This window comes from Phyllobates terribilis, unplaced genomic scaffold (assembly GCF_046119375.1).
Source record: "Phyllobates terribilis strain yellow unplaced genomic scaffold, ASM4611937v1 Scaffold_5__5_contigs__length_657084704, whole genome shotgun sequence".
In the NCBI taxonomy this organism is placed as follows: Eukaryota; Metazoa; Chordata; class Amphibia; order Anura; family Dendrobatidae; genus Phyllobates; species Phyllobates terribilis.
In genome coordinates this window covers 533,495,746-533,567,834 of record NW_027362765.1, presented here as the reverse complement: position 1 = coordinate 533,567,834, position 72,089 = coordinate 533,495,746, and the positions used below count along the sequence as shown (strand labels likewise).

Here is a 72,089-nt window from a genome sequence, read left to right as displayed (position 1 = left end):
TGGCGCTGTGACCCACAGACGCCCTACTACCACTTACCACCAGGAGACGGTGCCCTTGTCGGCAGGGCCTGTGGGAGCTGATGCGCAGGCTTTAAACAATGACCCGGCTACAGACCTGCACCATCAGGTCCAAGAGCTAACTAAAAGCGTGGCTGCGCTAACCCGAACTGTGCAGTCTTTACAGGTTTCTACTCCAGGGAAGATCCAGCTGGCATCCGGACCGGAGGACATCCCGTGGCGCCGACCAAGGAGGACCCCACCGGCCAGAGGAAAACCCAGCGACTGATACAACGAGGACGGACAACCCATCTGCCGCCGCTGCAATCAACCCGGACATATGGCAAGGTACTGTCCTTTAAACTGGCACAACCTGGGGTAGAGGGCCAACCCCTAGGAATAAGATCACCAGGCCCATCGAACTGGCGTGACAAATACGTGGGAGGACGTCCAGTCTTGCCTGTGGTACTGGATGGCATTCCTATGAGTGCCCTACTGGACACCGGGTCACAGGTCACCGCCATCCCGTACGTGCTCTTCAAGCAGTACTGGAATGACTCGGATATAACCCGCTACCCTGACGATGACTTGAGTATCATCGCCAGCAATGGTCAGCCCGTGCCACAGATCGGATTTAAAGAGATGACCATTAAAATCGGTAAAGTCGAACTGGCAGCACAGGGACTGATCATTGTGGACATTGACAAGCGCGAGAGTCACCCAAAGATAACTCTAGGAACTAATGTGATTGAAAATTGTCTTGCAGAGGTGATTCTCATTTTACAGCAGGTTGCCAAGAACGCCAGTTCCGGCCAGCAGCGAGTGCTCCAAAAAGAGATCCGGGCACTGATGCGACGGCAACAGGTGGAACTCTCCGGTGGTGAGATTGGTAGCGTGAGAATGTGTGACCCTTTCCCTATTGCCATGCCCCCGAAAAGTGAAATGATGATTTGGTGCCGGGCAGCTATTGGTCTGAGAGGTAGAGATTACCAGGCAATGGTGGAACCAGTCTACTCAGACAGTAGGCCCACCATTTTGACAGCACGGGGGGTGGTCGATGTACGCCATGGGAGGGTGCCCGTTCGCATCATAAATATCGGGGAGAGAGAAGTACACCTGCCCTGGTATGCCACGCTAGCCAAATTGTTCACCATAAACCAGAATTCTGTACAGGCCGTGGAACCCTTGCCTCCATCTCAACCAGAGGAAGGTAACGGCTCTAAGCAACAAATGGAGGACTGGTGTCAGCAACTACATTTGGGTACTGACTCCACTCCCTCACACCAGAAACAGGGAGTCTATCGGGTGGTTCAAGAGTACGAGAGAGTGTTTAGTAAACACCCGTTAGACTTCGGGCGAGTAAAGGGGGTAGAACACCACATCCCCACGGGAGACCATCCTCCCATAAAGGAGAGATACCGACCCGTACCCCCTGCACACTACCAACACGCCAAGGGGATGCTTAGAGACATGAAGGAGGCTGGGGTAATCAGGGATAGCTGTAGTCCCTGGGCAGCTCCACTAGTCTTGGTTAAAAAAAAAGACAACACCATGAGAATGTGTGTAGACTACCGGAAAATCAACCGTATCACACACAAAGATGCGTACCCCTTACCAAGGATAGAGGAGTCTTTGGCTGCTTTAAAATCTGCTAACTTCTTCTCCACTTTGGATCTCACTAGCGGGTACTGGCAGGTTCCTGTAGCAGAGGCGGACCGGGAGAAGACCGCATTCATCACCCCGATGGGACTTAGTGAGTTTACCTGCATGCCGTTCGGACTCTGCAACGCACCAGGAACCTTCCAACGATTGATGGAATGCTGTCTGGGACACCGGAACTTTGAGACGGTCCTGCTGTACCTGGACGATGTTATAGTTTATTCCAAAACCTACGAGGACCACCTGAAACACCTGGCGGAAGTGTTTGAAGCCCTGGCAAACTACGGTCTGAAGGTGAAACCGTTGAAGTGTCACCTGCTAAAACCAAAAGTGCAGTACCTGGGACACGTGGTGAGTGCTGACGGAGTGGCTCCCGACCCTGATAAGATCACAGAGATTAAGGAATGGCCAAGACCCTCTAGCGTAAGGGAAGTACGGCAGTTCCTCGGGTTGGTAGGCTACTACCGAAGATTCATTCCCGGTTTCACCAAAAAGGCAGCTCCTATGCAGGACCTCCTGATAGGCCAGTCCAGGAAGGCCAAGAACCAGAAGCCGCCCTTCAGATGGGAGAAGCTGGAAGAAGAGTCCTTCCGCCAGCTGAAGATGGCCCTCACGGGGGATGAAATCCTGGCATACCCTGATTACAGCCAGCCCTTTATCCTCTACACCGACGCAAGTAACATCGGCTAGGAGCCGTACTGTCCCAGATCCAGCAGGGGAGAGAACGGGTAATTGCTTACGCCAGCCGAAAACTGCGACCCACCGAAAGAAACCCTGAGAATTACAGCTCATTCAAGCTAGAGTTCCTGGCAGTGGTGTGGGCAGTCACCGAACGCTTTAGGCACTACCTCGCCTCTTCCCGGTTCACCGTGTACACGGATAACAACCCGTTGACACACCTGGACACTGCAAGACTCGGTGCCCTGGAGCAGAGATGGATGGCCCGCCTGTCCAACTATGAATTCACGATCAAATACCGGGCAGGACGCTCCAATACCAACGCGGATGCCTTGTCCAGAATGCCAAACCTACCGGACGTAGGGGAAGATCCAGAGGAACTGGAAGAAGTTGAACTCCCCGCGTTCCACCGTCATGAGACTACCCAGTATTCCCACCGTGTAAGGGGTAAGCAATCCGCTACGTTCAACCCCTTACCTCATTACAACTGGGCGGAAACGCAAGACAGTGACCCCGCCGTCCGACTGGTGAAGGAGATGCTGACTCAGCCAGATGCTCGCCTTGACCCAGACGCTCCGGAGGAAACCAAGCAACTGTGGGCTGAGAAGAGTCGACTGTTCCTTTACAAGGGGAAGTTGTGCCGTAGAATGGTTAACTCCCGGACGCATGAACTGATCTGGCAAGTAGTGGTGCCAAGAAGAGACGCGGCTATGGTACTGGAGGCATACCACGACGGAGCTGGGCACTTTGGATGGAAGAAGCTGGAGTTCCTGCTGCGCGGGCGGTTCCACTGGGTAGGCATGAGAGGAACCATCGAGAGGTGGTGCAGAGACTATGGCCCATGCAACCTAAGAAGGAAGGACCGTGCCAGTCAGAAGACTCCCCTGCAGTCCATCGTCACCAGGCAGCCGTTGGAACTGGTAGCCTTGGATCATGTAAAACTGACCCCCAGCAGAAGTGGCTACGTCTATGCGTTAACCATCGTGGATCACTACTCCCGGTTCTTGGTTGTAGTCCCCGTCAAGGACTTAACGGCTCAAACAGCAGCTAGAGCCTTTCAGCAGCACTTCTGCCGTCCACACGGATACCCAGAGCAGGTGCTGACGGACCAGGGACCTGCCTTTGAAGCGGAAGTCTTCCAGGAGTTCTGCACTCTGTATGGCTGCCGGAAGATAAGAACAACACCCTATCATCCGCAAACCAATGGACTCTGCGAGAAGATGAACCAGGTGGTGATAGACCTTCTGAAAACGTTGCCCCTGGAAGAACGCAGTCTGTGGCCTGAGAAACTGCCTGATCTGGTGGACCTATACAACCACATCCCTGTAGGTTCTACCAACTGTACCCCGGCTTACCTAATGAGAGCAAGACCTGGTAAGCTGCCTGTTGATCTGGATATGGGAGTCCTGACACCCGAGGACACTTCACCAGAAGCAGACTGGGACACAGAGAGGCAGCAGCAGTACCGGAAAGTACAGGAGAGCGTTGAGCGAAGTCTCTGTCAAGCAAGAGAAAGACAGGAGAAGACTTACAACCAGTATGCTCCCGCTGTTCCCCTGGTACCTGGAGAGCAGGTCTTGAAAAGGAAGAGACGGCTCCACAAGTTGGACAACCAGTGGGAGAAGGACCCGTACACCGTACTGCCATCAAGCCATGAAAACCCAAAAATCTGCACAATCAGTAAGGATGGAGGAGAAACCACAGCCATTGTCTCCCGAGATCACCTGAAGAAGTGTCCCGAGCAGCTACGAAACCCTGAAGAAGATCAAGAAAACCCTCGACCCGCAGAGGAAAGGGAAGAAATGGTCAGTACTGTACTTGGAGACTTCCCTCGGTCTTGGACACAAGTAAATGGCGCTGTTGTGGTACCCGTCCTCACCTTCCTCCAACCAGCATCCCAAGTGCCTACGGAAAAACAGGTAGAGCTGGAAGAGCAGCCGGTCCAGGAGGCAGAAGACCCCACACAAGCAGACCAGGAGAATCGACCCTCTGCTTATAGTGAGCCTGCCGTGCCCCTAGTGAGCCAAAGAACCCGTAGACAGCTGCCCAGCTTACCTTTGACAGCTCCTACACCCTGTAGCTTAGGACCGGTCAGTAACCTCCGTAGGTCTACTAGGGCCACTAGAGGCCAGTTGCCAGTACGTTGGAGGATCTAAAGTGTTCAGACTGTTTTATTGGTATTTACCTGTTTACTGTTGCTTGTAAATAATTATGTTTTTCCAGTTATTTTATAGGTGTCTTTTGTGGATTAACCGGAATTCTTTGTATATATGTTTGGAGCGTAACCCAGGAATGGACTAAGACTGCTAAAGACTCGGGGTAGGACAGACCCCCACCTGGTTACGGCTCCCTGTTCTTTGGTGAAATGGACACCCTTATTGCTTCAAAAACTGCACCCGGTTGCGGACACGCTGTGACCGCCCTAACGTGTTTTCTCTTATTGTATTGTTCCTGTTTATACCCTGTTATGTTTTCAAAAATATGTTTAGTCCCGGAGTACTAAATTTTACTAGGGGGGAATGTGGCACCCCAGGGGTCTGGTTACCACAGTAATAGCAATATTACGTCTGAGAGCAGGTGGGAGGTCTCCTGGTCAGGAACCCTAAGCATGCAACACTTCCTGCCCAGTCCTGGGAGGGGAAGAACTTCCCCTATATAAACTGGGGCTGAGGCGGGGTTAGAGGAGAAGAAGAGGAGTCCCAGACAGAGACACAGTCTGGTCTGGAGTGGAGCAGATACAGGGAGAGCAAGATCAGGAGCTATGTGGGAGCAGTGATAAAAGGGGTCAGAGACTGGAAGCTATAGAGCTCGTCCTGACTGAAGAGATCTCACCGGACACGGAGTCCGAGGCAGTGGGGACTGATCCATACCCAGCAGCAGAAACCGACCGGCAGGGGATTTCAGGTCCTCTGGCCAAGAAACCCGAAGGCACGGTCACACGCAAGGGACCAGCACCGCCGTTGTGGAGCGGAGGCTACCAGAAGGCCCCGAGTCACCGGCCATACGGGTGAGCACCACACGGTACACTCAGGGACGTGGGCTACTTTTACCCGCTTCTAGCAAGGTAGCCAGGGAGAGTACAATAAGTTGGGGAGGCCTACAACTCCGCCTGGCCGGGGGAGATCCTATCTGCTCACGGACTGACCAGGCCCCGATCGCTAGCCAGTACTCCCGGGAGGGTCTACCTTTGCCACCAGTAAAGACCCTGAACTACACCGCACCGTCTCTGAGTGGTTCCTGGTGCCTGCGTGCAATTCCGCTATCCCCATCATCCACGTCCGCTGCCCTGAGGCCATACCCCTCCCGTTGGGGGTTATACTATCAACGCTGCACAACTGTACCACCGGCCTCAGCGGTCTGCCCTGCAGCGGCGGCTTCATAACCGCATTCAACGGGTGGCGTAGTCGAACACTATAACATCTTCTACTAAATTCTGCCACTTGGTTTGACACCCTGGGCATGGACCGGATCGTCGCCACGAGGACTACTACCCCTATCAGATCCGGCTCCGGGTAGTCCCCGCGTGCGCAACGCTACACAACAGAGGCCCAGGGGGCGCGTCATGTACCGTAATTAATTTGGATACCATAGAGGGGAGACAAGTATATAGTCGATCCGGGACCATGAATCATTTGCCTGTGAAAAGTGAGTATATTCTGTTACTAGGGTTGAGAAGTATCCAGGAATCCGTCAGTTGACAGGCAGACATAAGGGGCAAAAGCGCTTTGTCATGAATAGTTATTGTTTGAGGGGCACCTGTGATATTTTTCCTATCCTCAGGAACTGAGGCCACCGAGTTGAAGTCATCTCCCACTATTTTATTAGGATTGGAGTCCAGTAGGAGTCTAGTCTCCAGTTGTTTAAAAAAAGATTTGGTCCCTGCATTGGGGGCATATATGTTGTAGATAGAGAAAACCCCCTCCGGCGTAGATATTATTAGGTGGGCCAGTCTACCCTCACTGTCCGTTTGTTGGCTAATGATTTGGTGTGTGTAATGTTTACTAAGGAGGATTAGGACCCCAGCCCTTCTGTCCACTGAAGGGGAACCATAGACACTACCCACCCACAGCTTCTTCATCCAGGGGAAATCAACTTCTTGAAGGTGTGTCTCCTGTAGGAGGGCTATGTCAGGTTTTAGGCGATTTAAAAGCCAAAGGATTTTCATGCATTTTTGGGGGGATCTCAGTCCTTTAACATTCCATGTCACAATAGTCATATTCAGAGTTGAAGTAGATAAGTATAACTGGAGAGACAATCATATGGCGATGATGGCATGTAGTTAGATCACATAAAAGAAAGCAAAAACAAACAAGAAAACAGACATAGAATTCAGCCTTATATACTAAATTTGAACAGTAAGTAACATATATAACACAACATATTAGTCCGAGCAAGAGCGGGAACATTTTGCTCCAACTCGCCTGGAAGGACCTTTTTCCTGGGCTTCACTTCTGTCCAACCATGTGAATATAACTACTAGTAATTCCATCCTTAAGGCTATGTGCCCACGTTGCGAAAATGAAGCAGAAAATTTCTGCTTCATTTCCGCATGTCCTCTCCCGGAAAAACGCATGCGGAATTCCGCACGCGTTTATCGAGCGTTTATCGCGCGTTTTCAACATGCGGAATTGCCTTGCGTTTTTTATTGCATTGCAAAGACAATTCCGCTTGCGGAAACGCAAAATTAATTGACAAGCTGCGTATTTTTGTGACGTGCCCCCTGGGCCGTGTGTGGGGGAGTACCCGGAGCCGGGTCTCTGTGTAATGCTAGGGGTTGTAGTCTCTGTGGCGGCGACCCGGTCCCGTGGCTCAGGGTGGTCAAACCAGTGTCGGATCTGTTTATTTGGTTTTTAATGTTTAACCCCTTTACAGCCCATGACGTATTAATACGCGTCTGTGCCCTGGGACTTAAGAGCCTGACCCGTATTAGTACGTCATGGCGATCGCGCGCGCACACAGGCTGTGCGGGCGCGATTGCCGCCGGGTGTCAGCTGATAGTACCGGGTGTCAGCTGTGACAATGTGCAGGGAGCGGTGGCTAAGGGGAGGTGACCGCAATACTCACCTCCTCTTCCGGCCTCCAGCACTGTCTGCCGCGGCTTCCCGGGTGTTGCCATGATGACATCCGGGTCACAAGACAGCAGGAAGATTGTTTGCTCATGCGCAGTGCATGAGCAAACAATCGTCTCGCTGTGCAGCACTGACTGCCTGCATAGCACAGGGATGGTGCTCCATCCCTATGCTATGCAGGCGATCAGAATAAAAAAAGTGAAAGTCCCAGAGTGGGACAAAGTAAAAAAGTGTAAAAACTCTCAGAAAGTGAAAAAATAAATAAAAAAAAATTGTAAAAATATTAAAAAAAAAATAAAAAAAATAATCCACCAAAAATAAAAATATAATGTACCCATCAATAAATATTATGAAAAAAAACAAAACAAAAACAATAAAAGTACACATATTTGGTATCGCCGCGTCCGGAACGACCCATCCTATAAAACTGTCCCACTAGGTAACCCCTTCAGTGAACAAGGTAAAAAAATAAAATAAAAAACGAAGCAAAAAACAATGCTTTATCATCATTCTGCCAAACAAAAAATGGAATAACACGCGATCAAAAAGACAAATATAAATAAAAATGGTACCACTGAAAACGTCATCTTGTCCTGCAAAAAACAAGCTGCCATACAGCTCAATCACCCGAAAAAGTTATAGCTCTCAGAATAAAGCGATGCAAAAAAAAAAATTTTTTCTATAAAATGGCTTTTATTGTGTAAAAGCGCCAAAACATAGAAAAACAATATAAATATGGTACCCCTGTAAATGTACTGACCCAAAGAATAAAGCTACCTTATCAATTTTACCACATGCGGAGTAGAATAAAAATAAAAAAAAAAAAACAATTCCTGAATTGTTGGTTTTTGTTTATTCTGCCTCCCAAAAGCTGGAATAGAAAGTGATCAAAAAATGTCACGTGCCTGAAAATGGCACCAATAAAAACGTCAACTTGTCCCGCAAAAAACAAGCCATCACATGTCTCTGTCGGCCAAAATATGGAAAAATTATAGCTCTCAAAATATGGCGATACAAAAACTAGATTTTACAAAATATGTGTCTTTTAGTGTGTGACAGCTGTCAATCATAAAAACCCGATATGATTGTGGTATCTCTGTAGTCGCACCGACCCGAAGAATAAGGTCGTCTAATCACTTATACCGCACGAGGAACGGTGTAAAAAATAAACACTAGGGCTGGGGTTGGGGTTAGAGTTGTGCTAATGTTAGGGTTGAGGTCAGGGTTGGGCTAGGGTAGGGTCAGGGTTGGGCTAGGGTAGGGTTAGGGTTGGGGTTAGGGTTGTTTTTTTTAGTTATAGAAAAAAAAAAATGACGATATGGCAACTAGTGTTGAACGCAAGTGCTCGCTACTTGAGTTTGCATCGGGTGCTCGGGTATGCATTGAGTATCGCGGGTGCTCGAGTCTCCGCCCCATATGCTTCGCGGCCAAAAAAACCTCGCGGGGATTGCCTGCCATGCTCGAGCGATCCCCGCATGTTTTTTTTGGGGTGTCTAATAACCGTGAAACATGCGGGCGGGGACTCGAGCATTTCACTTGAGCACCCGTCATACATAGTGCATGTCAGGAAAATGACACCCACTTTTGGGTCAGACCTTGCAGCTCTCTGGCGCCCCCTTATCCTGCTGGTCAAACACGGTATTGACTGAGGATAAGCACGGGTTCAGCTGCTCTAGTTTATGTCGACTATTGCGGCACGTGATGTGACAGGACGTATATATACCACCAGTTCCTTCGAGGAACGTATATATACCTCCGACCAGCCACCCTCAAACCACAATATCACATAAATACTGGTATACTGCCACCACCGATCGCTTAACAGGTGGATTGGGTACCTGGTAGGTAACGTGAATTAGCGGGTGAGGAACATGTTTGCTCGACATAGGACAAGAAGAACGAAACTGGTACATAATTATGATTTACTCCCAAAGGGGGGCAGTGTTTACAAAATATATACAAGATATTATAAAGGAGACAATTTACATGTATGCATAAACAGTTATTAAAATAAAAGGGATAAGTAATAGCAAAACTTGCTTCACAAGGTGATGGTCTCAGATTCTGTGGGGGGGACGGCTCCCCGGAGAGTAGACGTGATTCTTCCGCGCAGCGTGGTGTGCGTGCGTCTGACGTCCCTGAGAAGAATGACCTGAAAATGGCCGATTTGCTTTTTAGTAACAGGGCCAAATTATTAGGAACCACCCATTTTGTTTACCTCACACGGGGGCTCGGTTTTGTGAAACCACCCAGCTGCATAGAACATAGAAACCTTCAGATTTCATATCTTGGTGTGGGGGGGGTCCCACATCCCAGATGGAGACATCATGTTGGCCGTCACTAATTTTCATGCAGATGGATATTAAACAGGACCTCTCTATGATGCTCAGAAGCTAAGAAACCAATTCCTCGATTTCTGGGGGTATCCCAGTTATGAAAAATATATCATTGTAACCAGGAAAATGTGAGCATTCCAAAAATCTGGTCCCTGGGTTAGTGACCGTCATGTGCGTTTTTAAATTCTACATTAACTGTTCAAGCTTTTAAACAATGGGAATTTTGGAGGGAATAATCTAGTTTGAGCTAGAAGCTGCGCTACACTGAGGGTTTACGATGCTAATAAAAATTCTTAGGGTGGGGGCCAGCACTGCAGTTCTATGTCTTCTTACAAACGGATAGGGGGTGGGGGGTTTTCTTTTTTAAAACATCTCTCATTTTTAAAATTCGGGGAAAAATACCTTTTGCCTGACACCTCCCCCTTTTAGACTGCGCTATGGAGGTAGGACCTTCTGGTACTCCTCCAAGCGTATGTCTGGAGGCTCCCCTCGCTGGGACAACCCATCGGCATTGCCATGCTCGCTGCCTTTGTGGTGTTGAACGGTAAAGTCGTACTGCTGGAGGGTGAGGCTCCAGCGTAACAACCTTCCGTTGGCACCGGACATGGTGTGCAGCCAACTCAGGGGGTTGTGGTCAGTCACGACAGTGAAGGGGCGCCCGTACAAGTAAGGCTGTAAGCGGTTGAGGGCCCATACAATGGCCAGGCACTCCTTCTCTATGGTGGAATAGGCCACTTCCCTCGGCAGCAGTTTCCGGCTTAGGTACAACACGGGGTGTTCTTGGTTTCCCGAGTTGACCTGGCTGAGTACAGCACCGAGGTCAAACTCACAGGCGTCGGTCTGTACTAAGAGTGGCCGTGTGCAGTCGACCGCCTTTAGCACAGGGGATCTGCTCAAGGAAGTCTTCAAAGCCCTAAAGGCCACCTCACATTCATTCATCCATTTGACGGAATGGAGTAGGCTCTTCCTGGTGAGGTCTGTCAAGGGCTTCGCAAGGCTAGTATAGTCTTGTACAAAGCGTCTATATTACCCTGCGGTGCCCAAGAAGGACTGCACCTGCTTCTTGGTCCTGGGGGTGGGCCAGGACACGATAGCGTCCACCTTCCCAGGCTCTGGCTTCAGAGTACCCCCACCTACCCGGTGCCCCAGGTAGTGGACCTCGTGCATGCCCATCTGGCACTTTCCTGGCTTAATGGTCAAGCCCGCCTGGTGAATGCGCCCGAGCACCTGCTGCAGATGCTCAAGGTGATCCTCCCAGGTGGGACTGAAGATGGCAATGTCATCCAGGTACGCCACTGCGTACCTCTCCAGTCCCTGGAGCAGGTGGCTGACCATTCGCTGGAACGTGGCAGGGGCATTTTTCATGCCGAAAGGCATGACCGTGGATTGATACAATCCGAAGGGGGTGATAAAGGCAGACTTCTCCTGGGCCCCGGGGCTCAAGGGAATCTGCCAATATCCCCGACTCAAATCCATAATGGAGAGATAGCTCGCACTGGCTAACCGCTCCAGCAGCTCCTCAATGCGTGGCATTGGTTGTGCATCAGTGGCTGTGATAGCGTTGAGCCCCCTGTAGTCCACACAGAACCGGGTGGTCCGGTCCTTCTTTGGCACCAGGACTACAGGTGAGGCCCACGTGCTCTTGGACCGCTTAATCACCCCCAACTGCAGCATCTCCTCGACCTCCTGGCGCATGACATGCTGCACCTCGTTGGAGATTCGATAGGCTGTCCGCCGGAGTGGGGCATGATTCCCGGTGTCCACTTCATGGACCGCCGCCTCAGTCCTGCCAGGAATGTTGGTGAACACTGCTTGGAAGGGTTTTAGCACTGCTCGCAGCTGAGACCTCTGGTCTGCGGATAGCAAGTCGCTTATCTCTACATCCTCTAGGGACCCGCTGACCTTCGTTTGGGCGAGCATGTCCAAGAGGGGGTCATCCTCCCCATCCTCGGGCAGATTGCAGACCGGTAGGACGCAGGTTCCACGTTCTTGATGAGCCTTCATCATATTAACGTGAAACGCCTTCCGCCTACCCCGCTCGTGGTCAAGTGTGATCACGTAGGTGACCGGGTTGAGCTGTTGGTGAATGAAGTAGGGGCCTTCCCAGGCCGCCTGAAGCTTGTCCTTTGGTACGGGAACCAGCACCCACACCTTCTGACCCACCTGGTAGGTCCTTTCTCGGGCGTTCTGGTCGTACCAATGCTTCTGGTCAGCCTGGGCTTGCGCCATGTTGTCATGCACCAACTGCGTCAAGGTCTGCATCTTGTCACGGAAGCGCATGACATACTCCACGATGGACACTCCTGGGGAGCTCGGCTCTTCTTCCCAGAATTCCCTTATCAACCCAAGGGGTCCTCGGACACGCCTGCCATACAGGAGCTCAAAGGGGGAGAACCCCGTCGAGGCCTGTGGAACCTCTCTGTAAGCAAATAGCAGGTGTGGGAGGTAACGCTCCCAGTCGTGACCCTGGGTTTCAACCAGGATTTTTAACATCTGTTTGAGGGTACCGTTGAATCGCTCACACAAGCCATTGGTCTGTGGGTGATACGCGCTCGATACCAAATGCTGCACCTGGATTTTCTTACATAGAGCCTCCATTAAGCGTGACATGAACTGAGTCCCCTGGTCGGTAAGCATCTCCCTGGGAAATCCTACTCGCGAAAAGATGGCCAAGAGGGCGTCCGCCTCCTTATCCGCCCTAATTGAGGACAGGGCTACTGCCTCCGGATACCGGGTAGCATAGTCTACCACGGTAAGGATGAAACGTTTTCCAGAGCTTCTGGGTATGGCCAGTGGTCCACCAATGTCGACAGCAATCCTCTGGAAAGGCTCCTCTATCACTGGCAAAGAGATCAGGGGGGCTTTGGGGGCCGGCCCTGACTTTCCCACTCTTTGACACGTGGTACAGGAGCGACAGTAGTTCACCACATCTGTCCTCATTTTGGGCAAATAAAAGTGATGAGACAGCCGGGCCTTGGTTTTGCTGACCCCCAAGTGTCCAGCGAGTGGAATTTCATGGGCGATCCGCAACAACTCGTCCCTGAATTGGTAGGGGATGACCAGCTGTCTTTCCCTCAGCCACTCCTGTTGGGGTGTACAGGGAACTGTCTCCCAATACAACCTTCCTTGGTCCCAGAATACCCTCTCCTTATCCGACTCGGAGGTGGGTTTCTCCGCGAGGCTCCTTAATGTCTCCAGGCTAGCATCTGAGTGCAGAGCTGCCTGAAACTCCTGGCTGGAGGAAGCCAGAAGTGAGGTTAAGGCCACGTCCTCACGGGGACCCTCTGGGACCGGCTCTGGGTCCATACATGATCCGGTTATTCCTCTGTCCGAGGAGGGTCCAGAAGGCAGGGCGTTACTTGCGTTCTGGGCACTCTGACTGCGGGTAACAGCGGCTATATAGGCCGTCTCCCCGGGGAATAACACCGTCTCATTAGCCTGCGAGGCCATGAGAACTACTTCTCCATCATCCTCCATTACCTCAGGCACAGTGCTACGTATGGGGCAGCGACTATCAGCCCGGTCACCTTCTGTTGTGACACTGGTCACTGGCACAGCACCACCTGCTTCATGGTCCTCATGCCTCTCCCCATTACCCTTGGCACTGACCTTTGCTCCTGCTAGGGGATCCTCAGCAACATCACCCCGCAGAGTGACATGGCTGAGTTCTCCTGCACCTTCCAATACAACAACATCATCATCATCATCATCATCATTATCATCATCATCAGGTAAAGCATTGACATTCACAGTATCAGTATTAACCTTACCAACCGTATCAGATCTGGGAGGGGTGTCAGGGACATAATAAGCAAACATCCTCCCCAAATCAGTTCCCAACAAAACATTTGCAGGTAGGTTTGCAGATATTCCCACTTCCTTCACCCCACTCCCCGCACCCCAATCAATAAAAACCCGGGCCATGGGCAAGGGGCATCGGACGCCCCCAATCCCGGTGACAGTCAGGGTCTTTCCCGGAATAAGAGCTTCAGTGGACACCAGTTCGGGTCGGATGAGGGTTCGTTCGGCCCCAGTGTCCTTGAGGCCTACAGTGAGAGTGTTCCCCACCCTGACAGACTGCAAGTTTTCACAGGCCCTCCCAACCGGCCCACACACCAAAAGAACTGATGCCTTAGGCCCTGGGGCCTTGGATGGGGGGTTCTTCCTCTGCTTCTCTGGGCAAGTGCCGCTGAGATGACCAGTCTGGTTGCAGGAATAACACCTGCGGGCATCAGATGCAGGCAGGGCCTTGGTAACGGGAAAAAGGCCTCTGGAAGGTCGGCTGGCAGGGGCAGGGATGGTGGTTGATGGCTTACCCCCTTTCCAGCTGGCGATGACCGGCTTCCGCACCTCTGGTCTCCGGTTGGCCTCGTAGGTGTCTGCGATCTGCGCTGCTTTATTGGCATCTGGTGGCTCCCGATCAATCACGAACTGCCATACCTCAGTCGGACACAGATGCAGGAACTGGTCTTTCACCATCAGATCCATTAGCTGCTCAAAGGTGGTCGCTGACAGTCCTTGGATCCACTGCTCAAAGTTGGTTCTGAGCCCGTCTACCACATCGCTGTAGGTGTCATGTGGTCCACGTTGGAGGGCTCTGAACTTTTTCCGGTAAACCTCCGGAGTCAGCTGGTACTTTTTTATCAGGGCCTGCTTGACGGCCTCATAGTCTCCATCTTGTTCTCGAGGGAGGGAAGCGAACACCTCCAAGGCTTTTCCTCGGAGCCCTGGAGTTAAATATCTTGCCCATTGGTCGGTGGGCAGCTGATACTGCCTGCAGGCCTTTTCAAAGCTTCGCAGAAATGTGTCCAAGTCCCCATCCTTTTCCATCACAGGGAAGTGCTCAGGACGAGGTTTAAAGCAGCTGGCACTGTTGGACTCACGGGTCTGCGTAGAGGGCGACTCATTCTGAATCCGGGCTAGCTCCAGCTGGTGTTGTCGGTCAGCTTGTCGCTCAGCAGCCTCTCGGTCAGCTTGGGCCTGTTGCTCTGCTCGCTCCTGGAATTTCAGGATCAGCTGCAGTCGTCCATCACGATCGTCTACAGCGAGCTCCTCCAAGGCCATCTGCAGGTGGGGGTCCACACTACCCTGGTTGCGGGTATGGCTGGCAATCACAGGTTGGACCCCTGCAGCAGCGCCATCCGGGCCTTGGCTGGACGCCCCCTCATCAGGGCTCTGCTGTCGGACGGGCTCTGCAGCATCTTGTAAGAGTTCAGCAGTCATTTGTTCTCTGCTTTTGCCGTGGGGGTCAATGCCTTTGGTTATACATATTCCAATAAGAGTGTCCTTTTTCTGCTGGCTGTACCAGGACTCCCCAACTACGACCATGATCACCAAAATAAAAATAGAAAAGAAAAAAACGAAGAAGGGTAGGGGTAACTGCTACACATACAGTATTGTCTCAGATCTAATAAACACTGAGTTCGATCTTCCAAAACTTTTGTGCAAGTTTTTAGTGCGAGGAATGATTGCTCAAACCCGATCACTAATGTCCTATGATCCCACCGCTTGCCACCAATTTGTCAGGAAAACGACACCCACTTTTGGGTCAGACCTTGCAGCTCTCTGGCTCCCCCTTATCCTGCTGGTCAAACACGGTATTGACCGAGGATAAGCACGGGTGCAGCTGCTCTAGTTTATGTCGATCATGTTGGCCGTCACTAATTTTCATGCAGATGGATATTAAACTGGACCTCTCTATGATGCTCAGAAGCTAAGAAACCAATTCCTCGATTTCTGGGGGTATCCCAGTTATGAAAAATATATCATTGTAACCAGGAAAGTGTGAGCATTCCAAAAATCTGGTCCCTGGGTTAGTGACCGTCATGTGCGTTTTTAAATTCTACATTAACTGTACAAGCTCTTAAACAATGGAAATTTTGGAGGGAATAATCTAGTTTGAGCTAGAAGCTGCGCTACACTGAGGGTTTACGATGCTAATAAAAATTCTTAGGGTGGGGGCCAGCACTGCAGTTCTATGTCTTCTTACAAATGGATAGGGGGTGGGGGATTTTCTTTTTTAAAACATCTATCATTTTTAAAATTCGGGGAAAAATACCTTTTGCCTGACAGTGCATACCTGAGTACCCGATGCAAACTCAAGTAGCGAGCACTTGCGCTCAAGACTAATGACAACTTATTCAATATGATGAACTAATGTCATCAAATTCTGTGTCGTACCTCTGGGTTCAAAATGTTCACTATACCCCTTGATAAAATCCTTGAAGGGTGTAGTTTCCAAAATGGGGTCACTTGTGGGGGGTTTCAACTATTTAGGCACATCAGGGGCTCTTCAAACGTGACATGGCGTCCGCTCTCGATTCCAGCCAATTTTGCGTTCAAAAAGTCACACAGTGCTCCTTCCCTTCTGAACTCTGCCGTGCGCCCAAACACTGTATTTTCCCCACATATGGGGTATTGGCGTACTCAGGAGAAATTGCACAAAAGTTTTTGGAGTCCATTTTCTACTCTTACCCTTGTGAAAATAAAAAAATTGGGGCTAAAACATCATTGTTGTGGAAAAAGTTTGATTTTTTTAGTTTCACGGCTCCATGTTATAAACTTCTGTAAAGGACTTGGGGGTTCAGGGTGCTCGCCACACATCTAGATAAGTTCCCTGAGGGGTCTAGTTTTCAAAATGGTGTCACTTGTGGGGGGTTTCCACTGTTTAGGCACATCAGGGGCACATCCGCTAATTATTCAAGCAAATTTTACATTCAAAAAGTCAAATGGCACTCCTTCCCTTCCGAACCCTGCCGCGTGCCCAAACAGTGGTTTTCCCCCACATATGGGGTATCTGCTTACTCAGGAGAAATTGAACAAAAAAACTGCATGGTGCAATTTCTCCTGTTACCCTTATGAAAATGCAAAAGTGGGGGCTGAAAAACATTTTTGTGGGAAAAATGTGAAAATTTTATTTTTATGGCTCAATGTTATAAACTTCTGTGAAGCACCTGGGGGTTCAAGGTGCTCACCACACATCTAGATAAGTTCCCTGAGGGGTCTAGTTTCCAAAATGGTGTCACTTGTGGGGGGTTTCCACTGTTTAGGCACATCAGGGCTCCCCAAATGCAACATGGCATCCGCTAATTATTCAAGCAAATTTTACATTCAAAAAGTCAAATGGCGCTCCTTCCCTTCCGAACCCTGCCGTGCGCCCAAACAGTGGTTTTCCCTGACATATGGGGTATCTACTTACTCAGGAGAAATTGCACAACAAATTTTGGGGTCTATGTTTTCCTGTTAGCCCTGCGAAAATAAAAAAAATTGGGTCTAAAGTAACATTTTTGTGAAAAAAGTTAGATGTTAATTTTTTTCTTCCACATTCCAAAAATTCCTGTGAAGCACCTGAAGGGTTAATAAAGTTCTTGAATGTGGTTTTGAGCACCTTGAGGGGTGCAGTTTTTAGAATGGTGTCAGTTTTGGGTATTTTCTGTCACAAAGACCCCTCAAAGTGACTTTAAATATGATGTGGTCCCTAAAAAATGGTTTTGTAAATTTTTTTGGAAAAATTAGAAATCGCTGGTCAACTTTTAACCCTTATAGCTCCCCAATAAAAAAAATTTTGGTTCCAAAATTGTGCTGATGTAAAGTAGACATGTGGGAAATGTTATTTATTAACTATTTTGTGTGACATATCTCTCTGATTTAAGGGCATAAAAATTCAAATTTTGAAAATTGCAAAATTTTCACAATTTTTGCCAAATTTCCATTTTTTTCACAAATAAACGCAAGTGATATCGAAGAAATTTTACAACAATCATGAAGTACAATATGTCACGAAAAAACAGTCTCAGAATCAGGGGGATCCGTTGAAGCATTCCAGAGTAATTACCTCATAAAGTGACAGTGGTCAGAATTGTAAAAATTGGCCTGGTCATTAACGTGCAAACCACCTTGGGTTGTAAAGGGGTTAAATGTCCGACTACGCCACCCGTGGATTGTGGTCACTGAGAACCACTGCTGTGGGGCAAACCGCTGAGGCTGATGTTGTGTGCGCAGCAGAGGGTAGTATAACTCCCCACGGGAGGAGTACAGCCTCAGGGCAGTGAGTGCAGATGATGGGGGTGATGGTGCGCGGGAGCAACAGTAATGACTCAGAGTCCAGTGATGCAGTCCAGGGTCTTAACTCACAGTTTTACACTCCAAGCCACTTCTGCAGGTAATGGCTGCCCACGTCGTACTGTGCTCACCAGGGGCTCGGCCAACTCCCAGGTACCTTTGGAATGCTTTTCAGGACCCCCTTTGTGTGTCCTTTCTCTGGCCCGTCGCACCCCACAATTGACCACGTTTCTGTCCAGCTGCCTCGGGCCTTGGCAGGAAAACGTTTGTTCCGTTTCCCTGGGCCCTATATGGTGCCTTCCTAACGGGTGTAGTGAGGGGCCGTAACACATGCAATGCCACGGCCTCTGGATACTAGCTGAGGGTAGTTGCTCTCCTCCACTAGATGAGGGATCTGGTTCCCTTTCTTGGCCTGACCCCCCTACTCTGGTAGCGGCGGGCGTACCGTGGTGACTGGCCGGTCCGCACCCCTGAGGTCCCTTCACTCCACTCCTGGAGCCTCCTCCGTTCCTCTCCTCTCCTTTCATCTCCTCCAGGCCCAGGCCTTGTGACTTGGCCTGCCCGTGGAGCAGAGCTCGTACAGAGCCCCTGCTCCCAGTCTTCTCTCTTTTTGTCTCTTCTCCAAGATGGTGCCCACCTTATATACTCCTCCTTTCCAGTGCACCCTGGATCTACTCTCCCCACCCACACACTACCGGGTTCCCCCTTTCTAGGTGTTCCCTTCCCCCACTCCAGCCAGGGACAGGGGTAGTTGTGCTCACTCTTGGGAGCATTGTCGCCCTGTCCCCCGGAAATGTGGTGTAGTGCATGTGGGTGTTAGGGTCCTGAGCCACACTCCATCCTTACCTGGAAGTGAGATATCACACCTCTGTGTGAGATGCAATACCTCTGTAGCGACCGAACCCTCGGGGCACTACATTTGCGCACATCAAAAACGCTGCGGAAAAATCCGCAGCATGGGCATAGAACTTGCGGATTCCCCATGGGGACCATGAGGGGCAGATTACCTAGCGTTTTACAAGCGTTTACGCTGCAGGGAAATTCTGCAGCATATTCGCTTGTAAAACGCTACGTGGGCACATACCCTAACATTATGTTATATTTCTTTTCTTTCCTTTGTCCATGCTTTCGCCTCACCCTCACCTCTCCCCCTTCCACCAAATGCAATATGTCAACAAAGCCCCAAAAATTTGTAGATGAAAGGGAGAAAGTTCCGATAATAATATGACAAGTAAGATGACAGTCTACCTCAGTATGTCTGCAAGGAAGGAAAATCATTTCTTATTTAACTTTACTTGTCACCTTTTTATTAGTTTTCTCTTCTCCTTTGCCCACCTGGTTCGTAGATCTTTCTGGGGTCTGTGAGTAGTGGGACCCATTGTCCATTTGTGGGGGTTGTTTTAGGTTGTCTCTTGGGCACAACAGCTTGTTGACAAAGACTTCCGCCTTGTCAGGTGAAATAAATTCCCGGAAAGATCCATCTGAATCTTTCAATCGTAATGTGGCTGAGTATCGGAGTTGGAAGCAGATTTTTTCTTTATGGAGTCTGGTGCAAATGAGGCTGAAAGCCCTGTGTTTTCTGGTTACCTCCAAGCAATAGTCTTCAAAAAACAACAATTTATGACTAGTGTTGAGCCACCCCCGTAGTGTTCGAGTTCGGTTCGGTTCGTCGAACACCCGTGTGTTCGTCGAACTGTTCGTCGAACACCTTCGAACGCCGTTAGAAACAATGGCAGGCAAACAAAAACACATAGAAACACATAGAAAACACCTTCAAAGGTGTCCAAAAGCTGACAAACTGCTCAGAAGACATAACTAACACATGGAAAAGTGACAAGTACATATAGTCATGCGAAAATAAAAGAGGTGGAGGAGTAAAAGGAGGGGGAGACACAGATATAGGCATGTCATGCCCTTCTAAAATCCAAAAAGTGAGAAGCCGACACGGCCAGTCCGCTCCTGCCCGTGCCACCTCCGTGTCGCCGGGTTTGTGCCAGAGCCGCGGTGAACCCTGACGGCCAGCCCCCCTCTCCCAATACTGGTGCCTGTCCGCTGGTGGGTCGAGCGAGCCCCCCTGTGGTGGAGGCAGCTCTAAGCTTTTTAATTTAAATTGTCTCTCTAATTTGAATTAATACACTTTAAATCCATTTACAAGGATCTATTGGAGGGCAAGTCTCATGCCAGCAGCCGCGTAATTCCAGCTCCAGTAGCGTCCACTAAAGCTGCTGCAGTTAAAAAGCTTTTATAAGGATCGAGCTCGGCTGTCCACCGCAAGGCATCCTAATGCCAGTCCCAGCCCCTATGCCTTGGGGTGCCTCCTGATGCTCTTCACTAAGTATCCCATGGTCCCGAATCATTTCCTTTGAAAAAATTAAGTGTCTAAACTACAGGTGGTGTAGCTTGCTTAACAGCCGGGATAATCCGCTGACTAGCAGACACTGCTACTAGGCGCAAAGTATTTCCTGGGCTAGATGCAGTTAAAAATTTGTAATTAGATACTCTCGTTGGATGCTGAGAAAGCATTCCATAGAGTCTCCTGGCACGCCATATATGATTCTCTTAAAAAGCTTGGGGTAGGGGTCTAGGGGACCCTTTTATAGCCAAAATCACGGCCCTGTATCGCAATACGTCACCTAGGCTGAAGATAAATGGAACTGTAGCATCCTGAGGGCTCGGTTGCTACAGACGTATTGCACCTCACCCAGAGGTGTGATATCTCACTCTCAGGTAAGGATGGAGTGTGGATCAGGACCCGACACCTGCATGCATTACACCACATTGCCGTGGGGCAGGGCGACCAATATGCCCCTGAGATGGGCACGACAGTCCCTGTCCCTGGCTGGAGTGGGGGGAGGGAACACTGAGGAAGGGGAACCCTGTAGTGCAGGAGCAGGGAGGAAGCAGTTCCTGGGTGCATTGAGAAGGGAGTATAAAAGGTGGGCACCATCTTAGTTCAGTGCAGAGAAGTCTGAGCAGAAGTGGCAGGGAGCAGGGGCTCTGCATGAGCTCTGCTCCGGAGGCGGGCCTAGTAACAGAGGCCCAGGCCTGGAAGAGGGAGAAGGAAGGAAGAGGAGCGGAGAAGGCTCCAGGAACGAGGAATGAAGGGATCCCAGGGGTGCGGACGGGCGAGTCGCCACCGCACGCCCGAATCCACCTGCGTGGAGGGGTCAGGCCAAAGGGGGAGACCGGTCCCCGAACTAGTGGAGGCAGGAAACGACCCTCAGCTAGAAACCGGAGGCTCTCACATTTTATGTGGCGCAGCCCCTCGCTACACCCGCTAGGAAGGCACCACATAGGGTCAGGGAAACTGGCGCCAAGTTTACCAAGAAGAGGCCCGAGGCAGCAGGACAGAAGTGTTGGTAAGAAAGGCCAGACAAAGGACACACAAAGGGGGTCCTGTGAAGTGCTCCAAAGTTATCTGGGAGTTGTCTGAGCCCCTCACCTGGTGAGCACAGTACGACGTGGGCAGCCGTTACCTGCAGACGTGGTCTGGATAATAAGAACTGTGAGTAAAGGCCCTGGACTGCATCACTGACTCCGTGTCGTTACTGCTGCTGCCCTGCACCATCACCCCCATCCTCCGCATACACTGCCCTGAGGCTATACTCCTCCCGTGGGGAGTTATGCTACGCTCTGCTGCACCCACAACACCAGCCTCAGCGGTCTGCCCTGTAGCAGCGGTTCACTCTGACCGCAATCCACGGGTGGCGTAGTCGGACATTTAAACATCAAAACCACATAAATAGTTCCGCCACTGGTTTGACCGCCCTGAGCCACGGAACCGGGTCGCCGCCACGAAGACTACAACCACCAGCATCCACCAAAAAGGGTCCGGCTCCGGGTGTCCCAAGGCCCAGGGGGTGCGTCAGAACATTTTCATCACCTTTCACAATCACCAATGGGACAAGGCAGGGATGTTCTCTGTCCCCTCTCTTATACATCCTAGTGACGGAGCACCTGCTCTCATCAATTCGCCATAACCCCAATATTAGGTGGATTGAGGTGGGAGGCACCGAGTACAAGTGCTCTCTATTTGCTGATGATGTCCTAGTATATATCACTCAATCACATATATCCATCCCTGCTGTTATGGCTGAAATAGATCACTTTGTTACATGGTCAAATTTTAAAATCAATGCAGCGAAGTCTGAGGCCCTCGATGTCTCCCTCCCCAAATCCATATAGGATTCCATCCAGTCCAACTTTCCCTTTGCCTGTCCCTCACAGGGTATCAAATGCTTAGGAATTCCTATTCATAGAGACCTCTCCCATCTATGTTATCTTAATTTTGGGCCCTTTATTGAACAACTCCATACAGACCACGGTTGGCAAGTTAGAACTGTAAGATTCACTACGTGAACCGCTGGTGTTTTGTGGAAAAGCACATGTACACTGCGTTCCAAATTATTATGCAAAAAGTGTTTAGGAGTGATAAGGGAAGAATTTGTTTGTTTGTCAGTTAAACTCATTGATGGTGATGTGTGTCAGGGCTCTTTATATCACTGTAAGCAATTGCAGACACCTGTGCTAATTAGTTTGGCAGGTGTGTCCAATGAAAGGCAAGACTACTTAAGAAGGCTCTCTCACATTATTAAGCAGCCTACATTTTCTGCCAAAATGGGAAAGAAAAAGGATGTGTCGGCTGCTGAGAAGCAACAAATTGTGGAGTGTTTAGGTCAAGGCATGACTACAATCAACATTGTGCGATGATCAGGATGAAGTGTCTTGGCAATCAAGAAGTATGTAGCTGATTCACAGTACACACGTGTGCGTGCTGATAAGGGCAAATTGAGGACTCTTTCCTACAGGCAATTACGTCAGGTTGAAAGAGCAGCGGCCAAAAAGCCTTGTCATAGCAGCAGACAAGTTTTTGAAGCTGCTTGTGCCTCCAACGTCCCCCGAACAACAAGATGCAGGGTCCTTCAGAGGTTTGCAGCTGTGCATACGCCATCCTGTCGACCTCCTCTATCCACTTCACACAAGCAGAAATGGCTCCAGTGGGCCAAACATTACATGAAGACTGATTTCAAAACAGTTTTGTTCACGGATGAGTGCCGTGCAGCGCTCGATGGTCCAGATGGATGGAGTGGAGGATGGCTGGTTGATGGACACCCCACGCAAACACGGCTACAGCGCCAACAAGGAGGAGGTGGAGTAATGTTTTGGGCTGGAATCATGGGGAGAGAGATTGTCGGCCCCTTTAGGATCCCTGAAGGCGCTAAAGATGAACTCCATAATGTATGTGGATTTTCTCAAACAGCACTTCCTGCCATGGTTCAAGAAGAAGAACCGTGTATTTCACAGCAAGATCATTTTTCTGCATGATAATGCACCATCTCATGCTGCACATAAAACATCTGCATCTCTGGCTGATATGGGCATAAAAGGGGACAAACTTATGGTGTGACCCCCATGCTCCCCTGACCTCTACCCCATTCAGAACCTTTGGAGCATCATTAAAAGGAGTGTCTATGATGGCGGGAGGCAGTTCACATCTAAGCAACAGCTCTGGGAGGGTATTCTGTCCTCATGCAAAACAATTGAAGCAGAAACCATCCAAAACCTGACAAATTCAATGGACGAGAGAGTTCAGAAGCTCCTTTCGAACAAGGGGTCCTATGTGAAAATGTAACATCACCTAGAATAAAGTTTTGAGTTGAAAACTGTTTGATTTCAGTTTCTAACAACCTGCTAATGCTTATAATTTCAAAAATGACCATTTTTTTGGTCTTTATTAAAATGAAAAGGTTGATCGAAAAGTTTGGGGGATCTAAGAGTGTGGCAACCCAGTAGTCATGATTACTTCGAATTCTGACAATATGAGGGTCATGCTGCAGGTAGTGCAGCAAGAAGGCACTTATGTGTCTTGCGCATCTCGGAGCCCCAAAATTATTTTCCGGGCTAGATGCAGCTAAAAATTATTTTTAATTTTAAATCTGGTGAAGCTTTAGTATAGATGGCCTAATAGGATCAGTGCTACACACTGCTACAAAGCCCAAATTATTTTCCAGCCAAGATACAGATAAACATGATTAGTAATTTTAAATCTTGTGGAGTTTAGTATAGATGGCCTAATAGAAACAGTACTGCACACTGCTACAAGGCCCAAATTATTTTCCAGCCAAGATACAGATAAACATGATTAGTAATTTTAAATCTGGTGGAGTTTAGTATAGATGGCCTAATAGAATCAGTACTGCACACTGCTACAAGGCCCAAATTATTTTCCAGCCAAGATACAGATAAACATGATTACTAATTTGAAAGCTTAAAACGGTTGGTAGGGTGATTTTAACCAATCATCAAGCTTTTACTCTCCCCAGGATGACACAGGGGTAGAAAAGTCGTTTCGGATCCATGATTTGTTCATCTTTATGAACGTGAGTCTGTCTACATTATCAGTGGAGAGCCGCGTGCGCTTATCTGTCAGCACACCACCAGCAGCGCTGAACACACGTTCAGACAGAACGCTGGCTGCGGGGCATGACAAGATCTCCAAGGCGTAAGTGGCTAGCTCCGGCCATTTATCCAGATTGGAAGCCCAAAAAGAGCAAGGGTCCAGTGACACAGTCGTGGCTTCAATGTTTACTTGGAGATACTCCTGTACCATCGTCTCTAGGCGTTGACTATGTGTCAGACTTCTTGTCTCCTGTGGCCTTGCAAAGGATGGGCTAAAAAAGTGGTGAAATGATTCCGCAAAATTGATGTTACCAGCAGATACTGTGGTTCTGTTACGGTTTGAGTGCTGAACACTTGACGGTCCCACGGTTGGCAAGTTGGAACTGTGAGATTCACTACGTGCACCACTGGTATTTTGTGGAAAAGCACATGTAAGATTCTGCAACAGTCTCTGCTGATACTCCTGCATGCGTGCATCCCTTTCTATGGCAGGAATAATTTCTGCAAATTTACTTTTGTACCGGGGATCTAACAGTGTGGCAACCCAGTAGTCAGGATTATTTCTAATTCTCACAATTCGAGGGTCATGTTGCAGGTAGTGCAGCAAGAAGGCACTCATGTGTGTTGCGCATCCAGGAGCACCAAGTCCCTGTTGTGTTGGTGGCGAGGTAACAATCATGCTTCCTTCCTCTGTCCTCTCCCCCCAACCTCGCACAACAGAAATGTGATCAAGGTCTCCCTCATCTGATGAGTCTTCCATCAGTTCGTCCTCCACTTCTTCCTGGGCTCCTGCACCTTCCTCACTAGTTTGGCTGCTACCATGCGCCCTGGTAAAACCATCTCCCCCACCCTCACATGCCTGCCGCCTTGGTGCTGCCGACCGTCTGGACCTTGCAGATGTTAGCCCTTCCGCATACAACTCCTCCTCCTCTACTTCCTCCACCTCCTCTTGTGCCACCACCTGACTCCGAATTCTGTTTAACATGTGCTTCAGCATGTAAATCACCGGAATAGTCATGCTGATAATGGCATCGTCAGCACTAAACATCTTCGTCGCCATTTCAAAACTGTGCAGAAGGGTGCATAGGTCCCTGATCTGAGACCACTCCTCCAGCGTGATTTGCCCCACCTCTGAATCTCGTTGGCCCAGGCTATACGTCAGAACGTATTGCACCAGGGCTTGTCGGTGCTGCCACAGTCGCTGCAACATGTGCAGAGTTGAATTCCACCGGGTAGGCACATCGCATTTTAGCCGGTGAAGTGGCAGGCCCAACGACTTCTGTAGAGATGTAAGTCGCTGAGCTGCGGGATGCGAACGGCGGAAGTGAGCACACAGCGACCGTGCCCTCTGCAGAAGGCCATCTAGTCTGGGATAGTGGGCTAAAAATTGCTGGACAACCACGTTCAACACGTGAGCCATACAAGGCACGTGTGTGACATTGCCCCGGCGAAGGGCCGCACCCAGGTTTGCAGCATTGTCGCACACGGCCTTCCCTGGTTTCAGGTCCAGTGGAGACAACCATTCATGAAATTGGTTCTCCAGAGCTGACCACAACTCCTCAGCTGTGTGACTCACATTTCCCAGACATTTCAATGTAAAAACCGCCTGATGACGTTGAGCCCTACTGCCAGCATAGTAAGGAGGTGTGCAGGATCCCTTCTGCGCAGTTAGAAAGCTTGTGGCATGACCAGACAGGCTTTGGGTGCAGGTGGAAGACCGAGAGGAGGTTGAGGAGGCAGAAGCAGTGGAGGAACTTTGACATAAAGAGGATTGACGCACAACTCGTGGGGACGGCAAGACTTGGACAGCAGTCCCTTGTCCTGCTGTCACCATAGTTACCCAGTGCCCAGTCAGCGACATGTAACGCCCCTGTCCATGCCTACTCGTCCAAGTGTCTGTGGTGAAATGCACCCTGTCACACACAGAGTTTCTCAAAGAAGCGGTGATGTTGTGTGCGACATGCTGGTGGAGCGCAGGCACACCTTTCTTTGAGAAGTAGTGCCGACTGGGCATCTGGTACTGGGGCACTGCGACGGACATAAGGTCTCGAAAATCCTCTGTGTCCACCAGGCGGAAAGGCAGCATTTCTGTAGCCAAGAGCTTGCATATGGTGAAATTCAACCTCTTAGCTTTCTCATGGCTAGGAGGAAATGGTCTTTTACTTGTCCACATCTGAGGGACCGAGGGCTGGCTATTGTGCTTAGACGGGGTTGATAAGGGTGTCCCCGGCAAACTGCCGGTCTGTGAGGAAGATGCAGGCGGACATGTTAGGTTGCCTTCATCCAAAGGTGGTGCTATCGATGTCGGACAGCGCTCAACACCAGCTGGTGTTCCCACCTCCAAAGAAAATGATGACCTGCCAATCACGCTGGCTGTTGCGGGTAAAGAGGTGGCAGGTCTGCGCCCCAAAACAGGTGTGACTGCTGTCCCCCCAGTCACAGAGGATGAAGAGGCCGCGGATGCACAAGATATGGCAGACGGTGGTTGGCCCGGCCGGCTAGGCCGCATTGTAGCACACTGAGCTTCCCACTGCAACTTATGCTTCATGTCCATGTGCCGGTTCATGCATGAAGTACTCAAACTCTGTATTTTTTGGCCTCTACTTATCTTTTGCTGACAAATGTTACAGATAACACGAGTTGGGTCATCTTTATCGATCTGAAAAAATGCCCAGGCTATGCAAGGCTTAGCACCCATGCGACCTGAAGAGCCACCACGACTTGTGGTGAGAGGCAGAGTTGTGTTTGAGGATGCAGTTGTTGACGTGCTTCCAGTACTACGTCTCTGTCCAGGAAGGCGCAACCTGACCTCGTCGTCACTAGCATCTTCCTCCACCTCCTCTGCTGACCTCATCTCTTGGCTGACTGTGGGTTGACAGTAAGTGGGATCTCCAACCTCATCATCATCACCCTGTGTGTTATCACACCCGTCGTCCTCAGAGCCAACCTGTTCCTGCCCTGACAAAAAACTAAAGTTGTCGCTCCAATCAGGTATTTGAGTCTTATCATCGTCTTCCTCATTGTCTCCACCAACAGGAGTTACAGTTTGGGAATGAGGGTCTACATTATGGTCAGAACCTTCTGCGTCTGGTCCTGGATCCGACTCATAAAGATTCTGGGCATCAGTGCAGATCATTTCCTCGTCTGGATTCACAGAAGCGCTGGAGTGGACCTCTGATTCCCAGGCTATAGTATGAGTAAACAGCTCTGCAGACTCAACCATCTGTTCTACCTCATACCCAGACGGGCAGCTGGAGATTTGGGAGCTGTGAGGAAGCAAGTGCGATTTGGGTGACACCTTTGAGGACTGGAGTATTTGTGATGTTGAAGTTGATGTGGAGGAGAGCCCACTTAAAGGAGCACTTGATATCCGTTGAAGCACCTGCTGTTTTTGTGCCTCATCTGGAATTTGTAGCGATTGGCGTGGCCGTAAGAAAGGGATCTTATCACATTGTCCGCTAAAAGAAGTAGACATTTTAGTTTGGCTGGAAGATGGTCTTTCTTCTGCAGATGTTACTGTTGCTTTAACACCTACCCCACGGACACAACCTTTTTTCCCCTTCCCAACACGCCTATTCCCCTTTCCACCAGCAGCAGGCCTTTTTCCACTCATTTTGGTGGTTAACTAATTCACAACTCTGGAGTTGTTTACACAAAAAAACAATGGATGGTAACCGAGCAGAGCTGAGTGGCCAAACTGTGGTATTAGGCCAAAACTATTGGCTGGGTTAGATGCAGAAAAAAATTATATTCAGTTTGCAACCTGATGGAGGTCAGTATAGATGGATTAATAGAACAAGACCCACACACAGCTAGAAGCCCAATATTGTTTCAGAGCTAGATGCAGAAAAAAATTATATTCAGTTTGCAACCTGATGGAGGTCAGTATAGATGGATTAATAGAACAAGACCCACACACAGCTAGAAGCCCAATATTTTTTCAGAGCTAGATGCAGAAAAAAATTATATTCAGTTTGCAACCTGATGGAGGTCAGTATAGATGGATTAATAGAACAAGACCCACACACAGCTAGAAGCCCAATATTTTTTCAGAGCTAGATGCAGAAAAAAATTATATTCAGTTTGCAACCTGATGGAGGTCAGTATAGATGGATTAATAGAACAAGACCCACACACAGCTAGAAGCCCAATATTTTTTCAGAGCTAGATGCAGAAAAAAATTAGATTCAGTTTGCAACCTGATGGAGGTCAGTATAGATGGACTAATACAACAAGTCCCACACACAGCTAGAAGCCCAATATTTTTTCAGAGGTAGATGCAGAAAAAAATATATTCAGTTTGCAACCTGATGGAGGTCAGTATAGGTGGACTAATAGAACAAGTCCCACACACTGCTAGAAGGCCAAATATTTTTTCAGAGCTAGATGCAGAAAAAAATTATATTCAGTTTGAAACCTGATGGAGGTCAGTATAGATGGATTAATAGAACAAGACCCACACACAGCTAGAAGCCCAATATTGTTTCAGAGCTAGATGCAGAAAAAAATTATATTCAGTTTGCAACCTGATGGAGGTCAGTATAGATGGATTAATAGAACAAGACCCACACACAGCTAGAAGCCCAATATTTTTTCAGAGCTAGATGCAGAAAAAAGTTATATTCAGTTTGCAACCTGATGGAGGTCAGTATAGATGGATTAATAGAACAAGACCCACACACAGCTAGAAGCCCAATATTTTTTCAGAGCTAGATGCAGAAAAAAATTATATTCAGTTTGCAACCTGATGGAGGTCAGTATAGATGGATTAATAGAACAAGACCCACACACAGCTAGAAGCCCAATATTTTTTCAGAGCTAGATGCAGAAAAAAATTAGATTCAGTTTGCAACCTGATGGAGGTCAGTATAGATGGACTAATACAACAAGTCCCACACACAGCTAGAAGCCCAATATTTTTTCAGAGGTAGATGCAGAAAAAAATATATTCAGTTTGCAACCTGATGGAGGTCAGTATAGGTGGACTAATAGAACAAGTCCCACACACTGCTAGAAGGCCAAATATTTTTTCAGAGCTTGATGCAGAAAAAAATTATATTCAGTTTGCAACCTGATGGAGGTCAGTATAGATGGATTAATAGAACAAGACCCACACACAGCTAGAAGCCCAATATTTTTTCAGAGCTAGATGCAGAAAAAAATTAGATTCAGTTTGCAACCTGATGGAGGTCAGTATAGATGGATTAATAGAACAAGACCCACACACAGCTAGAAGCCCAATATTTTTTCAGAGCTAGATGCAGAAAAAAATTATATTCAGTTTGCAACCTGATGGAGGTCAGTATAGATGGACTAATACAACAAATCCCACACACAGCTAGAAGCCCAATATTTTTTCAGAGGTAGATGCAGAAAAAAATATATTCAGTTTGCAACCTGATGGAGGTCAGTATAGGTGGACTAATAGAACAAGTCCCACACACTGCTAGAAGGCCAAATATTTTTTCAGAGCTAGATGCAGAAAAAAATTATATTCAGTTTGCAACCTGATGGAGGTCAGTATAGATGGATTAATAGAACAAGACCCACACACAGCTAGAAGCCCAATATTTTTTCAGAGCTAGATGCAGAAAAAAATTAGATTCAGTTTGCAACCTGATGGAGGTCAGTATAGATGGATTAATAGAACAAGACCCACACACAGCTAGAAGCCCAATATTTTTTCAGAGCTAGATGCAGAAAAAAATTAGATTCAGTTTGCAACCTGATGGAGGTCAGTATAGATGGACTAATAGAATGATGCTATGCCCAAAAGATTTTACTTCACTAGGTGCAGTAAAAAAATTGGTATTCTATACACAGGTGGTATATCTTGCAACACAGATAGGCTACTCCACTGACTAACACACTCTGCAATAGGCCAAAAAGGATTAGCTTTGCTAGATTCAGCCAAATGCTGTGAAAAAAACTTGCACAGCACTGGCACAGACCTGCCTGGCAAAAACTGATAGGAACTGATGTAACCTAGTCCTGAAAAGGACTCCAATTACAATTAGTCTTTACTCCCACAACCTATCTATTTAAGAGCACAGACCTGCCTGATAAAAGTCGTAGGAAATGCTGTAACCTAGTCCTTAAAAGGACTGCAATCACAACTATTCCCTACTCCCAAGCTATCTGTATATTTGTGCGAAAATTGGCTTGAAATTAACAAGGTATAGCGCACACAGCAACAGCGGTGCCGTCTAACACGCAGCTGCAGCAGTGAGAAAATGGTGGCGACGGGGAAAATGGCTTGGTCTTATAGGGCAAGGACATGTGACATACACTGCCAATGACACATGCCCTTGCTTGTGTGAAAAAAAGCACTTCGCTCCGTGTGTGCGCTGCTGATAGGCTGACAGATTGCACCTCCCCACTGTAAATGCGGGAAAGAGAAAAAAAAATGGAGATCTTCATTGTTCCTGCAGCGATCCATCCCCTGCCCCTCCCCCCACCCCGCTGTACACTCAAACTGCGTATTAACATTAATTTTCATCATTACTGAGAAAAAATCCAGTTATGATTTTGGTGCACGAACAGTTATCGAACATAACCTCGAACAGCCGAATTTTTCTCAAATTGTTCGTGTTCGCCGAACGGCTCGAACACCGCCCAAAACAGCTCGAATTTGAGATTGGCGAACAGTTCGAGTAGAACAACGCTCATCTCTATTTATGACCCTGGATGATCAGTGGGTGGTCTAGCTGTTGATATGCCCGTATGATGTCTGCTTTATCATTGTAATCCAGGAATTTCATGATGACCTAATGTGGTCTGGATGCATCCCGGTTTGTGGAGGTAGAAGGTGAAGGGCCAATCCTGTTCACCCTCTCTACCTTTTTACCCTCTGGTAGCTTTAGAGCTCTCGGAATGTCGTTTTTGCATAGTGACTTCAGGATGGTCTGAGTGTATGACTCCGGTAGCCCCACTAGACGTAGATTGCTTCTACGGGTACGGTTTTCTAAGTCATCTATACGGTCCCTCAAAATCCGGTTAATGCGGGCGATGTCTGTCATACTGCTGTGGTCATCTTTTAAGTAGTCCTCTATAGTTGAAATGCATGCTTCCAACTCAGTCAATTGTTCGGCTTGTTCATCCTGCCCATCCTGTAGATCTTTTAAAGGCAGAGTTAAGAGTAGATTGGATTATAGCTTTAATTTCCGGTAGTAATTTAACCGTGACCTCAGCTGCTAGATCGGAAGGATTCACTTGTGTCTCCCCCTTTTTTGACATAGAGGAACAGGGTAATTTAAGGTTAAGGTTAAGGTCTGACTAATTCCTCCCTTCTGTTTGGGAGAGTTGCTAATCTTGATCAAGAATAGGAGTCATCTTTAGTGTTGAGCCACCCCCGTAGTGTTCGAGTTCGGTTCGTCGAACACCCGTGTGTTCGCCGAACTGTTCGTCGAACTATTCGTCGAACACCTTCGAACACCATTAAAACCAATGGCAGGCAAACAAAAACACATAGAAACACATAGAAAACACCTTCAAAGGTGTCCAAAAGCTGACAAACTGCTCAGAAGACACAACTAACACATGGAAAAGTGACAAGTACATATAGTCATGCGAAAAGAAAAGAGGTGGAGGAGTAAAAGGAGAAGCTGACACGGCCAGTCTGTTCCTGCCTGTGCCACCTCTGTGTCGCCGGGTTTGTGCCAGAGCCGCGGTGGACCCTGACGGCCAGCCCCCCTATCCCAATACTGGTGCCTGTCCGCCGGTGGGTCGAGGCCCCCCACGGTGGGGGGGGGAGTAACATCTGCAGAAGAAAGACCATCTTCCAGCCAAACTAAGATGTCGACTTCTTTTCGTGGACAATGTGATACGATCCCATTCTTACGGACACGCCCATCGCTACAAATTCTAGATGAGGCACAAAAACAGCAGGTGCTTCAACGGATATCAAGTGCTCCTTCAAGTGGGCTCTCCATCACCTCAATTTCAACATCGCAAATACTCCAGTCCTCAGAGGTGTCACCCCAATCGCACTTGCTTCCTCACAGCTCCCAAGTCTCCAGCTGCCCGTCTGAGTATGGGGTAACACAGATGGCTGAGTCTGCCCAGCTGTTTACTCATACTATAGCCTGGGAAACGGAGGTCTGCTCCAGAGCTTCTGTTAATCCAGATGAGGAAATGATCTGATCCGATGCCCAGAATCTTTATAAGTTGGATCCAGGACCAGATGAAGAAGGTTCTGAGCATAATGTAGACCCTTGTTCCCAAACTGTAACTCCTGTTGGTGGAGACAATGATGAAGACGATGATGAGACTCAAATACCTGATTGGAGCGACAACTTGACTTTTCGGTCAGGGCAGGAAGAGGTTGGCTCTGAGGGCGACGGGTGTGATAACACACAGGGTGATGATGACGAGGTTGGAGATCCCACTTACTGTCAACCCACAGTCAGACAGTCGATGAGGTCAGCAGAGGAGGTGGAGGAGGATGTGACTAGCCCTGGGGATGGGGATGACTCGGTACCCGGGCATTTGCCTGGCCTTGGGGATGTCGCGGTGGTCGGCTCCCTGGCCCGTACCCTGGGGTCTCTCTTTAAAAGGGTGGATAATTGTTAATTTTATAAGAGTTCATGACGCCACCTGTGGTATCTGGTGACAAGCACCAGCGCTGCAGCAGTCCACTGAGGCCGGTGATAAGGCAGCTCGATGGTATAGCTCCCCACAGGTGGAGCTAGGTCTCAGGGCAGCGTATGCAGGGGGAATGCAGGACAGGCGAGACCCAGCTGGGTCAGAGCAAGAACGGGAATGGACACGGTAGTCACTTCAGTACCTTTTACTGGTGGAAATTCAGGCACATCCCGGAGCACTGTAGGGTGAAGGGTGCATATCAGGATCCTCCCCAATGAGCGGGTGTAGGGCCTCCTGTTTCTTGCCTCTGCGTAGTTAGTTTCTGACCTGCCTGGAGCTAGGCCTAACTTTGTCTCTGTCCTGCGCTGGCTGACCTTGTGGTAGGGCCTTCTCTTGGAGTTCACGCTCCCAGTATGCGGGGCCTAAGCGTCTCCTGGCTCTGTTACATATCAGCACCTTAGCGATCCTGGGACTTGTAGTTCTCCAGGGATTCCGGTTATGCCTTACTGGGTCATAGAGATACCGGTAAGCTCGGATCCTGTGTCCGGTAAATGCTTCGGGGTGAGCTGGTTAAGCTCCTCTGCCCCTTATGTACTAACTCGCCACTCGCCTTCGGCCTACTCGGGCCCTCACTAGGCTATACACACTAACGGCAGCTTGCCGCGCTTCACTGATCTTACGGCACCGGCACACCTTAAGCTCTATCTGGGCTCCCTGAATCTAGCAAGCAGGAGCCTCGTGCTCCACTGCTGAACTATTAACTGCGTTCTCTAGACTAGACTGAGCTCCACTGCAGACTGACCTCTCTTAGACTTCTCTACTGCAGGAACTCTTCAGAGGAACTGAACTGCCTAGCTCCACCTTCCCTTTTTATATCCCTAACGGGCTCCCTCTGCTGGTCTGAGGTGGAAGGTGGAGATGTGTGAATGTTTATGGGGGCCTCTTGTGGAGGATTCCATCAATGCACTCTTCTAGGATATGTGATACCAAGCGCAGCGGGGCATCACAGATGCTATTGACGACGAGGTTAGGTTGCGCCTTCCTGAACAGAGACGGAGTACTGGAAGCACGTCAACAACTGCATCCTCAACCACAACTCTGCCTCTGACCACAAGTCGTAGTGGCTCTTCAGGTCACATGGGCTCTAAGCCTTGCATAGCCTGGGCATTTATTCAGATCGATAAGGATGACCCAACTCGTGTTATCTGTAATATTTGTCAGCAAAAGCTAAGTAGAGGCCAAAAAATACATAGTTTGAGTACTTCATGCATGTACCGTCACATGGATATGAAGCATAAGTTGCAGTGGGAAGCTCACTGTGCTACAATGCGGCCTATCCGGCTGGGCCAACCACCGTCTGCCCCATCTTGTGCATCCGCAGCCTCTTCATCCTCTGTGACTGGGGGGACAGCAGTCACACATGTTTTTGGACGCAGACCTGCCACCTCTTTACCCGCAACAGCCAGTGTGATTGGCAGGTCGTCAGTTCATTGGGAAGTGGAAACACCTGCTAGTGTTGAGCGCTCTCCGACATCGAGAGCACCACCTTTGGATCAAGGCAACCTAACATGTCCGCCTGCATCTTCCTCACAGACCGGCAGTTGCCGGGGACACCCTACTCAACACCGTCTAAGCACAACAGCCAGCCCTCGGTCCCTCAGATGTGGAAAAGTAAAAGACCATTTCCTCCTAGCCATGAGAAAGCTAAGAGGTTGAATTTCACCGTCTGCAAGCTGTTGGCTACAGAAATGCTGCCTTTCCACCTGGAGGACACAGAGGATTTTCAAGACCTTATGTCCGTCACAGTGCCCCAGTACCAGATGCCCAGTCGGCACTACTTCTCAAAGAAAGGTGTGCCTGCGCTCCACTAGCATGTCGCACACAACATCACCGCTTCTTTGAGAAACTCTGTGTGTGACAGGGTGCACTTCACCACAGACACTTGGACGAGAAGGCATGGACAGGGGCGTTACATGTCGCTGACTGGGAACTGGGTAACTATGGTGACAGCAGGACAAGGGGCTGCTGTCCAAGTCTTACCGTCCCCACGAGTTGTGTGTTAATCCTCTTTATCTCGAACTTCCTCCACTGCTTCTGCCTCCTCAACCTCCTCTCGGTCCTCCACCTGCACCCAAAACCTGTCTGATAATGCCACCTGCTTTCTAACTGCGCAGAAGGAATCCTGCACACCTCCTTACTATGCTGGCAGCAGGGCTCAACGCATCAGTGTTTACTTTGAAATGTCTGGGAAATGTGAGTCACACAGCTGAGGAGTTTTGGTCAGCTCTGGAGACCCAGTTTCATGAAAGGTTGTCTCCACTGGACCTGCAACCAGGGAAGGCCATGTGCGACAATGCTGCAAACCTGGGTGCGGCACTTCGCCGGGGCAATGTCACACACGTGCCTTGTATGGCTCACGTGTTGAACCTGGTTGTCCAGCAATTTTTAGCCCACTATCCCGGACTAGATGGCCTTCTGCAGAGTGCACGGTCGCTGTGTGCTCACTTCCGCCGTTCGCATCCTGCAGTTCAACGACTTACATCTCTAGAGAAGTCGTTGGGCCTGCCAGTTCACCGGCTGAAATGCGATGTGCCGACACGGTGGAATTCAACTCTGCACATGTTGCAGCGACTGTGGCAGCACCGACAAGCCCTGGTGCAATACGTTCTGACGTATAGCCTGGGCCAACGAGATCCAGAGGTGGGGCAAATCACGCTGGAGGAGTGGTCTCAGATCAGGGACCTATGCACCCTTCTGCACAGTCTTGAAATGGCGACGATGATGTTTAGTGCTGACGATGCCATTATCAGCATGACTATTCCGGTGATTTACATGCTGGAGCACATGTTAAACAGAATTCGGAGTCAGTTGGTGGGACAAGAGGAGCTGGAGGAAGTAGAGGAGGAGTCGTATGCGGAAGGGATAACATCTCCAAGGTCCAGACGGTTGGCAGCACCAAGGCGGCAGGCATGGGAGGGTGGGGGAGAGGGATTAACCAGGGCGCATGGTAGCAGCCAAACTGTTGAGGAAGGTGCAGGAGCCGAGGAAGAAGTGGAGGACGAACTGGCAATGGGCATGGAAGACTCATCAGATGAGGGAGACCTTGATCACATTTCTGTTGTGCGAGGTTGGAGGGAGAGGGCAGAGGAAGGAAGCATGATTCTTACCTCGCTACCAACACAACAAGGACTTGGTCCTTCTGGATGCGCAAGACACATGAGTGCCTTCTTGCTGCACTACCTGCAACATGACCCCCAGATTGTCAGAATTCGAAGTAATCCCGACTACTGGGTTGCCACACTCATAGATCCCCGGTACAAAAGTATATTTGCCGAAATAATTCCTGCCATAAAAAGGTATTGACGAATGCAGGAGTATCTGTTGCAGAATCTTACATGTGCTTTTCCACAAAACACCAGTGGTGCACGTAGTGAATCTCACAGTTCTAACTTGCCAACGGTGGGACTGTCGAGTCTTCATCACTCAAACAGTAACAGTAACACAGTATCTGCTGGTAACAGCAATTTTGTGGAATCGTTTCACCACTTTTTTAGACCATCCTTTGCAAGGCCACAGGAGACAAGAAGTCTGACACATAGTCAATGCCTAGAGAGGATGGTACAGGAGAATCTCCAAGTGAACATCGAAGCCATGACTGTGTCACTGGACCCTTGCTCATTTTGGTATTCCAATCTTGAAAAATCGCCGGAGCTCGCCACTCACGCCTTGGAGATCTTGTCATGCCATGCAGCCAGCGTTCTCTCTGAACGTGTGTTCAGCGCTGCTGGTGGTGTGCTGACAGATAAGCGCTGAGAATGTAGACAGACTCACGTTCATAAAGATGATCAAATCATGGATTCGCAAGGACATTTCTACCCCTGTGTCATCCTTGGGAGACTAAAAACTTGGGGATTTGGTAAAATCACCTCACCAACCGTTTTAAGCAACAGTGGGGCAATTGATGCCACTTAACCCTAGAACGCATGACCATAAAAATCTACACTTTCACATACCTGGGGCCCTTTAGGCCCGTGTGCAAATAACATGGAATAACTCAAACTCAAATAACAAACAACTATATACATGAAGAATACCTAGAGTTTCAAAATTCTAACTAAAGCAATCTTGCAGAAAATAGAAAACAATTAACTGGGCGGGCCTGCAAGGCCACAGGTATGCGTTCTAGGGTTAAGTGGTGTATGTGCCACAATTTTGGGAGTCCCCTTGCTGTGTCTTACGTGACGTTGGCATCGTCAATTCCAGGTGGGTTGGGTCGCACCCCCCCCTTTTAACTGTAAGAAACTACATACGCTATGGCTTGGGGTAACACAGATGGTTGAGTCTGAAGAGCTGTTTACTCAGAGGTCTGCTCCAAATCTTCAGTGTCTGCTAGTCAGCGTAGAATTTTTAACTGCATCTAGCCTAGGCAATACTTTGGGCGTAGTAGCCCAGCTGCGAAGCAAGCTGCACCGCCTGTGTATCTAATAAGAATTTTTAAATTAATCTAGCCTAGGCAGACTGTGGGGACCCCCAACCAAACCCAGATGCTCAGCCCCCCTACCGCCCCCCTTTCATGGACAACCCAATAATGTAACTCTTACAACTGGATGGGTGAGGATCGGTCACAGCTTTATTAACTCTTTATACTCATTCCATTAGAAAGGCATTTTATTTCTAAAATAATTCAGCTTGTTGCAGCATGCCCTGGGTCCCCACTCCGGCAAGTTGGCCAACAAGTGTAACTCTCCAACATGTCCTTTCTATTTCCAGGCCACGGAGGATCCAGCGTACTCGTATGCAGGACTCTGACCCCCACCCATCACTCTTAATGCTTGTTCCACTCCGTCCTGGAGTCCTGACAGGAATATGTCCAGTCCAATATCTATTAAGTGAACACCGTCGGGCCGTATGAGGCCTGCTTTATCTCCTTCCAGTTGTCGGTGTCGTATCACTACACCGCCTCTGTCTCTTCTAAATTTTGCCATCCGAATATTTATTACCCGCCTTGTCCATTCGATGGCCGTGATGTCTCGCGCACCTTGCCATACCGCTATCGGCACAATCTCTGACCATACTATAGCTAATTTTGTGAAAAATTCTCTGAAGCGCTCAGTGTCTAGTTTCATTATTGCCATTAGTTATGTGCTCTTGTGATGACCTAGGTTGTTTCCCCCGGCCTGTATAACTAAGATGACCGGACCTCTTGCCTCTCTCCCTACCTTGATTACCTCCATTAGTACCTGTGGCCATAGCAGGCCTCTAATACCTCTCCAGTTGAAATATGTGTTATGAAACTCTAATTTCCTCCCGCCTGGGCGGACTTTCGCCCTTTTTTGTGCCCAATATATATACGAGTGGCCTATCACTCACACTGTTGGCTTAGCGTCACCTGTAAAAGAAACAAACCACGTTAGGATAACAAGTCCGGTCTTATGTATCTCGCCAAACACGTGGATCGCCATCTCCCTATCCTCTGAACTTCCGTTTCTGACAGTCCTGCTCTTGCTGCTTCCGTGGCCGCACCTATGCGGAATGAGTGTGTCCCGTAATCTTTGGGGTGGTTCCCTGCCGATGTTATGCATTTATTAAATATAGCTTGGAACAGGTATCTTGATAATGGCGTTCCATCAATGTGTGATACGAAGAAATTACTTTGTGATCTGATGGTTAGATATGTTTTTACTATTGTTACCCGACTCAGTGTACCGTTTGTGGGTTGTAGAAGTACCCAAGTACCCCTGCCCGCTGGAACCGTTTTCGATTGGTGTATGCGTACACGTATTGCATTATTGGCTATGACTACTTCCTGGTGTAATAAGCGTCCACTGGTGGTAATTTTGGATTGAGGGACTAATTCGCTTATACATAGCGCCCCGAAGAAGGCGATCACAAATGCAGTAGACATTAGTGTTGCTTCAAATTGTGAGTGTCATGTTAATGGTGTTAGGGATAAGATGTGAGAAATCAGTTTTAGTGACACGGGACGGGACGTCTACATTCCTGACTTGGCTGACCCCTTTTCCACCCTTTTATGGATTGTCTGATGATGAATCTTTGTCACATCTCCCCAATTCAGTAGTTGGAAGTGAAATGCTACTCCGGTCAGACACCGCTGCGCTGACGCCCCTGATATGCCCCTCATCATTAGCTGGTGGAGAAATTCTATGGTGACTTGTGATCTGGCTTGTTCACATTGGTCAACCCGTCTGCCTGCTACTAGTCGTGTCCACTCTTCCCATGCCTTACCGTATGCTTGCCACGTTGACGGGGCAACTGACGCTCTGATTAATGGCATCAACTATTCGCCACTAGATCCCATAGGGAGGGTGGGCAACTGTTGCCCGATGGGTGGGCGTTGTGGAAGAGCTCTGTGAAAATCTGCCAATTGAATTGTTATAAAGCATTAGCAGCAGCTTTATACCCCTCAGCATAGTGGCTAGCGCGGACCCATACATTGTGTTTTAGGCACAGGAATACTAGCCTGCGTAGTAGGCCTAGCACTGGAAGAGACAATGATGCCATCTTATTAATGCAGTGCGCTAGGCTGATGTTTTGTGTTATGAAGCGTATATTTTTGTTAGCCAGGCGCGCGCCCCATATTTCTATTGCTACCACTATTGGGAAAAATTATTTTCAGGGCTAGATGCAGCTAAAAATTATTATTAATTTCAAAGCTGGTGGAGCTTGGTATAGATGGCCTAATACAATGAGTCCCACACACTGCTAGAAGCCCAAATATTTTTCCAGAGGTAGATGCAGATAAAAATTATTTTTAATTTGCAACCTGATGGAGGTCAGTATAGATGGACTAATAGAGAAAGTCCCACACACTGCTAGAAGGCCAAATATTTTTTCAGAGCTAGATGCAGATAAAAATTATATTCAATTTGCAACCTGATGGAGGTCAGAATAGATGGACTAATAGAGAAAGTCCCACACACTGCTAGAAGGCCAAATATTTTTTCAGAGCTAGATGCAGATAAAAATTATATTCAATTTGCAACCTGATGGAGGTCAGTATAGATGGACTAATAGAACAAGTCCCACACACAGCTAGAAGCCCAAATATTTTTTCAGAGGTACTGTAGATGCAGATAAAAATTATTTTTAATTTGCAACCTGATGGAGGTCAGTATAGATGGACTAATACAACAAGTCCCACACACAGCTAGAAGCCCAATATTTTTTCAGAGCTAGATGCAGACAAAAAATTATTTTGAATTTGCAACCTGATGGAGGTCAGTATAGATGGACTAATAGAGAAAGTCCCACACACTGCTAGAAGGCCCAATATTTTTTCAGAGGTAGATGCAGAAAAAAATATATTCAGTTTGCAACCTGATGGAGGTCAGTATAGATGGACTAATACAACAAGTCCCACACACAGCTAGAAGCCCAATATTTTTTCAGAGGTAGATGCAGAAAAAAATATATTCAGTTTGCAACCTGATGGAGGTCTGTATAGATGGATTAATAGAACAAGTCCCACACACAGCTAGAAGCCCAATATTTTTTCAGAGGTAGATGCAGAAAAAAATATATTCAGTTTGCAACCTGATGGAGGTCTGTATAGATGGATTAATAGAACAAGTCCTACACACAGCTAGAAGCCCAATATTTTTTCAGAGGTAGATGCAGAAAAAAATATATTCAGTTTGCAACCTGATGGAGGTCTGTATAGATGGATTAATAGAACAAGTCCCACACACAGCTAGAAGCCCAATATTTTTTCAGAGGTAGATGCAGAAAAAAATATATTCAGTTTGCAACCTGATGGAGGTCAGTATAGATGGACTAATACAACAAGTCCCACACACAGCTAGAAGCCCAATATTTTTTCAGAGCTAGATGCAGACAAAAAATTATTTTGAATTTGCAACCTGATGGAGGTCAGCATAGATGGACTAATAGAGAAAGTCCCACACACTGCTAGAAGGCCACATATTTTTTCAGAGGTAGATGCAGAAAAAAATATATTCAGTTTGCAACCTGATGGAGGTCTGTATAGATGGATTAATAGAACAAGTCCCACATACAGCTAGAAGCCCAATATTTTTTCAGAGGTAGATGCAGAAAAAAATATATTCAGTTTGCAACCTGATGGAGGTCAGTATAGATGGACTAATACAACAAGTCCCACACACAGCTAGAAGCCCAATATTTTTTCAGAGGTAGATGCAGAAAAAAATATATTCAGTTTGCAACCTGATGGAGGTCTGTATAGATGGATTAATAGAACAAGTCCCACACACAGCTAGAAGCCCAAATATTTTTTCAGAGGTAGATGCAGATAAAAATTATTTTGAATTTCCAACCTGATGGAGGTCAGTATAGATGGACTAATAGAGAAAGTCCCACACACTGCTAGAAGGCCAAATATTTTTTCAGAGCTAGATGCAGATACAAATTATATTCAATTTGCAACCTGATGGAGGTCAGTATAGATGGACTAATAGAACAAGTCCCACACACAGCTAGAAGCCCAAATATTTTTTCAGAGGTACTGTAGATGCAGATAAAAATTATTTTTAATTTGAAACCTGATGGAGGTCAGTATAGATGGACTAATACAACAAGTCCCACACACAGCTAGAAGCCCAATATTTTTTCAGAGCTAGATGCAGACAAAAAATTATTTTGAATTTGCAACCTGATGGAGGTCAGTATAGATGGACTAATAGAGAAAGTCCCACACACTGCTAGAAGGCCAAATATTTTTTCAGAGCTAGATGCAGATAAAAATTATATTCAATTTGCAACCTGATGGAGGTCAGTATAGATGGACTAATAGAACAAGTCCCACACACAGCTAGAAGCCCAAATATTTTTTCAGAGGTACTGTAGATGCAGATAAAAATTATTTTTAATTTGCAACCTGATGGAGGTCAGTATAGATGGACTAATACAACAAGTCCCACACACAGCTAGAAGTCCAATATTTTTTCAGAGGTAGATGCAGAAAAAAATATATTCAGTTTGCAACCTGATGGAGGTCAGTATAGATGGACTAATACAACAAGTCCCACACACAGCTAGAAGCCCAATATTTTTTCAGAGCTAGATGCAGAAAAAAATTATATTCAATTTGCAACCTGATGGAGGTCAGTATAGATGGACTAATAGAATGATGCTATGCCCAAAAGATTTTACTTCACTAGGTGCAGTAAAAAAATTGGTATTCTATACACAGGTGGTATATCTTGCAACACAGATAGGCTACTCCACTGACTAACACACTCTGCAATAGGCCAAAAAGGATTAGCTTCGGTAGATTCAGCCAAATGCTGTGAAAAAAACTTGCACAGCACTGGCACAGACCTGCCTGGCAAAAACTGATAGGAACTGATGTAACCTAGTCCTGAAAAGGACTCCAATTACAATTAGTCTTTACTCCCACAACCTATCTATTTAAGAGCACAGACCTACCTGATAAAAGTCATAGGAAATGCTGTAACCTAGTCCTTAAAAGGACTGCAATCACAACTATTCCCTACTCCCAAGCTATCTGTAGATTTGTGCGAAAATTGGCTTGAAATTAACAAGGTATAGCGCACACAGCAACAGCGGTGCCGTCTAACACGCAGCTGCAGCAGTGAAAAAATGGTGGCGACGGGGAAAATGGCTTGGTCTTATAGGGCAAGGACATGTGACATACACTGCCAATGACACATGCCCTTGCTTGTGTGAAAAAAAGCACTTCGCTCCGTGTGTGTGCTGCTGATAGGCTGACAGATTGCACCTCCCCACTGCAAATGCGGGAAAGAGAAAAAAAAATGGAGATCTTCATTGTTCCTGCAGAGATCCATCCCCTGCCCCTCCCCCCACCCCGCTGTACACTCAAACTGCGTATTAACATTAATTTTCATCATTACTGAGAAAAAATCCAGTTATGATTTTGGTGCATGAACAGTTATCGAACATAACCTCGAACAGCCGAATTTTTCTCAAATTGTTCGTGTTCGCCGAACGGCTCGAACACCGCCCAAAACAGCTCGAATTTGAGATTGGCGAACAGTTCGAGTAGAACAACGCTCATCTCTAGTCATCTTGTCTTTAGTTCAATATCAACTACTGTAGCTAGGAGGGTGTAGAAATCAAGAGTCAGGCTTCTGAATGAAATGGACGGAGGGAGAGCATAAGTGGTATATCAAGGTTCACATGGTCGGCGCCTGAACCGGAAGACTCACAGATTTATCATTTGTCTCTTTTTTGTCTCCTGCTTAGAGAGAGAAAAAATACCCAAAGCATGTTGTCTATTGTCCGGGTATACCTTTTAGTTGCATTGACTAGATCAGCATAATGATGGCTTACAGGATTATTTCCTAGAGTGGTTGCTTTTTCAAATGTCCAGTAGATGGTGGTAGCGTGTAATTCTAGATGAAAGTGTTCATAAAGTAGTGAGAGAAAATGAGAGGTGGAACTGGCACTGAAGCGCTGTTCAATCAAATGTCCAGCAGGTGACTGTGGTACGCAAGATTAAATGGTTATGTAGAACTGTGATGTCGTACTAATATTAATCTTGAGGAATTAATAGAATTAGAATAGTTTTGATGTAATAAAATATTTTGTTTTATATGGCGTTGTCCAGGTCTCTTTTAGAGGAGCACAACTACTAGAATGGAGAAAAAGTTGTCTGTTTGTGGAGATACAAGGCTAATCTTCTGGGAGTTAAATGCTGTACTTATAATGATGGAGTCAGCTTTCTCCATAAAGCAGTTACAGGGCAGTTTGGCGCCAAAGAAAAAAAAGACTAAGAGGTCCACTATTGTGGGAAGGCTCCCCCTATTCTTTTATAGGTTTCTGCTTCTCTGCTCAGCTTAATAGTGATTTGGGAGGCAAAAGAAGGGGAGAAGCACCTTGGATGTTTGAATGTTTAAGAGGTGAGAGCTCCTTATCTTGTCTCCTCTGGGAGCTATTTGTCACAGTCCCACCTGCAGCTTATCTGATCTCCTGCACAGCAGCAGCTGCGCATCGCCTGACACTCTCCTCTGTCAGCCTGTGGAGTGGATCTCAGTCTCCCCAGGGGCTGCAGCAAGCTCCCGGTAAGTCTCTGGAGCTTTCCCTCGATAGTAGGAGGGGCAAGGGGGGTGGGAAAGCAGACACCCGGCCGTACTACAGTTCTGGAGCCCCTTCTCCTACCTTTTCACCAATGCCGCGCACTCCTTTTCCTCCTTTCACAGGGTCGGGTCGTCTCTTCTTCCAGCGGGCTTCTCCTGCTTCACTTCAGACTTTGTCCCCGGATTCAATCAAGTCTGCTCAGTTTTGAGGGAGGCAGGCCGGGCAAGCTGCAGGCTGCACTGCCGGCTCCTGGTTTTTATCTAGCTGTGCTGCAGCAGCCAGCTTCAGTCTGTAGGGAGCCTACAGACTGAGAAACATGGGGGACCGCTGCTCTTTTGCTCAATAATTAGTTACCCTCTCTACCCCCCACCCTTCCCGGTCTTGAGGTGCGTGTGACATTTGGGGGAGAGGAGAATTAGTGAAAATAGGTGGACGTATAGAGGACGTATCCGATATTAAACTGATAAGAAAAGATACTACACTTGATCTTAGCCAAAAGGCCGAGTAACGATTTCCTGAATTGGTTTTGGCCTATGGCTGCAAGAAGGCACCTATTGTAGGGATAGGGACAAAGACTCCCCTGAGAAAGACATGTTGTTCATCAATAGACACCTTAAAACCCACAACTATACTGCTTTTTTAATCTGCATAAGTCCACCTATTTTCACACAATCTCCCCCCCCCCCAATGTCCCACGCACATCAAGACCGGGGGGAGAAGATAAATAACTACTGAACAAACGAGCAGTGGTCCCCCCTGCTTCCCAATCTTTAAGCTCCCTACAGACTGAAGCTGGCTGATGCAGCACTGTCAGATAAAAGCCAGGAGCCCATTGTGACACATGCAATGTCTGTTCCATTCTTCCATTCGTGCATTCTTGCATTCTTGCATTATTCATTTGTCCCATTGTTCCATTGCCCCCTAACAATGGGACAATGCAATAATGAAAGAATGGAAGAATGGAGCTAACTTTGCACGTGTCACAATGGGCTCCTGGCTTATATCTAGCTGTGCTGCAGCAGCCAGCTTCAGTCTGTAGGCACGTGGGACATTAGGGGGGAGAGGAGAATGTGTGAAAAAAAGTGGACGTATATGGGACGTATCAGATATTAAACTACTAAGAAAAGATGCTACACTTGATCTTAACCAAAAGGCCGAGAAGCGATTACCTGAATTGGTTTTGGTCTATGGCTGCATCCTGGCCACAAGAAGGCACCCATTGTAGGGATAGGGACAAAGATTCCACTTAGCAAGACATGTAGTTCATCAATAGACACCTTAAAACCCACAACTATACTGCTTGTTGCAGATGAACCCCACACGTTTTTAACCTGCATAGGTCCACCTATTTTCACACATTCTCCCCACCCCCCCAATATCCCACGCGCTTCAAGACCCGGGGAGAGGTAGAGAGGATAACTAATTAATGAACAAACGAGCAGCGGTCCCCCATGCTTCCCAGTCTGTAGGCTCCCTACAGACTGAAGCTGGCTGCTGCAGCACTGCCAGATAAGAGCCAGTAGCCCATTATGACTCATGCAATGTCTGTTCCACTCTTCCATTCATGCATTATTCCATTATCCCATTGTTCCATTGCCCTCTAACAATGGGACAATGGAATAATGCAAGAATAGAAGAATGGAAAAAACATTGCACGTGTCATAATGGGTTCCTGGCTTTATCTGGCTGTGCTGCAGCAGCCAGCTTTAGTCTGTAGGGAGCCTACAGACTGGGAAGCAGGGGGGAAAGCTGCTTGTTTGTTCAATAATTAGTTACCCTCTCTACCCCCACCCTTTTCGGTCTTGAGGCGCGTCGGACTTTATGGGGGAGAGGAGAATGTGTGAAAATAGATGGACTTATAGGGGACGTATCAGATATTAAACTGATAAGAAAAGACACTACACTTGATCTTAGCCAAAAGGCCGAGAAGCGATTACCTGAATTGGTTTTGGCCTATGGCTGCACCCTGGCCCCAAGAAGGCACCCATTGTAGGGATAGGGTCAAAGACTCCCCTTAGGAAGACATGTTGTTCATCAATAGACACCTTAAAACTCACAACTCTACTGCTTGATGCAGATGCATCCCACACGTTTTTAATCTGCATAAGTCTATCTATTTTCAAACATTCTCCCCCCCTTCCAATGTCCCACGCGCCTCAAGACCAGGGGGAGGGTAGAGAGGATAACTAATTAATCAACAACCGAGCAGCGGTCCCCCTGCTTCCCAGTTTGTTGGCTCCCTACAGACTTAAGCTGGATGCTGCAGCAGTACCAGTTAAAAGCCAGGAGCCCATTATGACACGTGCAATGTCTGTTCCATTCTTCCATTCTTGCATTATTCCATTGTCCCATTGCCCCCTGACAATGGGACAATGGAATAATTGAAGAATGCAAGAATGGAAAAAACATTGCACGTGTCATAATGGGCTCCTGGATTTTATCTAGCTGTGCAGCAGAAGCCAGCTTCAGTCTGTAATGAGCCTACAGACTGGGAAGCAGGGGGGACCGCTGCTCATTTGTTCAATATTTAGTTACCCTCTCTACCCCCCACCCTTCCTGGTCTTGAGGCGCGTAGAACATTAGGGAGGAGAGTAGAGGAGAATTTGTGAAAATAGGTGGACGTATAAGGGACGTATCAGATATTAAACTGATAAGAAAAGATACCACACTTGATCTTAGCCAAAAGGCCGAGAAGCGATTACCTGAATTGATTTTGGCCTATGACGCCACCCTGGCCCAAAGAAGGCACCCATTGTAGGGATAGGGACAAAGATTCGCCTTAGGAAGACATGTTGCTCATCAATAGACACCTTAAAACTCACGACTATACTGCTTGTTGCAGATGCATCCCACACGTTTTTAATCTGCATAAGTCTATCTATTTTCAAACATTCTCCCCCCCTTCCAATGTCCCACGCGCCTCAAGACCAGGGGGAGGGTAGAGAGGATAACTAATTAATCAACAACCGAGCAGCGGTCCCCCTGCTTCCCAGTTTGTTGGCTCCCTACAGACTTAAGCTGGATGCTGCAGCAGTACCAGTTAAAAGCCAGGAGCCCATTATGACACGTGCAATGTCTGTTCCATTCTTCCATTCTTGCATTATCCCATTGTCCCATTGCCCCCTGACAATGGGACAATGGAATAATTGAAGAATGCAAGAATGGAAAAAACATTGCACGTGTCATAATGGGCTCCTGGATTTTATCTAGCTGTGCAGCAGAAGCCAGCTTCAGTCTGTAATGAGCCTACAGACTGGGAAGCAGGGGGGACCGCTGCTCATTTGTTCAATATTTAGTTACCCTCTCTACCCCCCACCCTTCCTGGTCTTGAGGCGCGTAGAACATTAGGGAGGAGAGTAGAGGAGAATTTGTGAAAATAGGTGGACGTATAAGGGACGTATCAGATATTAAACTGATAAGAAAAGATACCACACTTGATCTTAGCCAAAAGGCCGAGAAGCGATTACCTGAATTGATTTTGGCCTATGACGCCACCCTGGCCCAAAGAAGGCACCCATTGTAGGGATAGGGACAAAGATTCGCCTTAGGAAGACATGTTGCTCATCAATAGACACCTTAAAACTCACGACTATACTGCTTGTTGCAGATGCACCATGCACATTTTTAATCTGCATAATTCCACCTATTTTCACACATCCCTTCCCCTTCCCAATGCCCCACGTGCCTCAGGCCCGGGGGGGGGGGGGGCGGTAGAGAGGATAACTAATTAATCAACAAATGAGCACCAGTCCCCCCTGCTTTACCAGTCTGAAGGCTCCCTACAGACTGAAGCTGGCTGCTGCAGCACTGCCAGATAAAAGCCAGGAGCCCATTATGACAAGTGCAATGTCTGTTCCATCCTTCCATTCTTGCATTATTCCATTGTCCCATTGTTCCATTGCCCCCTAACAATGGGACAATGGAATAATGCAAGAATGGAACAGACATTGCACGTGTCATAATGTGCTCCTGGCTTTTATCTAGCTGTGCTGCAGAAGCCAGCTTCAGTCTGTAGGGAGCCTACAGACTGTGAAACAGGGGGAACCGTTGCTCATTTGTTCAATATTTAGTTACCCTCTCTACCTCCCACCCTTCCCGGTCTTGAGGTGCAGGGGACATTAAGGGGGAGTGGAAAGGAGAATGTGTAAAAATAGGTTTACGTATAGAGAACAAATCAGGTATTAAACAGATAAGAAAAGTTTTTGTTTTTTTTAAAACCACTCAGTTTTAGTTAAAAGCAAACTGTAAACCAGACTTCGTCATAATTTATACTGCTTATTAAAGTTTTATTCAACAAAAATGCATCCAAGTGAACTTATACGAGAGAAAACTCCAGAAAAAAAATCAATGGTATTTAACCATATCCTGCCACTAGTGATGAGCAAGCACTAAAATGCTCGGGTACTCGTTGCTCGGGTCGAGCAAATTGGAATACTCGGGTGCTCGACCCGAGCAATGATCCGAATGTAAGTCCATGGGAAAATCGAGCATTTTTCAGGCGGCTCCCCCCGGCGGTCTGCAGAGGGCCTAAAAATTGCCCAAATCGATGGGAACAGTGCTCAAATGACATGGGAACAGCATGGGGAAGACCCCTGGAAGCATTTCTGACTCCTAGATCACTGCTGTCAGCAACGTGGTCAGAGTATTTGACCACTTTTACGGACTCACAATAAAACATACAAAAACGAAACCAAAATGGATTTTCCTGGGAAATATTTTAAGGAACATCCTTTCCAGGGTAATGACTTGTATATAAGGCAAAATAAATAACCAAAAACAAAAATAATCCTCCACAACTTGGGCTATGTTCACACGTAGTGTTTGATGCTTTTTAGCACTTTTGAATTGCTTTCAACCAAGACAAATGCATTCACCAGGAAATGTCATTTTAACATTTTACAACCTTATCTGGCCATGTGGGACAAATCATCAAACACATGCATACAGTGCTGAAAAGACATGGGAACAGCACGAGGAAGACCTTGGAAGCATCTCTGACTCCGAGGTCACTGCTTAAAAGTGTGCCCATCATAAGTGATACTTGGCGCATGCGAAGATGCCTCCCACCATGCACCTGTTGTTGCAGACTTGCAACAATCACCGTACACGTCCTTGTCCCACTGCAGATTTCAGTTGCCCCTACCCCATTCCTTGGAATGCAAGCGCAAGTATGCAGGCATCCACCCACCCACCCACAGGCTGCAATACTATACTACCAAATTTTTGACAGCTGCTTGCACTTGAAATGTGGCCTTTTAGGCTCGTGGAGGCGGAAGCTTTTCACAACCTCATGCCAGTGGCAGCCGGGTGTCCATACTCGGTCACCAGCCGCCACTATATTTCCCGGTATCGCCTCCGCCTTCCACAAGCACGGGTCCCACAACATTACCCATGCCCTCCCCAGTGCACTTACTGGGAAGGACTGCCTAACCACAAACACGTGGACAGGTGAATGTGGCCAGGGACGGTACGTAGCCAGTCCACAACTTTTTTTGCTGAGAGTTGTATTTAGCTCGGTGAAAGGACTGGCATAGAGGGAAACCGTATCTACCTTGTGTGTCATTTCTCCCAGGAAGTCCTCTAAAGCTGCTTGCACTTGAAATGTGGCCTGAACATTACTGCTGGTACTTTTCTGTGGGAATTTGTTTGCCTCCTACCAGCCTGGAATATTTCCAGCAAACTATGGTACGACGCCATGGTATTAGCACTGCCCCCAGTACCATTAGCAAAGCCATCCCCAATTTCCGTCTCAGGAATTTTATTTGGTAGACTGAGTGGCTGCCCAAATATATTTTCTCACAAAGGAGCTGAAGATAGAGTGGCAGGTACAAGTTTCTCCAGCCTGTTAGATATTAGAGGGTGAACGGCAGCACATTGGATCAGTGGTTAGCACTGAAGCCTTGGAGCACTGGGATCCTGGGTTCAAATCCCAGCAAGGACAACATCTGCAAGTACTTTGTATGTTCTCCCTCTGTTTGCGTGTGTTTCCTCCTCAGCAATAAAGCAGCCATAGAGTGTCCGGGAACCTTCCCACACACTTTTCTTAGCCAGGACTGCTTCTCGGCAGGGTTGGACGGTCCCACCAGAGAATCCTCTGGTGTGCCTTGGCTTCTACCTCAGGAGAGTTCATGATAGCGCTAACTTTGCAGCTGCTATGGGGCTCTTGAGCGAGTGAGAAAGGTTAGCCCTCAGAATCAAATCCTCTGGTGGGCACAATGTTTTTCAATCTGAAACAGCTTCTCAGTGGGAGTTGTATTTCACCACAGCCATATTCTTTAGCTCAGTGAAAGGACTGGCATAGAGGGAAACCGTATCTACCGCGGCTGTCATTTTTCCATCACCAGGTTCCGCCCATTGTCACACACGACCATGCCTGGCTGTATGTTCAGCGGTGAGAGCCACAGATCAGGCTGCTATCTTACAGCTTTCAACAACTCTGCAGCGCTGGGCAGTTTGTCAATTAAGCATGTTATCTTCAGCACAGCCTGTTGCCGCTTGGCCAAGGCAGTGCTTCAGTGCTGTCAGCTTGTGACTGATGTGGTCATTTCGGAGATGGAGGAGGAGATGTAGGAGCTGAACAACGTGATTACATTGAGGTGAAATTGGTGACGCTGTTTTTTATACTAAAGACAGATCCTATTGTTTTGTTTTTTTACGTTATTTTTTAAGACATATGCATTCACCGGGAAATGTCATTTTAACATTTTACAACCTTATCTGGCAATGTGGTGTGTGACACATCATCAGACACATCCTTTTTTCTTTATGATGGAGGGACTCTGAAAGTCATAAAGCCTATTTTTATAGGGACATCAGACGGCCCTTACTATTCTTAAAAGGCCAGCAGTTGGCCCTAGCTATTGTTAGAGAGCCATCAGCCGGCTATGCTTTGTTGTTCCCATTATTAACAAGTGGGCTTCCTATACTGTTATTGCGTATCCAGTGACTGCAAGGGCTGCCAAAAATTTGGACGCAACCCAGTACCCCTTTGAAGAGACATAGAGGAGGGTCTCATTAAAAAAAATGTTCCCATTATAAAGGAGCGGGTCTCCTATAGTGGTAATGCCCATGCTGTGACTGCAAGGGCTGCCAAAATTTGGGAAAAACCCCACTAAGAATTTAAAGACACATAGAGCAGGGCCACAGTAACAAGGTACAACATGTTCCCATTAGAAAGGAGAGGGTCTGCTATACAGTCATAGGTTATGCAGTTAGTCCAACGGCTGACCAATTTTAGGAAAAACCCCACTAAGGATTTAAAGACACGGAGCAGGGTCACAATTACAAGGTACGACATGTTCCCATCAGAAAGGAGAGGGTCTGCTATACAGTTATAGGGTATGCAGTGAGTCCAACGGCTGACCAATTTTAGGAAAAACCCCACTAAGAATTTAAAGACACACGGAGCAGGGTAACAATTACAAGGTACGACATGTTCCCATTAGACAGGAGAGGGTCTGCTATACAGTTATAGGGTATGCTGTGAGTCCAAAGGCTGACTAATTTTAGGAAAAACACCACTAAGAATTTAAAGACACATAGAGCAGGGCCACAGTAACAAGGTACGACATGTTCCCATTAGAAAGGCGAGGGTCTGCTATACAGTTATAGGGTATGCAGTGAGTCCAACGGTTAACCAATTTTAGGAAAAACACCACTAAAAATGTAAAGACACATAGAGCAGGGCCACAGTAACAAGGTACGACAGGTTCCCATTAGAAAGGAGAGGGTCTGCTATACAGTTATAGGGTATGCAGTGAGTCCAACTGCTGACCAATTTTAGGAAAAACCCCACTAAGAATTTAAAGACACACGAAGCAGGGCCACAGTAACAAGTACAACATGTTCCCATTAGAAAGGAGAGGGTCTGCTATACAGTTATAGGGTATGCAGTGAGTCCAACGGCTGATCAATTTTAGGAAAAACACCACTAAGAATTTAAAGACACACGGAGCAGGGCCACAGTAACAAGGTACGACATGTTCCCATTAGAAAGGAGAGGGTCTGTTATACACTTATAGGGTACGCAGTGAGTCCAACGGCTGACCAATTTTAGGAAAAACACCACTAAGAATTTAAAGACACACGAAGCAGGGCCACAGTAACAAGGTACAACATGTTCCCATTAGACCAGAGAGGGTCTGCTATACAGTTATAGGGTATGCTGTGAGTCCAAAGGCTGACCAATTTTAGGAAAAACCCCACTAAGAATTTAAAGACACATAGAGCAGGGCCACAGTAACAAGGTACGACATGTTTCCATTAGAAAGGAGAGGGTCTGCTATACAGTTATAGGGTATGCAGTGAGTCCAACGGCTGACCAATTTTAGGAAAAACACCACTAAGAATTTAAAGACACAAGGAGCAGGGCCACAGTAACAAGGTACGATATGTTCCCATTAGAAAGGAGAGGGTCTGCTATACTGTTATAGGGTATGCAGTGAGTCCAAATGCTGACCAATTTTAGGAAAAACCCCACTAAGAATTTAAAGACTCACGAAGCAGGGCCACAGTAACAAGGTACAACATGTTCCCATTAGAAAGGAGAGGGTCTGCTATACAGTTATAGGGTATGCAGTGAGTCCAACGGCTGACCAATTTTAGAAAAAACCCACTAAGAATTTAAAGACACACGGAGCAGGGTAACAATTACAAGGTACGACATGTTCCCATTAGACAGGAGAGGGTCTGCTATACAGTTATAGGGTATGCTGTGAGTCCAAAGGCTGACCAATTTTAGGAAAAACACCACTAAGCATTTAAAGACACATAGAGCAGGGCCACAGTAACAAGGTACGACATGTTCCCATCAGAAAGGCGAGGGTCTGCTATACAGTTATAGGGTATGCAATGAGTCCAACGGCTGACCAATTTTAGGAAAAACACCACTAAAAATTTAAAGACACATAGAGCAGGGCCACAGTAACAAGGTACGATAGGTTCCCATTAGAAAGGAGAGGGTCTGCTATACACTTATAGGGTATGCAGTGAGTCCAACTGCTGACTAATTTTAGGAAAAACCCCACTAAGAATTTAAAGACACACGAAGCAGGGCCACAGTAACAAGTACAACATGTTCCCATTAGAAAGGAGAGGGTCTGCTATACACTTATAGGGTATGCAGTGAGTCCAACGGCTGACCAATTTTAGGAAAAACACCACTAAGAATTTAAAGACACATAGAGCAGGGCCACAGTAGCAAGGTACAACATCTTCCCATTAGAAAGGAGAGGGTCTGCTATACAGTTATAGGGTATGCAGTGAGTCCAACGGCTGACCAATTTTAGGAAAAACACCACTAAGAATTTAAAGACACACGAAGCAGGGCCACAGTAACAAGGTACGACATGTTCCCATTAGAAAGGAGAGGGTCTGCTATACAGTTATAGGGTATGCAGTGAGTCCAACTGCTGACCAATTTTAGGAAAAACACCACTAAGAATTTAAAGACACATGGAGCAGGACAACAGTAACAAGGTACGACATGTTCCCATTAGAAAGGAGAGGGTCTGCTATACAGTTATAGGGTATGCAGTGAGTCCAACGGCTGACCAATTTTAGGAAAAACCCCACTAATAAGTTAAAGACACATGGAGCAGGGCCACAGTAACAATGTACGACATGTTCCCATTAGAAAGGAGAGGGTCTGCTATACAGTTATAGGGTATGCAGTGAGTCCACCTTCTGACCAATTTTAGGAAAAACCTCACTAAGAATTTAAAGACACACAGAGCAGGGCCACAGTAACAATTACGACATGTTCCCATTAGAAAGGAGAGAGTCTGCTATACAGTTATAGGGTATGCAGTGAGTCCAACGGCTGACCAATTTTAGGAAAAACTCCATTAAGAATTTAAAGACACACAGAGCAGGGCCACAGTAATGGCAAATTCCCATTAGAAAGGAGAGAGTCTCCCATAGTGTTGGTCTATGCAGTGAATGCAAGGGCTGCCAAAAATTTAGAGGCACTTCAATGCCCCTTAGAAGAGACGTGGAGGAGGGCCTCATAAAAAATATTCCAATTAGAAAGGAGCGGGCCTCCTATACTTGTAATGCCCATGCACTAAGTGTATGGGCTGACAAACATTTACCCCTGGGGGGTATACATGATCATACTGTTAAAAAAAAATTTTTTACGTGCATCATAAACACCCTTTAAAAAAATTATGTGGGTGTTGCATCATGGACCACGGTCACCCTGGTGATTTGGTGGTAGAGGATGAGGAGAAGGAGGAGGATAAGAGCAAATAGACAAAATCATGTGTGGGTGTGAAAAGGTGCATGGGAATACACCTCCCAAGAAAAGACACTGGATTTGAGTTTATGTTACGCTGCTATCATTCGGTGGTGTTGAGAAGTCTGGCCCAATCCAGCCCTTGTTCATTTTTATAAAAGCCAGCCTGTCAGCATTTTCAGTTGACAGGCGGATGCGCTTATCAGTTATAATTCCACCAGCGGCACTAAAAACCCGCTCTGATAAAACGCTGGCGGCAGGGCAGGCCAGGACCTCCAAGGCATAGAGAGCCAGTTCATTCCACGTATCCAGCTTGGATTCCCAATAATTATAAGGCACAGAGGAATCACAGAGGATGTTGGTACGGTCAGCAAGGTACTCCCTCAGCATCTTCCCAAACTTTACACTCCTTGTGAGAGGACCTTGTGAGAGGACCCCGCGCCTGAGGGCCTGTGCGATGGGAGGGTCTGAGAAAACTCTCCCAGAACTTTGACAGTTTTCCCCTGTCTCTGCTGAATTGAAGTTGTGTCTCTCTAGCCTGTACGCCTTGGTTGTCCAGCTTTTTTAGATGGGAATTTTTTTAATAGTTCTGCAACAAGGGCCTTCTGGTACTGCCCCATTTTTGTACACCTGTCCGCCTCAGGAATAAGAGATATAAAGTTCTCCTCGTAACGTGGGTCTAGAAGTTTCACCAACCAGTAATGACTGTCACCCAAAATTTTGAGAACGCAAGGGTCATGGGAAAGGCAGCATAACATAAACTCAGCCATGCGTGCCAGACTACTAACAGGCAAGACTTCCGTGACCTCACCAAGAGGATGACTGACCATGCTCTCTTCCTCCTCCTTCTCCTCTCAGTCCTCTGGCCATCCACGCTGAACAGACGGTATGACAGATGTGCAGGTAGTACCGTCTATAGTGCATGAAACTAGCTCCTGTCCTTCCTCCTCCTCTTCCTCATTGTCACCCAATCCACGTTGGGATGAGATGAGGCTTGGCTGTGTGTAATCACCCTGTATGGTACCTTGCTCCATCTCATCGTGCTCTGCCTGCAATGCATCTTCTTTGATTGTGAGCAGAGAGCGTTTCAGAAGACAGAGAAGCGAGATGGTGACGCTAATTATGGCATCATCGCCGCTCACCATCTTGGTGGAGTCCTCAAAGTTTTGGAGGATGGTACATATGTCTGACATCCATGTCCACTCCTGAGGTCTTATGTGTGGAGTCTGAACTGAATACCGATGGCCTTCTTGATGCTGGTACTCAATAACTGCCCTTTTCTGCTCACAAATCCTTCCCAACATCTGCAGTGTAGAGTTCCAACGCGTGGGGACATCACACACCAGTCTGTGAGCCGGAAGCTGCAAACGCTGCTGAAACACTGCAAGGGCAACCGGAGCTGTAGCTGACTTTCTAAAATCCGGCAGCTCCAGGTAGGATTTGAGAAACCGCTGAACCACGAGGTTAAGCACATGGGCCAGGCATGGTACGTGTGTGAGCTCGCCTCGCCTCAGAGCCGCCACCAGGTTCCGGCCATTGTCAGACACGACGATGCCTGGCTGTAGGTTCAGCGGTGTGAGCCACAGAACTGACCGCTCTTTCAGAGCTGTCCTCAACTCTTCAGAATTGTGCAGTTTTTCACCTAAGCATATTAGCTTCAGCACAGCCTGTTGCCGATTGGCCGAGGCAGTGCTGCAATGCTTCCAGCTTATGACTGATGTGGTCATTTCGGAGATGGAAGCTGAAGAGGAGGAGGAGGCTGAGGAAGATGAGGTGCAGGAGCTGTAGACCGTGGGGGAAACCCTGATTGACCTAGGGCCCGCAATCCTTGGTTTCGGGAGGACGTCTTCCGTCCCAAAGTCCGACTGGATCCCAGCTTCCACTATGTTAACCCAATGTGCCGTCAGCGAGATGTACCATCCCTGCCTACAAGCCATTGTCCACGTGTCCGTGGTTAGGTGGACTTTACCGGTAACTGCGTTGTTGAGAGCACGGCTAATGTTTTGGGAAACATGCTTGTGTAATGCGGGGACGGCTCATTGGGAGAAATAGTGGCGGCTGGGGACCGAGTACCGAGGGATGGCCGCCGCCATCAGGTTGCGGAATGCTTCCATCTCCACGAGCCTAAAAGGCAAAATTTCGAGTGCAAGCAGTCGTGAAATGTGAGAATTTAGTAGTGTGGCCTGTGGGGAGTTGGCTGCATATTTGCGCTTCTGTTCCAAGGACTGGGGTATGGACAACTGAATGCTGCGCTGGAACTTGGACATGGACGTGCTTCCTGATGCTGCTACTTGAGAGTGTGTAACGACAGGTGCAGGGCAGGAGGCGTCTTCGCATGCACCATGGACAGGGGATTGGCTTGCATGCACAACAGCGGAAGAAGCAATTGTGCCCCCCGCAAACACTGTTCCTGGACCCTGGGGTTCGGCCAACAAAGTCAGGTACTTTGCTGCCATGTGCCTGATCATGCTGGTGGTGGTCAGGCTGGTCGTTTTGCCACCCCTGCTGATGCTGGCCTGGCAGGTGGTGCAAATGGTCTTTTTGGGGTTATCGGCAGAGTCTTTAAAAAACAACCAGACTCGGGAAGACCTAACAGTTGTACTGGCAACTTCCTTTGTGTTGGTGTAACGGGGAATGGTTGCCTGCCTACTGTCTGCGGCCACGACACTGCTTCTTCCTGCCTGTTGGGGTGCTCTGCCTTCCTCCCCCTTTGTGTGCTGTCCTCGCTCTGCATGTCCTCCTGCCAGGTTGGGTCAGTTACTATATCATCCACCACCTCGTCTTCCACTTCCGCACCCTGGTCCTCCTCCTGACATTCTGGCAATTTGTCTCATCATCGTCCACCTCTTGTGACACTTTCCCACCATTGCCTTCATGTGACCGTGGCTGCTCAAATATTTGGGCATAGCTACATGCGATCTCCACTTGCCCTGCTTCAAGTGGACCGGGCGAGAAGCCCGAATCTATAAATGGAAAAGTAGACAGCTCTTCAGAGTGTCCAAGTGTGGAATCAGTTGTCTCTGGGTACTCGGCATGGGGGGAGGAAGGAGGATCAGGGTAAGGAATATGCGGTCCAGACTCACGGCTACTGAGACTTGACCGAGTGGAAGACAGGGTGGTGGTGGTGGTGGCTAAGTGACTGGAAGCATTATCCGCTATCCAACCAACAACCTTTTGACACTGCTCTGTGTTCAATAGTGGTGTGCTGCGGTCTCCTAGAAATTGGGACAGGAAGGTCAAGCGAAAAGATGTGGGTGTTTGTTGTGGCACAATTTCAGCTTGCCCACGGCCTTGTCCTCTGCCTCTTCATGCACCATTACCATCACGTTCAGTTGCCCATCCCTTGCCACGTGCCTTGCCCATTTTAAATGGAGGACAGTATCTTCCATGCTCACTACAAATGACTGAGTTTGGAGCGAACTTATATATGATCCGTGTGATAGAGAAAACAGAATTTTAACCGGTTCAGGACCGCCCACTGTACATAAACGTTGGCGCTGCCCGGGCTCTGAGCAGCGCCGACGTTTAAAAATGGTGGGTGGTCCCGCAGCGCTCAGGACCCCCAGGGTCAGCTAGCGCTGCGGTACCGGTTCAGAGCGATAGCTCTGACATGTGGCATCATGGGGACCTGAATGGATCAGGTCCCCATGATGTTAACCTGTTCCTATCTTCTAGATGCCACGATCCATAGCGATCGCGGCATTTAAAAGATAGTAACAGCTGGTGGTCGGCGATCGGGACCCCCCACATTCCTCAGGAGCGGCGGGGATCCTGGTGCTGTGACCTCTGACATCATTGAGACCTGATTGGCTCAGGTCTCGATGATGTCAGCGTCACACCAGCCAATCAGAGAGATCACCAGGGAAGTTTGTTTTAGCAACAAACTTTCCCGGGCGATCTGCCTGATAAATACACTGTTTCTCCTCCGATCTCAGTGAGAGAGCAGAGGAGAAACAGTGTGACAAGAGCTGTGTCAGCCTTGCCACTGTGAAAGTAAAAAAAATAAAATAAAAAAGAAAGTAAGAGTTAGGGTTAGTGAGTCTGTCAGATCAGTCAGTCCTGTCAGATCAGTCCTGTCAGATCTGTCAGTCAGTCAGTCCTGTCAGATCTATCAGTCAATCAGTCCTGTCAGATCTATCAGTCAGTCAGTCCTGTCAGATCAGTCAGTCAGTCCTGTCAGATCTATCAGTCAGTCAGTCCTGTCAGATCAGTCAGTCAGTCCTGTCAGATCAGTCAGTCCTGTCAGATCTGTCAGTCAGTCAGTCCTGTCAGATCTGTCAGTCAGTCAGTATTGTCAGATCTGTCAGTCCTGTCAGATCAGTCCAGTCAGTCAGTCCTGTCAGATCTGTCAGTCAGTCAGTCCTGTCAGATCTGTCAGTCAGTCAGTCCTGTCAGATCAGTCAGTCAGTCCTGTCAGATCAGTCAGTCCTGTCAGATCAGTCCCGTCCGTTCAGTCCAGTCAAAAAATCTAAAAATAAAATGGCCCGTCAGACTTATACCGCAGAGGAGGTGTATGCCCTGCTGTGTTCTGACACTGATGACAGCGCAATCTCAGATGGAGATGTGGATTTTGAGGGCTTTAGTAGCGGCGACACTGAGAGCTCAGAAATGAGCAGTGATTCTGGTCCATCCTCAAGCCCAAGGACCAGTACAACAATAGGGGCAAATAGCGCTACTGGAGAAACGTCTCCAAATCAGGGAACACTGCCCAGTACAAGCGCTGTCCCTGCTACTAGTGAATTGGCGCACGCCAGTGTACAAGGGGCTTTGCCACATGATCTAGCATTTCCCAGATGGGAGGCTTCGGATTCGGCTGCTCCATTCAGCCCTGATTTCAACGCCACTCCTGGTATAAATGTGGAGGTGGAAGATTTTGGACCAATTCATTTTTTTAATTTGTTTTTTACAGACAGCTTTCTAGAGCATATTGTCGTGCAAACAAATTTATATGCATCCCAATTCATAAGCCAGAATCCCCGATCTTACTATGCTAGGGCAAATTTATGGACACCAACTAATGTCCCGGAAATAAAAAAATTTTTAGGACTTACATTTGCCATGGGGCTTGTTAAAAAACCGAGCATTCGATCCTACTGGTCCAACCACCCTGTTCAAGCCACCCCTATGTTTTCAGTCATTCTGCCTAGGACCCGTTATGAAATGCTCATGTGGTTTTGGCATTTTAACGACAATAGTCAATGCCTGCCCAGAAATGCCCCAGAACATGACAGGTTATATAAAATTAGACCCATCATTGAAAATTTGTCAGAAAAATTCTTAAGCCTCTACACCCCAACACAAAATATTTCTATAGATGAGTCCCTTGTAAAATTCAAAGGAAGACTGCACCTCAAGCAATTTATCCCATCTAAAAGGGCAAGGTTTGGAATAAAGATCTATAAAATGTGCGAAAGTTCAACTGGATACACATCCGCTTTCCGCATATATGAGGGGAAAGATAGCCAACTAAACCCACCAGGATGCCCTACTTATCTGGGGACATCTGCAAAAATTGTTTGGGAGCTGATAAGTCCATTTTTTCAAAAAGGCTACAATCTATATGTGGACAATTATTACACCAGCATACCCCTATTTAAAAGTCTGGTTGAACACAACATCGGGGCTTGTGGGACCATCCGTAAAAACCGTCAGGGGTTTCCACAACCATTGGTCAACCAAAAGTTCCAAAAGGGGCAGTCAGGGGCTGTACGCAACGGAGAGCTGCTTGCCCTGAAATATAGGGATAAGAGGGATATTTTTGTCCTCAGCTCGATCCACACAGATGCCACAAGGGCCACTGTAGAACTAGGATCCACCACTCCGAAGCAAAAACCTGTGTCAGTCATTGACTACAACAAACACATGGGGGGTGTGGACCTTGCAGACCAGGTTCTACAGCCATACCAGGTATCAAGAAAGTCCTATACCTGGTATAAAAAGTTGGTTATCTATTTGTTTCAGGTGGCCACATACAATTCTTTTGTGTTGTACAAAAAAGCAGGAAATTCAGATCCTTTTCTTGATTATCAAGAAAAGGTAATTGAAAATCTTGTCTTTCAAAGTGTTAGCCCCGCTCATCCATTAGAATCTGAGGATGTGAAAAGACTCACTGAGCGACATTTTATTGCACTTATTCCAGCAACGGAAACAAGAAGGAACCCCCAGAAAAGATGTCGTGTATGTACTAAGAGAGGAATGAGGCGTGATACCCGCTACTATTGCCCACAATGCCCATCATTGCCAGCCTTATGCGTCACTGACTGCTTTAAAATCTACCACACAGAACCACGTTTTTAAACTGTAAAAATGTATCCCAATTTGTCATTCAAACATTTGGTTCATTTAGTGAATGACATATTCGAGTAGAGCTCACTTAATTTCCAGGGGGGGTTCTCCAGAATCTAAACCTTCCATTGCGTGCTTATTTCTGGAAATCATCCATCGAGTTAAAATGGTCACTAAACCCATAGATGAATTCCCAGAGGGGTGTCATTTCCAAAATGGGGTCACTTCAGGGGGGATTCTTTAGCTCTGGTACTCTGAAAAGTGCCAGAACAGCATAATCCCCCCTGAAGTGACCCCATTATGGAAATGACACCTCTGTGGGAATTCATCTATGGGTTTAGTGACCATTTACCTACTTATTTTCCCACCACTAGATTAATTTATACAGAGGAGTAGATTGTAAAATTCGGTCACTTGTTGTGGGTTTCCTCTGTTTAGGCACCTCAGGGGCTCTCCAAATGCAACATGGCGTCCGCTATCCATTCCAGTCAAATTTCCATTCCAAAAGTCAAATGGCGCTCCTTACCTTCCGAGCCATGCCGTGCGCCCAAACAGTGGCTTTGCACCACATATGGGGTATCAGCGTGCTCAGGAGAAATTGCACAACACATTTTGGAGTCCATTTTTTCTGGCTGCCCTTGTGAAAATTAAAAATTTGAGGCTAAAGTAGCAGTTTTGTGTTAAAAATGTGTCTTTTTATTTTCACCCTTCAACATTATAAAATTGTGTGAAGCCCCTGGGGGTTCAAGGTGCTCACCACACATCTAGATAAGTTCCTTGAGGGGTCTAGTTTCCAAAATGGGGTGACTTGTTGGGGGTTTCCTCTGTTTAGGCACCTCAGGGGCTCTCCAAATGCAACATGGCGTCCGCTATCGATTCCAGTCAAATTTCCATTCCAAAAGTCAAATGGCGCTCCTTACCTTCCGAGCCATGCCGTGCGCCCAAACAGTGGCTTTGCACCACATATGGGGTATCAGCGTGCTCAGGAGAAATTGCACAACACATTTTGGGGTCCATTTTTTCTGGCTGCCCTTGTGAAAATTAAAAATTTGAGGCTAAAGTAGCAGTTTTGTGTTAAAAATGTGTTTTTTTATTTTCACCCTTCAACATTATAAAATTGTGTGAAGCCCCTGGGGGTTCAAGGTGCTCACCACACATCTAGATAAGTTCCTTGAGGGGTCTAGTTTCCAAAATGGGGTGACTTGTTGGGGGTTTCCTCTGTTTAGGCACCTCAGGGGCTCTCCAAATGCAACATGGCGTCCGCTATCGATTCCAGTCAAATTTCCATTCCAAAAGTCAAATGGCGCTCCTTACCTTCCGAGCCATGCCGTGCGCCCAAACAGTGGCTTTGCACCACATATGGGGTATCAGCGTGCTCAGGAGAAATTGCACAACACATTTTGGGGTCCAATTTTTCTGGCTGCCCTTGTGAAAATTAAAAATTTGAGGCTAAAGTAGCAGTTTTGTGATAAAAATGTGTTTTTTTATTTTCACCCTTCAACATTATAAAATTGTGTGAAGCCCCTGGGGGTTCAAGGTGCTCACCACACATCTAGATAAGTTCCTTGAGGGGTCTAGTTTCCAAAATGGGGTGACTTGTTGGGGGTTTCCTCTGTTTAGGCACCTCAGGGGCTCTCCAAATGCAACATGGCGTCCTCTATCGATTCCAGTCAAATTTCCATTCCAAAAGTCAAATGGCGCTCCTTACCTTCCGAGCCATGCCGTGCGCCCAAACAGTGGCTTTGCACCACATATGGTGTATCAGCGTGCTCAGGAGAAATTGCGCAACACATTTTGGGGTCCATTTTTTCTGGCTGCCCTTGTGAAAATTAAAAATTTGAGGCTAAAGTAGCAGTTTTGTGAAAAAAAGTTAAATGTTCATTGTTTTCTTCCACATTCCAAAAATTCCTGTGAAGCACCTGAAGGGTTAATAAACTTCTTGAATGTGGTTTTGAGCACCTTGAGGGGTGCAGTTTTTAGAATGGTATCACTTTTGGGTATTTTCTGTCATAAAGGCTCCTCAAAGTCACTTCAAATAAGATGTGGTCCCTAAAAAAATGTTTTTGTAAATTTTGTTGTAAAAATGAGAAATCGCTGGTCAACTTTTAACCCTTATAGCTTCCTAACAGAAAAAAATTTTGGTTCCAAAATTGTGCTGATGTGAAGTAGACATGTGGGAAATGTTATTCATTAACTATTTTGTGTGATATATCTCTCTGATTAAAGGGCATGAAAATTCAAAGCTTGAAAATTGCAAAATTTTCAAAATTTTCGCCAAATTTCTGATTTTTTCACAAATAAACGCAAGTGATATCGAAGAAATTTTACCACTATCATGAAGTACAATATGTCACAAAAAAACAATCTCAGAATCAGGGGGATCCGTTGAAGCGTTCCAGAGTAATTACCTCATAAAGTGACAGTGGTCAGAATTGAAAAAATTGGCCCGGTCACGAAGGCAAAAACAGGCTCTGGCACGAAGTGGTTAAATACCTGGCCTGTAGGTAAGTAGTTTGAACAGCAAACTGGGGTGAATTGCTTCAATGACACACTAAAGGAAATTTTTAATGGAGGCCAGAAATGGCAGTATTTTCTGACAATGTATATGTGATCCGTTTGACGGAGAAAACACAGTTTTAAATACCTGGCCTGTAGGTAAGTAGTTTGAACAGCAAACTGCGATGAATTGCTTCAATGACACACTAAAGGAAATTTTTAATGGAGGCCAGAAATGGCAGTATTTTCTGACAACGTATATGTGATCCGTTTGACGGAGAAAATACAGTGTTAAATAGCTGGATTTCTAGCGCTCTAATATGGAAAGGACCTGGCTGTATTCTGCAGTGCCAACAAGCAAATGGCGCAGAAAAAATGGTGTTCTCTGGATTGCTTTTTAAGCAAATAATGAGGATTAAGATCCAAAGAAAAGTATTCCTGGCCCCTGAGACTTGGGCCTTTGTATAGAAATTTCTAACAGCAGCAGAAGGCAGAATTGGAATGAAGCCTCTTGTGCTATATGCACTGCAGTCTGCTATATACACCGCCTGCCTATACACCATGCCTGCCTAATATCTCTGCAGATGGGTTTAGTCCTCAGGACTGTTTGTGAAGATGGATATGTGTAATGTACGGTTTTTCTCCCTACACTACCTAATACACGATCAAATCTCTCCCTGGCACAGCAGCAGCTCTCCCTACACTGTCTGATCCAGAGTGAATGTGACGAGCATGGCGGCGCCAGGTCTGCTATAGACCTGATGACACTGTGCGGCCAGCCAATCACTGTAATGCCCACAACCAACATGGCTACGGCATTATAGTGCTTGGCAGGCAATCCCTGAATGTTCATTGGCTCTCTAAAGAGCACCAAACATGCAGGGAGGGGACCCAAGTTCCCGCCCGAGCAACCCGGAAATGCTCGGCGAGCGCCGAGCATCTCGAGCAGTGAGATTCTCGGGCGAGCACCGAGCAGTAGCGAGCATGCTCGCTCATCACTACCTGCCACTTAAGGTTTTTCCACACACCTTCAGAATCTGTTCCACCACCACCACCACCACCTTTTCTTGTGTCCCACAAATAGACTACATATAGCCTTGCTAAGATGAAACCTAATACAATCATTAACTGTTAAATTTACCCTTTTAAACACACACAAATTTCTCACATCCCACAAGCTCTCTTGCACACACACCATAATTAACCACATCATACTTTCTAGGCCACGACAGCTAGCACCAAACTCTAACATAGCCACTCTCCAATCAATAAACTTCACACCAGCAACCCCTTTACACAGTCCGCCCACACCTTTCCACACATCATGCGCAAAATTACAATCCCACATAAGGTGCCTCACCGTCTCATTCGCTCCACAACCATCCCTTGGACATACTGCAGATATTATGAGATCTCTTTTCTTCTGAAAATCCCTCACTGGCAAAATATTACAAAGGCCCATCCATACTATATCACACTGTCTATTCGACACACCTTGAATACTTAACTTCTTCCATAGAACGCAATCCCACCACATTACTCTCACATTCATTCACACACATCTTTCCCATCACCTTCTTAACCAACTTAAAGTCCTTCATTGCAACTGCTAACAAATCATTCTTCCTCACAAACTTCTCAATCAAACCATACCACTCAGGACACTTAAACGCCATACAGCATCCATCCAGCCAAATACTTACACATATATGCCCCTTTATTATTCTTCCCAATCAAAATGACCGTAGTGTTAATAAAATGCAATGTTAGAAACACTTCAATATTCGGGAACTTCAGTCCCCCATGCAAATATTGCTTAAACAAAATCTCCCTCTTAAATCTTTCCATCCTACTGCCCAAAAAAACACAAAAATGAGTTTCTTCACTTTTTTAATTTTCCTATAGGGCACTGGAAAGATACAAGAAATGTAAAGCAACATAGGGAGAATAACAGCCTTAATAATAAGAACCTTCCCTACCAAAGACAAAGAACGTAACTTCCAAAAATTCATCTTCTGCACAATCCGCTCACCACATTCATCCCAACTCTCATAACCTTTCAAATCATCATTAAAATAAACTCCCAACACTTTAATTGCACCATCCACACCAGCCACACCATCCATCTTAATCCTATTGTCACTAGTGTTGAGCCACCCCTGTAGTGTTCGAGTTCGGTTCGGTTCGTCGAACACCCGTATGTTCGCCGAACTGTTCGTCGAACTGTTCGTCGAACACCTTCGAACACCGTTAAAACCAATGGCAGGCAAACAAAAACACATAGAAACACATAGAAAACACATAGAAAACACTTCAAAGGTGTCCAAAAGCTGACAAACTGCTCAGAAGACATAACTAACACATGGAAAAGTACATATAGTCATGCGAAAAGAAAGGAGGTGGAGGAGTAAAAGGAGGGGGAGACACAGATATAGGCATGTCATGCCCTTCTAAAACCAAAAAAGTGTGAAGCTGACACAGCCAGTCCGTTCCTGCCCGTGCGACCTCCGTGTCGCCGGGTTTGTGCCAGAGCCGCGGTGGACCCTGACGGCCAGCCCCCCTCTCCCAATACTGGTGCCTGTCAGCTGGTTGGTCGAGCGAGACCCCCTGCAGTGGAGGCAGGTCTAATCTTTTTAATTTAAATTGTCTCTCTAATTTGAATGAGTACACTTTAAATCCTTTTACAAGGATCTATTGGAGGGCAAGTCTCATGCCAGCAGCCGCGGTAATTCCAGCTCCAGTAGCGTCCACTAAAGCTGCTGCAGTTAAAAAGCTTTTATAAGGATCGAGCTTGCCGGTCCACCGCAAGGCATCCTACCGCCAGTCCCAGCCCCTGTGCCTTGGGGTGCCTCCCCGATGCTCTTCACTGAGTGTCCAGGGGGCCCGAAGCATTTCCTTTGAAAAAATTAAGTGTCCAAACTACAGGTGGTGTAGCTTGCTTAACAGCTGGGATAATCCGCTGACTAGCAGACAAAGCTACTAGGCACAAAGTATTTCCTGGGCTAGATGCAGTTAAAAATTTGTAATTAGATACTCTCGTTGGATGCTGAGAAAGCATTCCATAGAGTCTCCTGACACGCCATATATTATTCTCTTAAAAAGCTTGGGGTAGGGGTCTAGGGGACCCTTTTATAGGCAAAATCACGGCCCTGTATCGCAATACGTCACCTAGGCTGAAGATAAATGGAACATTTTCATCACCTTTCATAATCACCAATGGGACAAGGCAGGGATGTCCTCTGTCCCCTCTCTTATACATCCTAGTGACGGAGCACCTGCTCTCATCAATTCGCCATAACCCCAATATTAGGTGGATTGAGGTGGGAGGCACCGAGTACAAGTGCTCTGCATTTGCTGATGATGTCCTAGTATATATCACTCAATCACATATATCCATCCCTGCTGTTATGGCTGAAATAGATCACTTTGTTACATGGTCAAATTTTAAAATCAATGAAGCGAAGTCTGAGGCCCTCGATGTCTCCCTCCCCAAATCCATACAGGATTCCATCCAGTCCAACTTTCCCTTTGCCTGGCCCTCACAGGGTATCAAATACTTAGGAATTCGTATTCATAGAGACCTCTCCCGTCTATGTTATCTTAATTTTGGGCCCTTTATTGAACAAATCCATACAGACCACGGTTGGCAAGTTAGAACTGTAAGATTCCCTACGTGAACCACTGGTGTTTTGTGGAAAAGCACATGTACACTGTATTCCAAATTATTATGCAAAAAGTGTTTAGGAGTGATAAGGTAAGAATTTTTTTGTTTGTCAGATAAACTCATTGATGGTGATGTGTGTCAGGGCTCTTTATATCACTGTAAGCAATTGCAGACACCTGTGCTAATTAGTTTGGCAGGTGTGTCCAATGAAAGGCAAGACTACTTAAGAAGGCTGTCCCACATTATTAAGCAGCCTACATTTTCTGCCAAAATGGGAAAGAAAAAGGATGTGTCGGCTGCTGAGAAGCAACAAATTGTGGAGTGTTTAGGTCAAGGCATGACTACAATCAACATTGCCAAGACACTTCATCCTGATCATCGCACAATCAAGAAGTATGTAGCTGATTCACAGTACACACGTGTGCGTGCTGATAAGGGAAAATTGAGGACTCTTTCCTACAGGCAATTACGTCAGGTTAAAAGAACAGCGGCAAAAAAGCCTTGTCATAGCAGCAGACAAGTTTTTGAAGCTGCTGGTGCCTCCAACGTCCCCCGAACAACAAGATGCAGGGTCCTTCAGAGGTTTGCAGCTGTGCGTAAGCCATCCTGTAGACCTCCTCTATCCACTGTACACAAGCAGAAACGGCTCCAGTGGGCCAAACAATACATGAAGACTGACTTCAAAACTGTTTTGTTCACCGATGAGTGCCGTGCAAAGCTCGATGGTCCAGATGGATGGAGTGGAGGATGGCTGGTTGATGGACCCCCCATGCAAACACGGCTACGGCGCCAACAAGGAGGAGGTGGAGTAATGTTTTGGGCTGGAATCATGGGGAGAGAGATTGTCGGCCCCTTTAGGATCCCTGAAGTGGTAAAGATGAACTCCATAATGTATGTGGAGTTTCTCAAACAGCACTTCCTGCCATGGTTCAAGAAGAAGAACCGTGTATTCTGCAGCAAGATCATTTTCATGCATGGTAATGCACCGTCTCATGCTGCACATAACACATCTGCATCTCTGGCTGATATGGGCATAAAAGGGGACAAACTTATGGTGTGACCCCCATGCTCCCCTGACCTCAACCCAATTGAGAACCTCTGGAGCATCATCAAAAGGAGTGTCTATGATGGCGGGAGGCAGTTCACATCTAAGCAACAGCTCTGGGAGAGTATTCTGTCCTCATGCAAAACAATTGAAGCCGAAACCATCCAAAACCTGACAAATTCAATGGACGAGAGAGTTCAGAAGCTCCTTTCGAACAAGGGGTCCTATGTACAAATGTAACATCACCTAGAATAACGTTTTGAGTTGAAAACTGTTTGATTTCAGTTTGTAATAACCTGCTAATGCTTATAATTTCAAAAATGACCATTTTTTTGTTCTTTATTAAAATGAAAAGGTTGATCGAAGAGTGTGGGGGATCTAAGAGTGTGGCAACCCAGTAGTCAGGATTATTTCGAATTCTGACAATCTGAGGGTCATGTTGCAGGTAGTGCAGCAAGAAGGCACTCATGTGTCTTGCGCATCTAGGAGCCCCAAAATTATTTTCCAGGCTAGATGCAGCTAAAAATTATTATTAATTTGAAAGCTGGTGGAGCTTAGTATAGATGGCCTAATAGAATCAGTGCTGCAAACTGCTACAAGGCCCAAATTATTTTCCAGCCAAGATACAGATAAACATGATTAGTAATTTTAAATCTTGTGGAGTTTAGTATAGATGGCCTAATAGAAACAGTACTGCACACTGCTACAAGGCCCAAATTATTTTCCAGCCAAGATACAGATAAACATGATTAGTAATTTTAAATCTGGTGGAGTTTAGTATAGATGGCCTAATAGAATCAGTACTGCACACTGCTACAAGGCCCAAATTATTTTCCAGCCAAGATACAGATAAACATGATTAGTAATTTGAAAGCTTAAAACGGTTGGTGAGGTGATTTTAACAAATCATCAAGGTTTTACTCTCCCCAGGATGACACAGGGGTAGAAAAGTCGTTTCAGATCCATGATTTGTTCATCTTTATGAACGTGAGTCTGTCTACATTATCAGTGGAGAGCCTCGTGTGCTTATCTGTCAGCACACCACCAGCAGCGCTGAACAGACGTTCAGACAGAACGCTGGCTGCGGGGCATGACAAGATCTCCAAGGCATAAGTGGCGAGCTCCGGCCATTAATCCAGATTGGAAGCCCAAAAAGAGCAAGAGTCCAGTGACACAGTCATGGCTTCAGTGTTTACTTGGAGATACTCCTGTACCATCGTCTCTAGGCGTTGACTATGTGTCAGACTTCTTGTCTCCTGTGGCCTTGCAAAGGATGGGCTAAAAAAGTGGTGAAATGATTCCGCAAAATTGATGTTACCAGCAGATACTGTGTTTCTGTTACATTTTAAGTGCTGAACACTCGACGGTCCCACAGTTGGCAAGTTGGAACTGTGAGATTCCCTACGTGCACCACTAGTGTTTTGGGGAAAAGCACATGTAAGATTCTGCAACAGTCTCTGCTGATACTCCTGCATGCGTGCATCTCTTTCTATGGCAGGAATAATTTCTGCAAATTTACTTTTGTACCGGGGATATAACAGCGTGGCAACCCAGTAGTCAGGATTATTTCTAATTCTCACAATTCGAGGGTCATGTTGCAGGTAGTGCAGCAAGAAGGCACTCATGTGTCTTGCGCATACAGGAGCACCAAGTCCCTGTTGTGTTGGTGGCGAGGTAACAATCATGCTTCCTTCCTCTGCCCTCTCCCCCCAACCTCGCACAACAGAAATGTGATCAAGGTGTCCCTCATCTGATGAGTCTTCCATCAGTTCGTCCTCCTCTTCTACCTGGGCTCCTGCACCTTCCTCCCTAGTTTGGCTGCTACCATGCGCCCTGGTAAAACCATCTCCCCCACCCTCACATGCCTGCCGCCTTGCTGCTGCCGACTGTCTGGACCTTGCAGATGTTAGCCCTTCCACATACAATTCCTCCTCCTCTACTTCCTCCACCTCCTCTTGTGCCACCACCTGACTCCGAATTCAGTTTAACATGTGCTCCAGCATGTAAATCACCGGAATAGTCATGCTGATAATGGCATCGTCAGCACTAAACATTTTTGTCGCCATTTCAAAACTGTGCAGAAGGGTGCATTGGTCCCTGATCTGAGACCACTCCTCCAGCGTGATTTGCCCCACCTCTGGATCTCGTTGGCCCAGGCTATACATCAGAACGTATTGCACCAGGGCTTGTCGGTGCTGCCACAGTCGCTGCAACATGTGCAGAGTTGAATTCCACCAGGTAGGCACATCGCATTTTAGCCGGTGAAGTGGCAGGCCCAACGACTTCTGTAGAGATGTAAGTCGCTGAGCTGCGGGATGCGAACGGCGGAAGTGAGCACACAGCGACCGTGCCCTCTGCAGAAGTCCATCTAGTCCGGGATAGTGGGCTAAAAATTGCTGGACAACCAGGTTCAACACGTGAGCCATACAAGTCACATGTGTGACATTGCCCCGGCGAAGGGCCGCACCCAGGTTTGCAGCATTCTCGCACACGGCCTTCCCTGGTTTCAGGTCCAGTGGAGACAACCATTCATGAAATTGGTTCTCCAGAGCTGACCACAACTCCTCAGCTGTGTGACTCATATTTCCCAGACATTTCAAAGTAAAAACCGCCTGATGGCGTTGAGCCCTGCTGCCAGCATAGTAAGGAGATGTGCAGGATCCCTTCTGCGCAGTTAGAAAGCTTATGGCATGACCAGACAGGCTTTGGGTGCAGGTGGGGGACCGAGAGGAGGTTGAGGAGGCAGAAGCAGTGGAGGAACTTTGAGATAAAGAGGATTGACGCACAACTCGTGGGGACGGCAAGACATGGACAGCAGCCCCTTGTCCTGCTGTCACCATAGTTACCCAGTGCCCAGTCAGCGACATGTAACACCCCTGTCCATGCCTACTCGTCCAAGTGTCTGTGGTGAAATGCACCCTGTCACACACAGAGTTTCTCAAAGAAGCGGTGATGTTGTGTGCTACATGCTGTTGGAGCGCAGGCACACCTTTCTTTGAGAAGTAGTGCCGACTGGGCATCTGGTACTGGGGCACTGCGACGGACATAAGGTCTCGAAAGTCCTCTGTGTCCACCAGGCGGAAAGGCAGCATTTCTGTAGCCAACAGCTTGCAGATGGTGAAATTCAACCTCTTAGCTTTCTCATGGCTAGGAGGAAATGGTCTTTTACTTGTCCACATCTGAGGGACCGAGGGCTGGCTGTTGTGCTTAGATGGGGTTGATAAGTGTGTCCCCGGCAAACTGCCGCTCTGTGAGGAAGATGCAGGCGGACTTGTTAGGTTGCCTTGATCCAAAGGTGGTGCTATCGATGTCGGACAGCGCTGAACACCAGCTGGTGTTTCTACCTCCAAAGAAAATGATGACCTGCCAATCACGCTGGCTGTTGCGTGTAAAGAGGTGGCAGGTCTGCGTCCCAAAACAGGTGTGACTGCTGTCCCCCAGTCACAGAGGATGAAGAGGCCGCAGATGCACAAGATGTGGCAGACGGTGGTTGGCCCGGCCGGCTTGGCCGCATTGTAGCACAGTGAGCTTCCGACTGCAACTTATGCTTCATATCCATGTGTCGGTTCATGCATGAAGTACTCAAACTATGTATTTTTTGGCCTCTACTTAGCTTTTGCTGACAAATGTTACAGATAACACGAGTTGGGTCATCCTTATCGATCTGAAAAAATGCCCAGGCTATGCAAGGCTTAGCACCCATGCGACCTGAAGAGCCACTACGACTTGTGGTCAGAGGCAGAGTTGTGTTTGAGGATGCAGTTGTTGACGTGCTTCCAGTACTACGTCTCTGTCCAGGAAGGCGCAACCTGACCTCGTCATCATTAGCATCCTCCTCCACCTCCTCTACTGACCTCATCGACTGGCTGACTGTGGGTTGACAGTAAGTGGGATCTCCAACCTCGTCATCATCACCCTGTGTGTTATCACACCCGTCGTCCTCAGAGCCAACCTCTTCCTGCCCTGACAAAAAACTAAAGTTGTCGCTCCAATCAGGTATTTGAGTCTCATCATCGTCTTCCTCATTGTCTCCACCAACAGGAGTTACAGTTTGGGAATGAGGGTCTACATTATGGTCAGAACCTTCTGCGTCTGGTCCTGGATCCGACTCATAAAGATTCTGGGCATCAGTGCAGATCATTTCCTCATCTGGATTCACAGAAGCTCTGGAGCCGACCTCTGATTCCCAGGCTATAGTATGAGTAAACAGCTATGCAGACTCAACCATCTGTTCTACCCCATACTCAGACGGGCAGCTGGAGACTTGGGAGCTGTGAGGAAGCAAGTGCGATTGGCGTGACACCTCTGAGGACTGGAGTATTTATGATGTTGAAGTTGAGGTGGAGGAGAGCTCACTTAAAGGAGCACTTGATATCCGTTGAAGCACCTGCTGTTTGTGTGCCTTATCTGGAATTTGTAGCGATTGGCGCGGCCGTAAGAAAGGGATCTTATCACATTGTCCGCTAAAAGAAGTAGACATCTTAGTTTGGCTGGAAGATGGTCTTTCTTCTGCAGATGTTACTGT

At 47.3% G+C, this 72,089-nt stretch overlaps 1 non-coding gene and 4 pseudogenes across 1 annotated transcript; all 5 read right to left on the bottom strand.

Moving 5' to 3' along the window:
* Positions 1 to 44,221: 44,221 nt before the first annotated feature.
* Positions 44,222 to 44,352, bottom strand: LOC141150973 (U2 spliceosomal RNA; annotated as a pseudogene).
* A 553-nt stretch (positions 44,353 to 44,905) lies between these two features.
* On the bottom strand, positions 44,906 to 45,006 carry LOC141150970 (U2 spliceosomal RNA; annotated as a pseudogene).
* A 568-nt stretch (positions 45,007 to 45,574) lies between these two features.
* LOC141150862 (U2 spliceosomal RNA) lies at positions 45,575 to 45,774 on the bottom strand. Its single transcript, XR_012246945.1, has one exon. It is a non-coding gene; the product is annotated as a U2 spliceosomal RNA (small nuclear RNA).
* A 652-nt stretch (positions 45,775 to 46,426) lies between these two features.
* On the bottom strand, positions 46,427 to 46,539 carry LOC141150867 (U2 spliceosomal RNA; annotated as a pseudogene).
* A 652-nt stretch (positions 46,540 to 47,191) lies between these two features.
* On the bottom strand, positions 47,192 to 47,304 carry LOC141150866 (U2 spliceosomal RNA; annotated as a pseudogene).
* Positions 47,305 to 72,089: the final 24,785 nt, after the last annotated feature.